The sequence below is a fragment of the Lycium ferocissimum genome, chromosome 10 (assembly GCF_029784015.1).
Source record: "Lycium ferocissimum isolate CSIRO_LF1 chromosome 10, AGI_CSIRO_Lferr_CH_V1, whole genome shotgun sequence".
Classification (NCBI taxonomy): Eukaryota; Viridiplantae; Streptophyta; class Magnoliopsida; order Solanales; family Solanaceae; genus Lycium; species Lycium ferocissimum.
Genome location: NC_081351.1, coordinates 38779517 through 38850514, shown reverse-complemented (window position 1 = coordinate 38850514; position 70998 = coordinate 38779517). Strand labels below are relative to the sequence as shown.

General features: G+C 33.7%; 5 protein-coding genes across 9 annotated transcripts; 4 read left to right on the top strand and 1 right to left on the bottom strand.

Moving 5' to 3' along the window:
* The first annotated feature begins 4180 nt into the window (after window positions 1-4180).
* LOC132033782 (probable beta-D-xylosidase 7) lies at window positions 4181-8888 on the top strand. Its single transcript, XM_059423863.1, has 6 exons — window positions 4181-4631; window positions 5518-5820; window positions 6133-6302; window positions 6408-6505; window positions 7300-8064; window positions 8154-8888. Exons 1-6 carry the CDS (start codon window positions 4224-4226, stop codon window positions 8738-8740), a joined length of 2331 nt encoding a protein of 776 aa, XP_059279846.1. The 5' UTR covers window positions 4181-4223; the 3' UTR covers window positions 8741-8888.
* A 2399-nt stretch (window positions 8889-11287) lies between these two features.
* On the top strand, window positions 11288-22221 carry LOC132033781 (probable beta-D-xylosidase 7). Its single transcript, XM_059423861.1, has 6 exons — window positions 11288-11730; window positions 12968-13270; window positions 14853-15022; window positions 15283-15380; window positions 20446-21210; window positions 21507-22221. Exons 1-6 carry the CDS (start codon window positions 11326-11328, stop codon window positions 22094-22096), a joined length of 2331 nt encoding a protein of 776 aa, XP_059279844.1. The 5' UTR covers window positions 11288-11325; the 3' UTR covers window positions 22097-22221.
* Window positions 22222-32348: 10127 nt separating this feature from the next.
* Window positions 32349-41363, top strand: LOC132033779 (uncharacterized). 4 transcript variants are annotated; one of them, XM_059423860.1, is made up of 8 exons: window positions 32349-32556; window positions 34198-35373; window positions 36594-36773; window positions 37192-37287; window positions 37381-37546; window positions 37620-37752; window positions 37837-39600; window positions 39713-41363. In XM_059423860.1, exons 2-8 carry the CDS (start codon window positions 34320-34322, stop codon window positions 40127-40129), a joined length of 3810 nt encoding a protein of 1269 aa, XP_059279843.1. In that variant the 5' UTR covers window positions 32349-32556; window positions 34198-34319; the 3' UTR covers window positions 40130-41363. The 4 variants fall into 4 exon arrangements, with proteins under 4 accessions (XP_059279843.1, XP_059279841.1, XP_059279842.1 ...); XM_059423858.1 differs by having other exon boundaries at window positions 33861-35373; XM_059423859.1 differs by having other exon boundaries at window positions 33664-35373; window positions 37384-37546.
* Window positions 41364-47314: 5951 nt separating this feature from the next.
* LOC132033778 (uncharacterized) lies at window positions 47315-51223 on the top strand. Of its 2 annotated transcripts, none has more exons than XM_059423855.1 (5): window positions 47315-48281; window positions 48354-48533; window positions 49018-49116; window positions 49710-49952; window positions 50609-51223. In XM_059423855.1, the coding sequence occupies exons 1-5, from the start codon at window positions 48207-48209 to the stop codon at window positions 51032-51034; spliced, it is 1023 nt and encodes a 340-aa protein (XP_059279838.1). In that variant the 5' UTR covers window positions 47315-48206; the 3' UTR covers window positions 51035-51223. The 2 variants fall into 2 exon arrangements, with proteins under 2 accessions (XP_059279838.1, XP_059279839.1); XM_059423856.1 differs by having other exon boundaries at window positions 47317-48281; window positions 48357-48533.
* Window positions 51224-53114: 1891 nt separating this feature from the next.
* On the bottom strand, window positions 53115-56821 carry LOC132033777 (2,3-bisphosphoglycerate-dependent phosphoglycerate mutase 1). The gene is made up of 9 exons (XM_059423854.1): window positions 56595-56821; window positions 55330-55601; window positions 54976-55199; window positions 54666-54784; window positions 54418-54574; window positions 54230-54331; window positions 54013-54132; window positions 53484-53537; window positions 53115-53406 (listed from the first exon to the last, which is right to left on the bottom strand). Exons 2-8 carry the CDS (start codon window positions 55598-55600, stop codon window positions 53493-53495), a joined length of 1038 nt encoding a protein of 345 aa, XP_059279837.1. The 5' UTR covers window position 55601; window positions 56595-56821; the 3' UTR covers window positions 53115-53406; window positions 53484-53492.
* Window positions 56822-70998: the final 14177 nt, after the last annotated feature.

The window sequence follows — 70998 nt, the reverse complement described above, 5'->3', positions numbered from 1 at the left end:
CGTTCGCTTTGTTTCACAACGTGTCACGGTTCTAAGTTCGGCAGAAATTGTTTATCACTATATACATATTCACCATAATTTTATGCATATTTCTTTTTTTTTTAATTTTTAATCAAATAGTTTTATTAATTGGCCAAGACTTAGAAATAGGCGAAGGTTACAAGTCCAAACAAAACTGGAAGCACGAAGCATCGAGAACTGGATCTTCAAAGTCAACACGAGTCAACCTCCCCTCAAAAACTTACAAATTTTCTTTGAGCGCAGGTTTTCAAAATTGCGAAAGTTGGAAATCTATAATGTTTACAGCCTTGCAAGGACTATGCATCGAACGGTTTGAGTTTTCTTATAACATTTAGGAGAAATTATACCTCTCAAGTGTCAATAATTCTCGAAATATACGATAAATTAATGCTTAAGTTTTACAAAGATTTTCAAATGTATCGATGCACAAATATTTTCTACTGCTTTCAAATGCTCTGCATAAATGCTTTCAAATGCACTGCACATGCATTGCACTACTGCTTTCAAATGCTCTGCATAAATGCTTTCAAATGCACTGCACACGCATAGCACTGCCGCTTTCAAATGCTCTGCATAAATATTTTCAAATGCTCTGCATAAATGCTTTCGAATGCACTGCACATGTATTGCAATATGGCTTTCAAATGCACTGCACATGCATTGCATAACTGCTTTCAAAAATGCTTTGCATGCCTGGTTTAAGAAACACTGCACACGCACTGCACAAATGCTTTCAACCGCTTTGCGTAAATGCTTTCAAACGCACATGCACCGCACAAATGCTTTAAAATTCACTGCATAAATTCTTTACACCATCAATCATGTTGGTTTGAAAAACCTCATTTTCATCAATCATTGGGTTTTAAAGAAAACCTCATTATCTTGGAAAGCTTAGAAAGCCTCATTTTCATAAATCATTTGGCTTAAATAGCCTCATTTTCATATCTGGTTTAAGGCCTCATTTTCATTAATCACCACCAATGGCATCATTCTCATGAATCATCGGCCTAAAACCTCATTTGCATTAGCCTTAGCTAAAGCTATCATTTTATTAAATCATTGCAGCTCACATGGCCGCATTCTCATAAGTTAACGCTTGAGATGTGTCATTTTAGTATGTTTATTTTATATCGCTTTACTTTCGATATTTATTTACTAACTATTTTATCTAGTTCAAGTTTCGCGGGAGCTTTAGCGCAACATGAAACTATTTCTTCGGCAGTGAATTGGGGCAATTTGTTGGGAAGGGTGATCAAACTTCCCAGCAAAGGTCAAGGGTCTACCTCCAGTTACATCCATAACCCGATCATCGAGTTCACACATATTCATATTTCAGAATTCTCAAGTTCGATATATTTCCTCAATCATAATACCCAGTGTCATTATAATTCGACACTGGGATCATTTTTTCAAAGATTCGCACCAATCGAGACTCATTATTCATAGAGTCGTAGTTATCCCAAAACTACACACGGCCTGATTCTCGTGCAACCCGAGATATGTAGGCAACTTGGAGACCGGAGTTCGGCCACAATTCTCTCAAATTCTCTTTACCCTTACATTCTCCCAAATTCTTAGTCGGAATAAAATGGGTTACTAAGTCAATGTCTTTGCCCGAAAATTCTTTCATCATTACCGGCCAAAGAGGGACACCAGCTACTCCATGCAAATCAGACTTTTCCATAAGCAACTCTAGTCTTCAGAAATTTGCCGATTCAATTCGAATCGCTCCTTCGCATCTTGCAACAACGGACCATGCTCTCCGTGCAGAGGGCGAGGTTGGTTGGGGTGGGGCAGTGGGGGTGGGCAGTGGGGTGTGGTGGTGCAAAAAACAGAACAAAAAAATTCAAAACTTTTTTTTCAAAATAAAATTAATTTTTTTTGGAGGGGGTGGGGCAGGGGTGGGTGGGGTGAGGATGGCGTGGGGGTGGGGTGGGGTGGTGCAAAAAATCAAAAAAGAAAAAAATTCAAAACTTTTTTTTGAAAACAAAATAAATTTTTTTTTGCCAGGGGGTGGGGCAGGCGTGCGTGGGTGGGGTAGGCGTGGGGGTGGATTGGGTAGTTGGTGAAATGCACTTATAGACTTGTTTTCCCTACTTTTATTAGAGAAGTCATTTTCTTCATTTTTGAGGAACTTATTTTTCTAAAGAAAATATTTTTTAAAATTTTTAATCAAATGAACATGGGAAAATTGGACCTCCACACCGAACACCCTTAAGCAATGTACTTTCTTCCCTGTAGAATATAATGAAAGCATATCATGTAGAACCAGAAAAAACTTTAGCTAAAAAGAGCAGCTTCCACTATACGTATTGATTAAATTGTTCGAGGGAAGATTTTGTCTACATTATGACAAAGGAAATTCCCAAAGGTGGACGCTGTGATGGCCAGAAGCCAAAATAGAGGTAGTATAAATTTTGTTTAAAACTTCCCGATTATCGAGAGTGATTTTGACAAATTTTAAAAAGCTGAAGGGCTTGATTAATTCATCTCTTTAAACTAAAATTTTAAAATATTTTAAAACTACATTCAAAGCCGTTTGAGCTAATATATAATTCTCTTCATATCAGGACGCGGGAAAATTTACGTTCTCCGTCAATTTGACTTTATAATTACTCTCCTAGTTTTAATTTATGTGGTGGGTTTTTACTGAATATGCCGTTTTAGAAAGGAATAAGTTTTGAAAGTAATGGTACTAAACATGTCAGCAGATTTTTTATGGCTATAAGAATATGACTAATGGTAAAATGAAAAAATAAAAATTATTTTAAAATATTGAAAATATTATTCTTTTTTAAACGAACAAATAAAAAACTAATATCTTATAAAATGGAACAAAGAGTGTACTATTAGTTAAACATTTTCAACCAAAATCTTTAATACCCAACTCAACTACATTTTTGACTTTCAAATTAGTTGGTATATGAGTTTTTGAAGATTTATCATAAATATTACCATTTTTCTCGATGATGATCAATTTACAGTAATTGTTTTTTTGGTACATATATTGGGTGTTTATACCAAATCATGTGAATTTATTAAAAGTTAAGTGATTTAATGAGATGAGAATGTATGTTAATTAATTATGATTAATTTATAAAAATTTATATGCAAATACATATCATGCATATATTGGTTTGGTGTAATCATTGGGTACGAATGAATTTTTACAGTCTTTTAAAATTATACTCCTTCAGGTTCATTTTACTTGTCATGTTTTTCTTTTGCACCACTCTTAACAATGTTAACTAAAAAGGTAATTTTATTAAATTAACCTTATTTATTCGTTGATCTCATTTTAATCTGTTTTCTTTTTCACCATATTAATCTCTATTCATATTTATTAAGTAAACATAAAGGTGAAAACTAATAAGTAATTAATCATATTTTAATTTTCGAAATAATACTAACTATTTTAAACCAAATATTTTAATAAACTAAAATGGAGAGCAGGGAATAGTTGTGAAGCTCTCATGATTCCACTGCCAAATACAGATAATGCCAACATGTTCCCAAAAAAAGTGTGTATTCTATTTATAGAACCGCATTACTTTGAGAACTAGAAGAAGAATTAAGAGGCATCACGGATCAAATTCATCATTGGCTAAATTAAGTAAATGGTACTCCCCTCCGGCTGAAAAGAAGTGTCCAACTTAGTCTTTCTATTTTAATTCAAAATAAATATTCACTTACATAATAAAAAAGAAATCAATTTTTTTTGCTTCAGATTTGTCCCTTATTTACTCAAGGCAATATATAAACACAAGCTTTATTAATTAAGTTAGTTTAGTCAAAAAAAAAAAATGAATCTAGAAGTTAGTGTTTTCTTTAAGTGATGTAACTTCATGTATTGTGATTTAACATCCTTTTCAGACCCTGCTAATGTGGATGTTTGTGTACCGATATCTTTATTTATTATTATTAGTGGTGGATCTAGTAAGGGTCTAGGGGCCCCCTTCGATAAAAAATTACACTGTATATACAAGGTGAAAATTATTTTTTATATATATATAATAGATGTTGAACCTTTGACTTGTTCCTCTGTCTACTTCTTTATATTTTTTAACCACTTTTTTTTTTTAAATTCTGGCTCCGCCATTAATTGTTATCTATTTTAAATCTTAATTTCTTCAGTAAGTATTATATAACTGAATGTTGTACAGAAGAAACACCATCAGAACCTCCAACTTTTACAGACCAAAATGGGACACCAAATAACTAAAAAAGTCATCACTTTCATCTTGTTCATTTCAGTGCTCTTCCTCCATACTACTGTGTCAACTCAACCGCCATTTTCCTGTGACACATCCAACTCAGTTACCAGTTCATTTCCCTTCTGTAACACATCCTTAACCATTTCCCAAAGAGTAAACGACCTCGTATCACGCCTTACTGTTGATGAGAAAATCCAACAGCTGGTTAATGCAGCGCCTGAAATACCTAGACTTGGTATCTCTGCATATGAGTGGTGGTCAGAGGGGTTACACGGTGTCTCTAGACATGGAAAGGGAACACTATTTAATGGCACCATTAAGGCTGCCACCATGTTTCCTCAGATTATTCTTACTGCTTCTACCTTTGATGAAAATCTTTGGTATCGTGTCGCTCAGGTACTTAATTATGTGGCATTAATTTGTGGACTCTCATTATGTTTCTCGAAAGCTCCAAAGAAAGTTTAAAAAAAAAAAAAATTGCGCTGTCAGTGTTTTAACGGGTTATATACTTTTTATTTATATTTTCCTAATATTGGGATAAGATGAGTTTAAATAGAGTAATAAGTCTAAGATTTCATATAGTTGAGTCTAACTTGTTTGGAATTATACTATTTTTTTTGTTGTGTAGTAGTAGTGTTTTAACTGGTCGTAATAGTTACTCCTTCCGTCCCTTTTTAGTGGTCATATTTTCCTTTGAATACCTGAAATCATAAATAAGAAGTATTTTTGACTAATATACCCTTATCTATCTTTAACAAATCTCTCTTTAATAAATGTGGACTTTATTTATGTGTCTTGTGCTTACCTTCAAGAACAACTAATATTAAAGGCGAAATAGAAAAGGATTAATTAATAATCTTGATTTTCTAACGAGACAAGTATTTGGACCAAATTTTTTTAGTAACTATGACAACTAAAAAGGGAAGGAAGGAGTACCAGCTTCTCTGTAAATTGATTAGTTTTGCGTTGGTTGTCAATGTATGATGACCCTCATCGTTTACTGCAGCCCGGAACCAACAATGTGAGTAAGCTCATACATGTAGAGTTAGTTACCGTTTTTAAGAAGCAACCACTGATCATGTTTACACTATAAGGTCACTGAACAGTCAACTATAGATAACTTAACGATGTAACAATTGTATGACATGCATTAAAATTATATCTACGGGAAGGTTATGGTGTTGTGAAGTTGTAAAAAAATTATTAGACAGAGAAGCCGTTTGGTTGATAAAAATAAGAAAGCAAAAAATTACTAGTTTGTTAAACTTGTTGCTTTTTGTAGGCAATTGGAAAAGAGGCAAGAGCAGTGTACAATGCAGGTCAGTTAAAGGGAATGACATTTTGGGCACCAAATATAAACATATTCAGAGACCCGAGGTGGGGGAGAGGCCAAGAGACACCAGGGGAAGACCCTATGATGGTGGGAAAATATGGAGTGGCTTATGTAAGAGGACTTCAAGGTGATAGTTTTGAAGGTGGGAAGCTTCAGGATAGACATCTTCAAGCCTCAGCTTGTTGTAAACACTTTGTTGCTCAAGATATGGATAATTGGAATAATTTTAGTCGTTACACCTTCGATGCTCACGTAAGTAGTAACTAACTCTGTTGCTGCAGCACATTGATCTTAGCATTACCTTGTTAATGGCTTAATATTCAAGTTTGTTTATGGAGGAAATTTTCATGTTTGGAATGACATAATGCTTCAGTCCGTGAGAGGATGTGTTGCAGATCTAGAATAACTGAAAGTATCTTTCTTGAATACAATAAACTTTTGATTAGATAGTTCACGCGATAAAATTAAGTTGTTAAATGAGGTGGTATTCACACACTTCAAGAGTAACAATTACAAGATTGTCAACACTATTTCTCTGTTCTAATCACATGGAGAACTATTCAGGTCTTGAAGCAGGATTTGGCAGATTCGTATGAACCACCCTTCAAGAGTTGTGTGAAACAAGGGAAAGCCAGCAGTATAATGTGTGCTTACAATCTTGTTAATGGGATACCAAATTGTGCCAATTTTGATCTTTTGACCACGACTGCCCGTGGAAAATGGGGTTTGAAAGGGTAATTTTCCCAAAAGAGAAGAGAATGTTGAATCATGTTTCATTTCGTTTCTAATTGAAATTTAATTGCATGTCCGCATCTCTAAATGTTGTATATTATTTAAAGGTACATTGTATCAGATTGTGATGCAGTTGCTATTATGTATACTCATCAAGGTTATGCTAAAGAACCAGAAGATGCAGTAGCTGCTACCCTTCGAGCTGGTAAGTGGTAACTGATCTATCATCTGTTCTATTACTTTGCTGTTCAGAGAACATTAAAAAAAAAAAAAAAAAAAATATATATGAAGTAGAAAAAAAAATTATGTTGCTTGTTTGTGAAATCGAAGATCGGAAGCCTAGCCTCGCATCAACTATGTCTTTGTATGCTTTATTCCAAAGTGTGAAGTGTGACATAATGCATGTCGTGATGGAAAAAAAGTTGATTACTATACAACCCATTCTCTAGTGCGCGTGTTTTGAAAAATGCAGGACCATTGGCATGCCCATAACTTGGTCCACCTAATTCTGTCCTCAAACAGAATGATCTGTTCACTACTAAAATTGCCATGCTTTCTGGCTTTCTATTTATAAATTAGGTGTATGTCCTTTAGTGCTTTTTTCCAAAGTTCTTCTCTCTTTAAGCTTTTTGGTACTATTGGTCTACTTTGAGGTTGTTCTGCATACCATTTACATGTTAAAGCATCTTTAGATTGTTATTTATGATTAAATAAATAAAAAAATCCATACTTCAGTCTAATCTGAATGTAGTGAAGATGAGAACTAACATGCATGACTTTCTTGTTATCAGTGAATTATGTTCTAGTCGGATACTCAATTGAATGTCGTCAAATTCTAATTGTAAGGCAAAACAATAATAAAAGAAAACATAGATTAGATTATGCATAATGCAGCAAGATGTTGAGATAAAGTATGAAAACTAGATATTTCTTTCAAATTTACACAAACTTCATTGATGAAGACTAAATGTGACTTTGTTCTTGGCAATGAAATTTCAGGCATGGATGTGAATTGTGGTTCCCACTTGAAGAAATACACAAAATCAGCTCTAGAGAAGCAAAAGGTACAAGAATCTGACTTAGACAGAGCTCTTCACAATCTCTTCTCCATTAGAATGAGGCTAGGGCTGTTCAATGGTGACCCAAGAAAATTGAAATATGGAGACATTTCTACAGCAGAGGTTTGTAGTCAAGAGCACCGCGCACTAGCCCTTGAAGCCGCAAGAAATGGCATTGTCCTTCTAAAAAATTCTGATAGGCTCCTTCCACTTTCAAAGATCAAAACAAAATCCCTTGCTGTAATAGGTCCCAAAGCAAATGATTCCCAAGTACTTCTAGGTAACTATGAAGGCTATCCTTGCAAGAACTTTACGTTACTCCAAGGACTTCAGGGATATATCAAAAACACAGTGTACCATCAAGGCTGCGATTTCATCAACTGTACTTCTGCTGCAATAGATGAAGCTGTTGATGTCGTGAAAAAAGCAGACTATGTTGTTCTAGTAATGGGATTAGACCAGACTATTGAAAAAGAGAAGCTTGATCGGACAGAATTGGGGCTACCTGGTATGCAAGAGCAACTCATTACAGCAATCGCGCAAGCTGCCTCGAAACCTGTTATACTGGTTTTGATGTGTGGAGGTCCAGTAGATGTATCTTTTGCCAAGGACAACAAAAATATAGGAGGCATTTTGTGGGTTGGTTATCCTGGTGAGGGTGGAGCTACTGCATTAGCAGAGATTATTTTTGGTGAACACAATCCAGGTGAACTTCATCTTCTTGAATGATGTTTTATTGCTATCTATTGCTGGAATGAATACTTGCTAAACATGCAAGACTAAATTACCTTGCAGGGGGGAAATTACCAGTCACTTGGTATCCTAAGGAATTCAACAATATACTGATGACAGACATGAGGATGCGACCTGTATCATCTGATGGATATCCAGGGCGCACATACAGATTCTACAACGGGCCAAAAGTTTTTGAATTTGGCTATGGTCTCAGCTACACCAGTTACTCGTACGTGTTTGCATCTGTCAACCAAGACAAGCTGTATTTCAAGAACCTGAAGATCAACAAGGCAACTGAAAACAGTTCTGTTCTGAACGTTGCTGTTTCAGACGTTGGATCAGAAGTATGCAACAACGCGATGATGACAGTTAAAGTTGCAGTTAAAAACCAGGGAGAAATGGCTGGTAAGCACCCAGTGTTGTTGTTTCTAAGGCACTCCAGCACAATGGATGAGGTTCCAAGAAAGACATTGATAGGATTCAAGAGTGTAAATTTGGAAGCAGGGGAAAATACCCATATTGCATTTGATGTGAAGCCTTGTGAGCATTTTACTAGGGCTGATACATATGGTTCATTAGTTATTGATGAAGGACAATATTTCCTTCTTGTGGGAGATGAGGAGTATCCAGTTACTGTGTTTGTATGATCTCCCAGATCTAAGTTGTCAGTTAGAATTAAGTTAGTAGATAGTAAAAGTAAATTATCATGTAAGGTGATTTATCCAATATGCAAAATCTGCCAATATGTGCCAAAAGAAAAGTTCTTTTAGGAGTACTAATTAAGATCCAAGTCAAGATTTCTGTTTAGTGACATGTTACCTTCTCAAAAAAAAAAAAAAAAAAGATTTCTGTTTAGTGGTAAAAATTGTATGAACTAGTTGTTCTTAAAATTGCATTTACCCTTTCATGTTAGCTTTATCAATTTCTCAAAATCAGGATAGAGAGAAGTATATACTTTCACTTCCCTTCTAATCATAACAAATAAATAAGTGAAAATTAAGCATCAATGCTTCACTTTTTGTGAAAGACAACCTACCATTTTCTCTCTCCATTATCCTCTGGGTTTAATTTCACCTAGGGTCATTAATACTCTTTATAACACTAGTGAACAAACTATTTTTTTTTTTGTAATACTGAAACTACTAAACTATTATTTGTAACATTGATGTCACAGACCTAATTTTATAACAATAAAATCATTAAACTATGTGTTAGTTGTCCAGAAAATACAAATCACTAGAAATTAAATTTTTGTTGCAGGAAAATGACATCTCATCACCACATCATCATTTTCCCACTGCGTACATGCCTGTGGGAATATTCTTTTAAAAAAAAAATCACATTGTCATAACCTATATTTTAAACATAAATAATAAACAAAATACTAAAAATTAAAAGAAACAGTTAACAGGATACTCCTCAAAACAGACATAGTATTAATTCTACTTTGTATTTATTAGCTATTTATTCTTATTTGGATCAACTGTTTTTTAAGTATGTTACTATGGTAAAATGAATTAATGATGATTGGTTTAATGCTATCAATGAACATTACGCCTTAAGTTTTCATCCTTCATCTTAAATTCTACTTTTGAAAGTGATCCCACCTAATGTAATTGACGTTGCATTGTAACTTCATTTAATCTTTTCCTCCCCTTTCTCAAAATGACCATAGTGTAAGTTGCAATTTCGTCCTATAATGAACAGGTTAAAGCATCATCAGTCCCTATCCTTTCAATTGTAATATCAAATCACTAATTTTATTTAAGCCAAAACGTTAATGGACCCCAATTAATTATGGTTCAATGCTTATGGATTGTCATTGTCCTACTCACTCGTGTAGCTGCCTCCCACCAAGTGCATAAAAATATTCTTTAAACCTACTCTATATATTTTTCCAAGTTTTTTTTGGATTAAAAATAAAGTTATATACTTTCGAAATTCCCAAACAAGCATTTAAATATCCTATTTGTTGTCACAATAAAGTAATATAGCAGCAATTAAGCAAGATAAAATGGTCGCCCGCCCCGCCCCTTTCAACTTTCTTTTCTTCCTTATTTTCAAGAGTAATATGGGACTCTTTTCTTACCTGTGGAGTGTGAATTTGGAAAATGTGAAAACACTTTTGCCCAAAAATACTTCCTTAGGACAGAAATTGCTCATTTTATTTTGCTTTAGAGAGAAACTATTTAATAAGTATTCCACTTAATTCTTCCCTTCCCTTACAATTTTAGAGAAAATTCTTATTTGGAGCCTGTTTGGCCAAGCTTTTAAAAAAATACTACAGTACTTGTTTTGATAATTACTTTATCAAAGTAGCTTGTTGTTTTTTTGAAGAAAAACAATTTGTGTTTGGCCAAATACATAAACAAATGTAGTTCTACCTAAGTTATAACAAGTAACAGTATAACTAACGGAGACACCCATGCATATGGGAGAAAAAATAGAAAAATTGTCTTAGGTAGTTACTACTATTATTTCCATCTACAACGTTAGTTAGAAAGAGCTGAAAGAGATACTACGTATCTGCACAATTACTTAAAATATCAGAAATCTAAAAAACCGACTACCAATAAACATTGAAGATAGTCGAGGAATCTGTATTTGGTTAGGGCCATAAAGTCATTTCATCAGAATTTATTATAGTTTCTTATCTTGTACAGCCTACACGAGTAGTAAAAATTAATGAAATTAGTAATATGACTAACCAAACCCAACTACAAACCAAAAAGTGCTCATAATAAAGTTTCTTCCTCTCATATTGATGAGATGGATGAGATCTCTCTATTCTTAATTAAAAATCTCAAGTTCAAAATATGAGAATGGAAAATTTTCTAAAATAGAGAGGGCACTAGGACTTGAAATTATGGAATCTAAACTTGCAATCGAGCCTATAGCTCGTATTAGTTAATAAATTCTCAATTAAATATTTTTTTATATATATAATGAATGTTTTAATGTAAATATAAGATCTAAGTAAATATTATAAAATTTATCCAAAGTGTATTTAATATTTTGGCTTCACCCCTGCCCTAATGAAAAACATTTCCTCTTTAATGGATCGCAGTAGCACAAATTTAATTACTAGAACCAGTGACAATGACTACTGTGCATTGAGTAGTTAAAAAAAAAAAAAATACTAAAAAGAAAAAATTTCCTCTTGCCCTTATAAATATAGGTCACCAATCTATCCACAATTGCTACTTCTTTTTTCCCACCTTTTCACTTTACAATGAAACTTCACATCTTAGCTCTCATTAGTACTACTACTCTCCTATGTCTAACACTCATTCCAACAACTGATTCAACTCAACCACCATTCTCTTGTGACTCATCTCTACCACAAACCAAATCCTTAAAATTCTGCCAAACAGCACTTCCAATAAGTGTACGTGTAAAGGACCTTGTCTCTAGACTGACACTTGATGAGAAAATATCACAACTTGTTAACTCAGCACCTGCTGTACCAAGACTTGGTATTCCAGCATACGAGTGGTGGTCAGAGTCTTTACACGGTGTTGGTTCTGCAGGAAAAGGCATTTTCTTCAATGGGAGTATTGGTGGAGCTACTAGTTTCCCTCAAGTTATTCTTACTGCTGCTTCTTTTGATGAAAATCTTTGGTACCGCATTGGTCTGGTATGAACCAATGTAAACTCAGTTTGTTTAATTAAAACATAATGGTTAAAGATACATTCAGATTCAGATTATAAGTTCCCTTTTTCTACCTGAAGTATGACCATCTATGAATTAAAATACGTTTAATTGAGTAGATCAGGTAGAAAAAAGAGAACAGTTGATAATGGGTCTAATCAGCTTTGAAGTGTGTTTTAAGACAGTGATAGTTTGGTTGAAAACGGGAACATTTATAGTTGCGTTGTGAAACTCGCAAAAAATATGATATAGTTCAAATTTGTTTTTGATCCTTAACTCTCTGTTTAATTTAACCTATGTACATTGATATTATAAATTCTTGCATATCATATACTGGGAGATGGAGTTACAGTTGCTGCTATGGGCAGAACTAATAGTTTTAGTTTTGGTTTTGGCTCTGCATTTGTGTTTAGTCAATATGTATAAATAATTTATTTAAAATTTTAATAACTATGTACAATAAGCAGATTAGTTATCTAAAAACAAGGCGATAACCTGTGATATTAGATTGAAATGCATTTTGGTGTATACAAGTTAAATCTATTATTGTACTATGATTTTCATTTTCTTCATGTTACTTTGCGTAGTTCACATTTCTAGGCTTCCGTATGTGTGTGTGTCGGCGGATCGCCAGATCTTTATAGTGTCTCGAAATTCAATTATTGATTGATAAGTTACTGTTTTCAGTATACCTCTTTAAAATTTTATAACTTGTACTACCACATTGTGCGTCTCGAATCTCTTAATTAAGATCGGCTTAGATAAAATCATGTTAATTTAATGGTGAATGTCAAGTTTCGGATTTATGAATTTCAAATTGTTGTGATTTCTGATGATCTATCGGAAAAAACCTCTCTACCTCACAGAAACAGGGGTAAAATTTACGAACACCTCAAACTCTTCAGACTCACTTGTGGGATTACATTGATTTGTTGTTGTTGAAATTGTTGTGAGTTCATATGACACAATGTAAAGTGTCATTTGAAATGAATTCCAATTTGGGTAGTTGGGAGAGTTATGTACACTATCAGTGTACAGAGTTTAATTCAAGTTCACTTAAAAAAAATAGGTCTTTCTTGATAACAAGCATGATATGATAACTTTGAAAATGTTTTACATTGTCAATGTGATGTAAAAGAATTTTAATTTCTGACTGTTTATTATTGCAATTGGAAAGAATTTTAATTTCTGACTGTTTATTATTGCAATTGGAATGATGAAGGTGATAGGAAAAGAGGCAAGGGCAGTGTACAATGCAGGGCAAGCAGTAGGGATGACATTTTGGGCGCCAAATATAAATATATTTAGGGACCCAAGATGGGGCAGAGGCCAAGAAACACCAGGGGAGGACCCAAGCATGACTGGCAAATATGCAATTAGGTATGTGAGAGGAGTACAAGGTGACAGCTTTAATGGTGGCCAACTCAAGAAAGGTCACCTTCAAGCTTCTGCTTGCTGCAAACATTTCACTGCTTATGACTTGGATCAGTGGAAAAACTTGGATCGCTTTAGTTTCAATGCCATTGTAAGTACTCTTCTTTTCTCTAAACCTATCAGTACTTTATTACTTTACTTTTTTTTATTATGAAGGTGTTCGGGTCACTTTGTGAGCATTTTAGCTATTCCACCTATATTTATTATCTAGGGGTAGAGGTAAAGTTTAAATTACGGGTTCGACAGAACTCAATAATTTTGACTCCAACTTTGTATATTACATGTTTAAAAGTTAAATTTACAACAGTTACACACTTACACTTTATGTCATTGTACTGCGATACTCATTAAGTTTACATCCTAAATCTACTTTTACTATTTACCTAGCTTCCACGAGCACGCGCATAGAATAATATCGTCTACCAGAATTTAAATATATGGAATACATGTCCAATTTTACAATTTTTGATGAGATTTAAGTCTTGATTTTCATAGTTTTAAGTGACCGCTAAGCCAGACTTTATTATTGTTTGAAAAGTCTTTTTTTTCACTATGGAAAATGAAGAGTTTATGCACTACTAGTATTTTTATGTTACTTTTAAAGTGTAACTTTAAAGTACATTTGGAGGAGGATATTTTGCAGTTTTTAACCCTGTTAATTATATGGCCATCAGTATTCAACCATCCTCCTCACTGCTTTAGTTTAGAATACTTTTCTTGTCTTGGTATGTTTTGTACTTTCCCCATGATAAAGCGATGGTCACGGGATTTTCTGCATTAATTAGTAAACATTAAACGACCCCGAGATGGAATTTTGAATTTGGAGCCTTATCTGTCAGATTTTTATTACAGAAAAATATAGTTTAATGCTTAAAATTTCGGTGGAATAATTCTTATATTATTGGTCTGAAAAGGAATGCTGTTTATTTTATATTTATATATTGGCGGTCGGATGTCAAAAACAAAATTAAATTTGAAATATAATTTGTGTTGCCAACCTTTCAGTTGGACCAATTTCAAAAGACTGGAACTTTTATTAATTATAGGCTATAGCTGCCCCTTTTTTGGCTTTTCTTATTTATATAATGTTGTACGCAGGAATATTACTGGTATATAAGTAAATCCCTTCCATTGTCCACTATAATCATATACGTATAGTAATAGTAGTAGAAGTTAAATGGCAATCTCAGTACAAAAAATAGAAAGAATTGAAATTTTAAGTCATGGCTATTTACTTCACATTGAGAATTAGTTCAGTGATTAATCTATTTATTCTTGCACAATTAGCGGGGGTGGATTAGAGTCATTGTAGGACCATTTATAAAATAGACTAAAAAGTTGGGGTGCCCACTGCCCATTATTGAAAAAAAGATAAACAGGTCTTTGTCTTCTTTTTAGGATTCACACTTTTTCTCATTAGATCTCTTCTAAGATTGAAAAATTTGAGTGTTTAATCTTTAACTTTTGGGAAAAGAATGAAGCATGAGAATGATGCTTTTTTACAATTTGTACTATTATTCTTTTTGTCACCTAGTTACTTCAAGATTTAAGGAATCTGCAATTTTTATATGTAATAATATTGTACTAGAAAGTTTATTATTTAGTTTCACTTTTTCCTTCTTTTTTTTTTTTTTTTGCAATGCTGAACTCTGTTTCTTCCTTTAATTACCTAGGTTACCCTTCAAGATATGGCAGATACATTTCAGCCCCCTTTCCAAGATTGCATACAGAAAGCACAAGCTAGTGGAATAATGTGCTCTTACAACAGTGTCAATGGAATCCCAAGTTGTGCTAATTACAACCTTTTGACAAAAACAGCTCGACAACAATGGGGTTTTCATGGGTAATTCTAAAATTTACTGCAGTAACTTTTTAGTTACTTTAGAAATTTACCCTGCTTTTGAGGAGTGGTTCCCGTTCTTAAAAAAATTGAACAGAACTTAACTTATATACACTAGCAGCATAAAACTTTTTATTAACAAATTAGGAAAAGTATGAATTGTTATTTATTATATATCATCTTAATTTAATAGTGGAAAACTTGCACTCTTCCAATATATATATATATATATAAAAGTTAAACTCGTGTCAATATGATGATAGGTACATCACATCCGACTGTGATGCAGTACAAGTTATGCATGACAACCACAAGTATGGTAAAAAACCAGAAGATGCTGTGGCATTTGCACTTAAAGCTGGTATGATAGTACCCTTAAACCCTGTTAAACCTTTTTTTTTTTTTTTGGTGTTGTAAACTTTCTTGCTTTTAGGAACTTTAATTTCTACCAAGGAAATTATTTTATAATATAGAGAGATAAAATAAAATAAAAGCTCCAATAGGCTCATGTACCTTTTTCTAATTATTTCTTAAATAACTGATTAAATTAGGCTATGATATAATCACCAAAATAGAAAAAAGGGCAAAAAACGTATATGTACATAGTAAGAGGGTATATTTACGAATACGACGATCTTTCTTGCGTTTACAAAATATATCAATAGATTTCTTACAAAATTATACAAATCAGGTAAATTAAAAAGAAGCAAATAAAATACGATAAATAACGTAAGGAAACTTTCCTTATTTTATCCACTTTTCTCTCCATTTAAATTAAGAGATATTGTTCCCTGATTTTCTCCAACTTTTGCTCTCTTATTTTATCCACTTTTCTCTCACCATTTTATTCTCTAATTTTCTCCAACTTTTGCTCGAAAAGTCCATTCTAATCAGTTATTCTCTCATACAAAATTCATACACAATCAATTTCTCGGTATGAATCAAATTCCATACAAAGTTCGTTATAATTTTTGTAAGTGATACAAATCAGATTTCATACAAAGTTCATACACCAGAAAACAAATATGTATAAATTTTGTATGCAATATGTATAATTGTATAAATTCGTTATAATTTTTTTGTATGAAATATGTATAAAAGTTGTATGCATATTTTGATTATGATAAAATATATATAAATTGTATAAAATCTTATCAAAGTATGTATAAATTATGAGAAAATATGTACAATAAATCTGCAATTGATACAAACCAGATTACATACAAAGTTCATGTACCAGAAAATAAATATGTATATATTTTGTAACAATGGTAGATCGAATGAAATAAAACTGGGACATGCCTCCATTTTCATTAAATGGGATCATTAGAAGATTAGAATAATCTCTCCTGTATAACCCTGCCTCCATTTTTAATTGGATAATTCCAAAAAGAAGGGACATTTATTATATAATTGCAAAGGGGATATATGAGTATTAATAAGGGCAAAAAACATATATGTAAATGTTAAAATTGGTGGAGAATTGTTCGTCGATGAAACTGAAATTGTATCATACTAGGAGAGAAGATGAATTTTAGGTTTGAAAATAATGTGTATCAACAACTGTAGAGGGAGAGGGAGAGAGAAATCTTTTTGAAAATAAAAAGAAGTTGATTGATAACTATCTTAAAATTAAGCCCACATTTAAAAATCAGATTCTCTTCCTTAAAAAAGAACCCAAAATTATGGGTATCCCATTAAGACCAAATCTGGTATACTTTATAATTTTGTTGGTATGTTTTGTAAATAAGAAAAAATATCCTTATGTTTTGTAATATAGAGTCTTAAGTAGTATTATTAGGTTATTTTCCCTTTGCGCGATTGGCTTATTCGGGGTTGGTCTTTAATTTTTGCCCCTCAAATTGGTGGTATTTAACTTTTGTCCTTCGCTAAAAATCTCTTGGTTTCAGGTTCGAACTCGCGCTCAGTCAAAAGTTAAAAAAAAAAAAAAAAATCGCAAGATAGAGTTTGGATTCGCAAGGTAGAATTTTGCTACCTTCATGCAAAGTTTCATACTGTGCCTTAAGTATACAGTTTGTAGTTACTCAAAACTCTACCTTAGGTAGAGGTTAGCATTAAGGCAAATTTTTTTTTTCCTTAGTTAAAATTTTGCAATACTCTGCCTTAAAGCCTAACTTTTGCCTCAATAGACCTAATTTTACTACAAAACTCTGCCTTGTGATTTTTTTTTTTTTTTTTTACTGAGTCGGGTAGCGAACCCCAAATCTCACGATATTATGCGAAGGAAAAAAATTAGTGACCCGCAATTTCAGGGGCAAAAATTAAAGACCAGTGGCTTTGAAGGGAAATCTGCACAAAAAAAAAATGTTATATCTTTGACTATCCAATAAGGAGACCTACTGATTTTTGTCTTATCATTATCAATGAAAGGGGCAATATCCAAGTCAAGTTTTTGCGCGGATTTCCCTTTATATGGACTGGTCTTTAATTTTTGTCCCTATTTTTCATTTAATGAAAATTATGGGCTAAAGTATTCTTATTCGTCACGGTCTACAAAATTAGAGATTCTAGCTTCAAACTCCAGCAGAGTAAAAAAAACCAATTTCGCAAGGTAAAATTTCATATAAACTATGCCTATTTGGAGAAAGTAGAAATTAAGTTATCCTACAAAGTTATAAAGGAAAAGGCATAGTTTACATGTAACTTTGCTCGAATAGATATAGTTTCTATAAAATTTTGCCTTGATAATTGTTTTTTTATTGGTTAACTCGTGAACGTGGGGGAATATTAAGGCCACTTTTGTATTACTTAAAATGCTGAAGGAAAAAAATTAAAAACCAGCCATTGGAGAGGTAAAAATTAAAGAACGCCCCAAGATAGGGCAATCGTGCGAATTGCCCAATCCAAATCGATCTAGAAAACTAGAAAATAATAGGGATAATAAGGGGGGAAAACATGAATAGCAGCCCATTACTATAGTTTACATTCACTGGCCTTACAAAACTTAGTCATCAACGTACCTGCAAAAGTTTAACAAAATCGTTTTAGAAAAGTGGGGTTATTTTAAGTTTCTTTCTTTTATGGACTGTTAATCTAGTTAGCATACTACAAATAATAAGGAAAGAAAAAAGTTATAGAGAAGCATGTAGTAAACATGGAGGTGCACTAGGCCCAACGTATTCTTTTTCATTTGGTTAGACCACCAATGAATTTTACCAAGGGAAAATAACACGTATACCCTGAAAGTAAACTATTTACATATCCATACACCTTTACCTTGATGTCATCCAAAATATTTATTCATATGTTTCCATTTTTCATATTTTTTTTCCAGCTGATGTTATCATGATGTCAGCATTGCATACTTTGTTGCTTTTTCGGGTGCGACATACTTTGCTGTTTTTTGTCCTTTTTTTTTTTGTTCTCTTTTTAGGTTACTTTAACTTTTTGTTAATTTTATCCTTTTTGTCTTTTTATTTTACTTTTTTGTTAATTAAAATTAAATATAATGAAAAAATATTAACTAATTATGTTTAGATTAATAAAAATATAAAAAAACGAAATAATTAGACTACAACAAAAAGTAATATAAGAAAAATACTAAAGTCACTAGTTTATTTATTAAAATCTAAATTAATCTTATTTTTTTCTCTTTTGCAAATGAAAACAAAAGTTATATCTAAAATATAATTCTATTTTTTTGTAATTTGTTTTACAAATTTTAACTTGCTAAAAATAATATCAAAATTAAGTTTAAACTCTATTTGTTGTATTTTTTTATAATTTTTTCTTTTGATGAATGAACTTGCCCTTTATGATACCCTGTGGGTATATAATATATACTATATGAGTATCATAAAGGACTAAGATTTTTTTTTTTTAAACAAATGAATCGATCCTCTATGGTACCCTGTCAGTATATAGTATATGCTATATACCATGTCGGTATCATAGAGGATTGAGGAGTGTTTTTCTTGAAGAAAATAAATCATTCCTTTATGATACCCTGTCAGTATATGAGATATGCCATGCGGGTATCAAAGAGGGTTGAGCGTTTTTCTTGAAAAAATGAATTGTCAGTCCTCTATGATATCATGTCATTATATGATATACAATGTGGGTATCATAGAGGACTGAGTAGTATTTTTGAAGGAATGATCCAATCTTCTATGATATTCTGTCAGTATATGTTATATACCATGTGGTATCATAGTATACTGCAACTGTATACTTCAACTGCTACTGATTTGGTATATTATATGGTATAATAAGTTGTTTTTTGAGACATAGAAAAAAAAAAGATATACTATATCAATTTCTGTTTTTTATATAGATTTTTTTTTTTAAAAAAAAAGGAACGAAAATAAATGAGCCAAAAGGTGTGTAGAATTAGATGTTGAAAAATGGAAATAGAGAAAAAATAATAAAAATAAGTGAAATTAGAAAAGGAGAAAAAGAAAACTTTGATTTATAAGAATATATTTTCTATTCATTAGGTTTTAATAAATAAACTAGTGATTTTAGGATTTTCCTAATTACTTCTTGTTGTAGTCTAATTATCTACTTTTTCTATAAATTTATTAGTCTAAAAATAGTAAGCTACTATATTTATTTTTATCTTTTATTAAAAAAAGTAAAACAAAAAGACAAAAAAGATATATTTATTTTTATCTTTTATTAAAAAAAGTAAAACAAAAAGACAAAAAAGAAAGGACAAAATTAACAAAAATTTAAAATAACCTAAAAAGAGGAACAAAGAAATTAGAAAAAAAAGAAGGACAAAAAGCAGCAAAGTATGCCGCGTCACGAAAACCAACAAAGTGTGCAATACATCATGACGACGCAAACCAAAAAGAGAACTGGAAATCGTGCACATGTGTAAATATTGCAGGTGTCACAAGAAAGGGTTATGGGTGTGTAAATAGTTTGCTTTCAGGGTATTGGTGTTCTTTTCCCTAAATATTTTGTCTCAAATAAGCATTTTGTGTTGTTTTCCCCTTTGCCAAAGGATAAATGGGATAAGTCAGTGCAGAAAGGATAGTTTTCTTTTCATTAAAGTGATGCAAAATAAAAAGGAATTTTATACTACACATCAGTCTAGCAAAGCTCACAAGAAAAGATTATCGTAGTATTTATTTCTTATAATTTTAGTCAATATGCAGTGTATAATTACTGTATAATATATGTGTAGTCAGGGTTATACACTTATTATATACTTACTATACACTTGTTATATATTGAGATGTGACGAATACAAAATGTTATGCTAGGCGGGTGAAAATATTTTTAGCCGGCTGACCGGAAATGTTAAGATCTTTATAAAAAATTGGAGGCAATAGTTACTCGTTTACTGCAATATGAACTAACCTTATAGAAATTGGTAATGCCGTAATGGTAATAAAATAAAATAATATAATGGACTAGCCATCTTGTCTACAAATGTGATGGGAATTGAAATTTCACAGGCATGGATGTAGACTGTGGGGATTACTTGAGGAAATACACAAAATCAGCAGTTATGCAGAAAAAAGTTTCAGAAGTTAATATAGACAGGGCTCTTCACAATCTTTTCTCCATAAGAATGAGGTTAGGACTATTCAATGGGAACCCCCAAAAACAGCTCTTCGGAAACATTAGTCCTAGTGTTGTTTGTGCTCAACAACACCAAGAACTAGCCCTTGAAGCTGCAAGAAGTGGCATTGTCTTGCTCAAGAACAGTGGCAAGCTTCTTCCACTTTCCAAGGCAAAAACGAATTCCCTTGCTGTCATTGGTCCTAATGCCAACAGTGCTTATGTCCTTCGTGGGAACTACGACGGTCCTCCTTGCAAATTCATCGAAATTCTCAAAGCATTTGAGGGTTATGTGAAGACGGTTCAATACCACCAGGGGTGCAATGCGGTTAACTGCACATCTGCTTACATTGATCAAGCTGTCAACACTGCAAAGAACGCAGATTACGTCGTTTTGGTCATGGGGTTGGATCAAGGTCAAGAGAGGGAACAATTCGATCGCGATGACTTGGTGCTCCCGGGGCAGCAAGAAAAGCTCATTACTAGTGTTGCTAAAGCTGCAAAGAAGCCTGTTACATTGGTGCTTCTATCTGGAGGTCCTGTCGATGTTTCTTTCGCGAAATACAACAACAAAATAGGAAGCATTTTGTGGGCTGGATATCCTGGTGAAGCTGGAGGAATTGCTTTAGCAGAAATCATATTTGGTGAACATAATCCTGGTAAGACTTGATCGCTTCTTTATTTTTTTCCCTTCCCCAAAATATGCTTGATTTTAATAATAACGGCTTTTCTTAAAGGGATTTTTACATTGCATAGCCGCCCACCAAAATAATAGCCGGAAATATATATATATATATATATATATATATATATATATATATATATATATATATATAATGTATTCACATATAATATACATATTTTATACATAACTAGTGTATATTTGGCTAGCGGTTATACTTATTTTGGCGAGCAGCTAAATGTGTAACTTTTCTTTCTTATGTCATTTGTGCAGGGGGTAAATTACCTGTTACTTGGTATCCTCAAGACTTTGTCAAAATACCAATGACAGACATGAGGATGAGACCTGATCCAAAAACAGGTTACCCTGGTAGAACATATCGATTCTACAAAGGTCCCAAAGTTTACGAGTTCGGATATGGTCTTAGCTACACAACTTATTCATATGAGTTCAGCTCTGTCACTCCAAAAACAGTCCAGCTAAATCAATTATCAACTGCAAAGATAGTTCAAGGTTCGGATTCAATCCGTTACACGTCCGTGGATGAAATGGGAAGCGACAACTGTGAGAAGGCGAAATTCTCAGCTCAAGTTACTGTCAAAAACTCAGGGGAAATGGATGGTAAGCATCCAGTACTACTTTTTGTAAAGCAGGACAAAGCACAAAATTCAAGTCCTATCAAACAGTTAGTTGGATTCCAAAGTGTGAGCTTGAAGGCAGGAGAAAATTCTCAACTTGTGTTTGAGATCAGTCCTTGTGAACATCTTAGCAGTGCTAATGAGGATGGATTAATGATGATAGAAGAAGGATCTCGTTACCTTGTTGTTGGCGATGCAGAACACCCTATTAACGTCATGATCTGAAACCAAAAAATTTGGTTGCAAAGGTTATTATTATTTTGAATTGAATTTCAACAATGCTCTCTAAATACCTAAGAGTGGCAATGTTGAAGCAACAGCTAAAAAGAGATATCAAGATGAATTTGAGCTATTAATCTCTGTCGATTTTTTTCAGATATCTATTTTATTTTCTCCTTTTTTTCAAGAATCAGAAAGTTTGAGAGAAATTCAAGTACCAACCACAAGGATTACCTGATTTTAGTTTTAGACATTTACCCGGCAGTTTCTGCTTGACTTGAAAATGGATTATTGGTGTATCCTTAAGAAATGTTAGGTGCTATACATCAGTAATGAGAAAATCATGAAGAAAGCAATAATAGATAACAGAACAATCATATACAGATATCCCTTAAAGGAACTACAGTTACAGCACTCACATTGGTTCTGAAAGCAGCAATGACAAAATCATGATTACTGGGGCATATATTAGGTTTAATATATAGGAAAAGGATTTTGACTCTTCCCCTTAAGTAAAACTATGTGAGATAATGTAGTTTGTGCTACAAAAAGGAAGAAGTTCTGAGTAGATTATTTGAACGGAAAATGATCAAATTTATACCTGTAATATCTGAAATTGAGTAACTTTGCTTTCCGTTAGGCTTTTGGTCTAATCTTACCCCGCCCGTAGGAAAATGTTTATGTTTGCCCTTGACCGCAAAAGGAGTTCTAACCTAACGGTAATCTAAAATCATAGTTAAAAGTTGAGGGGAAAATTTGTTTCTCGAAGAATTTGGACATATGGAGTCCACCTATAGAGCTCTCTACCATGGTAAAGACAAATTAGTACTTTTTTCTAACGGCAATAATATGAATGAACTAAAGGTTTAACGGAGGGCAAAATTGCTCAATTTCGTATTGTACATGGTCAAATTTGGCCCTATTCCCTTATTTGAAATGCAATGATGTATTATGTATAAAGGTGAAAGAACAGAGTTAGTACTTGGTTTTAAGAGCTTCAATGATGAACTTGCTTTCATTTGAGGAAGGGTGTGACAACTTATATGGATCAAACCCAATATGCTTCCTGAAGAAAAAGCCTGCACTATATATCTTACGTCTGATAATAGTTGAAATATGGATGATGCCAGTTAAGTTTGGAGATTAAAAAAAGCTAGCTAAAAAGAACTCTTAGACCTACCTGCTCACCAATTATTCTGAAGTTTTAGCTTTCGCATAAGATGATCAGGCTACTAACAAGGAAGTTCAAAAACAGACAGAAACCATATATAGTCCAAACATAAACAAATATCAGGACAAGAACCATTTAAAAAGTAGTCATTCCACAAGCTCTCCACTAAATGAATAATGTTTGAACAAGCAGGAGCTAAGAGGAAGAATTTGAAGACAAGATAAAATGAAAATACAACATCTAAATTACTAAAAAGGTTCCTCCCATTCATCTTCTACTCACAAAAACTAGATCTCTGTGCTTTCAAATTCATTCGCAAAAAGTTGAGTACTGTACTGAAAAGGAAGAACCTTATACAGTAATAATCTATACTTCATTGTACAATTGTAAAGCATAGTCTTTCCAAGTATAAGGAGAGTTAGGCAGTCTATTGTTGGTGGGTGATAAAAGTTTGCAATTGCACCACGATACCGATTAGAATCTATTCTACAAGTCAATTTCTGGTAATTAAAACGTGAACTACCTTCCTTCTACAGTTGGACAGTCTCTTCGCGGGGCCACAATTCAACACAAGGAGTATATTTTCTCAAAAGTGTTTTTCAGAAAAGTATTTTTGGAGAAAATAGAGTTATACAATAGTACTTTTTAACTTCTGAAAAAGAGTTCTGCTGCTCCTCAAAAATACTTATTTTCTCCCAAAATCGTGGCCAAACACCTTACTTTTTAAAAATAAGTACTTTTGGCCTACACTTGCTTGGCCAAACAGGCAGGGCCGGCAATGGCTTTGAGGCCCCATTTTTTATTAAGGTTATGGCTAATTTGTTTAAAAAATTATTGTGATTTATAGTACTTTTATGTAGTTTCTATATATGTAAATTTTTTTCAAAAAACTTAAAGATTGTATGTCCGAATTCACGATATTTATAAAAAAGTTTGATTTTCGAAATCCAAATTTCGTCACATAAATTGAGACAGAGGAAGTACACAATTTTTATTGAAAAAATATAGAGAAGATATTTTTTTAGTCACGTGATTGGTTACCTATATTGTTGGTTGAAAAAAATTTAGAATAAATTAATCTGGAAAAATTGTTGACAACTTTGCATTGTCCTTGACGATTATAAAACAGTAAGTAATGACTGCTTCTAAAAAGACTAGAAAAGTAGACTTTAAATAAAAATATATACAAAGATCTTTCCTTTTTAAAAAAAATTAGGGTCTCTCTCTTAAGTTTGGCTTTAGGCTCCAGTCTTATTGATACGATCCCGTAAACCAGCCGTATGTTTACGGCACCGACCTGGATACATGATGCATATCGCTGTCCCTTGGATTCACTAACAATCCGCTTGATCATACAAACGGAAATAATACTCTATTTTTTAAACTTGAATAAGTTCCTAAAAGTGATTCAAGGCGTGTTTGTCAACGTTTACACTTATGAGTTATGAGTGGATCATATTTTTTGCATCGTAGGACACCATGCACACCGGGGATAACGAAATATGGACATGTTTTTATCATGGATGAAAATCAGGGTAAAGAAGAACGTCTATTAATTAATTCTGTAATCATAGTTCGTTGGTTCCCTCTCTCCCTGGCCATGGAATTCTTCCAAAAATGAAAAAAAAAAAAAAAAAAAAAAAGAAGCTTTCAATATAATTGTACTACTAGGTCTCATAGCATAATTATATCAACTGCAGTGCCTCCTTGTTTGATTCCTAATCTGAGAGCACTCACATGCGTTAGTACTAGACTAGTAGATGTCCGTTTAATTTGAGTACACTTAAGACCTTTGTTTAATGCTTCATTTATTGTGACTATTTTCAGTTAGATTTTTACATTTTTGTTTGGTGAGTGAAATATGTTTTAAAGAAATCGCAAAACAAACTATTGTTACAAAAAGAATTTTGATGTTTAATTGGTGAGTGAAATATATTTTTCCGAAAATTTGCATTAAAAATGATAAAAGTTAATAATGTTTTATTTGATAATTTCTGTTGAGTATTAAAGATTGTGCCTTAATATTGGCTGAAGCAGCAGTGATACGAATTTAGGAGTTAGATAATTGTGACACTAACAGGTTTTTTGCAATCCTACTTGTTTGATTTGACTTATTTACTATTTCTAAATAAATTTTATCAATTTATTTAAACATTTCTTGAAAATAGGATTGAAGTACAACGAAGTTAGGTATTAATTGGGCGTTGGGCCATAAGAATTATTCACTTTATTCCGGATTTTTTTTTCTCACTTTTTTCACTTTTTTTCACAAAATATACAACTTGAAGTTGTATTCCTAACAAAAAAAAAAAAAAAAAACAACAAAACTTATTTTTCAAAAAAATTCACTTTTTTCACTTTTTCACAACTACATTTCAACAAAAACTACAATTTCAAAAATTATGGCTAAACACAACTCCAATTCCAACTCCAAAATTTCAGAAAAAAAAAATCACTTTTTTTTTTTTTTGGTATCTATGGACAAACAGGCCGAACTGACTCAAGATTTGTCTATGAAATTCTTGTAGGGCACACATCGGAGGAGAAAGTGAAAGGAATCGCCTTCTAAGGCATTGGAGGGGGAAGTGCACAGATTTAAATATGATTAAAAAAAAAAAAAATCTACGTTAATTGAAAGAAAAATTGAGGCTAGCTATCAGCATTTGGAAAAAATAAAAAACCCATCCAAGACAAATAGTTTATTGAATATGTTTTATCAAGTAATCTAGTTACACTAATTTGTTTATTTGTTCATCGATCTTCCTCAAATATCAACGTTGCTTGCACAAAATTTTGCTTACATGCACCATTATATTACTTCAGAATGTAAGTGAATGAGCTAAGAGATAACTTAATATAGTTAAAACAATGGTAAAAAAGGGGTGTGAGTAGAAGCTCAAAGATTGCTACAAGTATCTAAGCAAGAGAGAAAGATTGAAAGACTAATTAAGTATGTTCAAGCTTCTCGGAGTTAGTTGAGTAATTTGTTAACACGATCTTTTATCGTTCGACTAGGTCAAGGATGATGGTTGGATTATATTAGAACTTCAAGTCTTCAACCATGAAGTACCATCAACCGTCAGATATACAGTAGTAGAAATAAGCAAATATGTGTGGTCTTCCTATTTTGAGCAGGGTATTTCTAGCATAAAAAATAAATGGGTTGCCAAATCAAATTTGCAATACTGTATATCATTATGAATGATAAAACAATGTGAGAGGACCCAGCTTACAAAAATGCATGTATCAGTGTTAGAATCTGAACACGTATGACTTAGGACGTTACAGAATTTATGATTGACTAGAAATGTAAAGTTTTGAAAAGTGATTGTGCCTTAAATGACATTGTGCAAATAGATTTGCCTCGCGAAATTAGTATGGCCTTGGAGCCTTTATCCTAGTTTCATCTTGAGAATTATATCAGGTCATTTTCACTTTTGTTCTTATTTCGTGTTTATCCTTTTAATTTTTGTCCCTCATAACAAATAATATTTTTGCGGAACATAAATTTATATTTTCGCATCATAATATTCCACATGTTATGCACCGCGCCCTTAAAGAACTTAAGCCCTCAGGCATAAATTCGATTTTGAAGGGAAAAAGTTAAAGACCAGGTCATTTGAAGGATAAACTGTGCAATTTCTTCTTAATTTTCTGGGGAAGTTGGTGCAAGCCTTTAGGGAAAAATTGACACTAGATAGAACAGATTTTCGATCAAGATTTTTTAAGGACAAAATATAAGTCACTTTACTTGATAGCATTTTATATATTTTATATATAGACCGTCTATATTTAAATCAGCCATCTAAAGGAACTAGTGCAAAATTCTTTGAAATTAATAGCGCCTAGGAGCTATAACTACAAGTGGAAGAACAAGCACCAAACTTTTTCAAATTCTTCATTTTATTGCCAGTAATATATTTTGCTGTTTTTGTAGCTCTTCAAGGGTAGGACCGAAGTAGATCAGTAGATGGTCCATTTAAGATTAATGTACTATTTATCTTCTCATTATAAGCAGAGAGTATAGTTGCATTGCAATAAAAAATAATTAAATTTATGGAAACAATTAAACACCTGTTTCTAAGGGTAAATTGCAAGAAAATGAAAAAGTCAAACGCTTTTTTTCTCGAATTGTAGACTTTGATTCTTTTTAATTAAAAACTAATGCTTATGGAGAAGATTCTGAAGAATTTCAACCACTATAATTTTTTATGTATTATTTGACGATGTACCAAATTACCCATACATGCTTTGTGGCTTCTATGACAAATAAACATAATAAAATGCAGCAAGAATTGAGTCAGGTTATTTGCAAGGCAATAAGCTTATGTTTCTTTGGGCTTTAGAAAAGGATATATAAACGAATATTTTGGTTCTCACCAATTATTCTTTCTACTATTACTACTATTATTTGTTTTTGAAAGAGTAGCTATCAAGAAATAGCTTTGATTTCAAATACAAAAAGAATCTATACACATCTTGGGCAAGTATTTTGAGCGAACTTATAGTCAAAACTCACTCCTGGTTATGTTCAATATAATCCGACTTTTTGGCTATGTATTTAACTTTTACACTAACATTTGATAAGATTTTTACGTTCTTGGCGTAGTTTTACTAATTGTAATAGGTCATTTGTGGGGTATAAATCCATATTGTTTCCCAATAATCGGCTTTTGAGTAACCTGATAGTTAAAAATTATTTATACAGTAAGTTATAAAAGTTAAGCTTGTTAGTTATTAGATACGTAAATCAAAAGATTATGTCTAGATACACTTAGCTTAATACTATATCCATACAAGAATTTATCTTATTATCCAACAGTAGCCTGCTATAATGTTAGGGAATAAATGTCATTCATATATTCATATATATAATTTGAAAGCTAAATCTGATTGTTTGATTGTGAGGTTTTCAACTGTATAAAGTGAAATATTCACCAGCATACTTTTCTGTGACTATAATATTATAAATAATAGTACTTTCTATATGTTTATCATTGCCAAAGTGACATAGTTTAAAAGAAGAGAAATGTCTTAATTTTGTGGACGTGTCATTATTATCTTTAGATCACGTACAAAAAAGTCCAATCAATAATATTATAAATAATAGTACTTTCTATATGTTTATCATTGCCAAAGTGACATAGTTTCCTTGATAAAATAACTGGATTGCTCCTTGGGAAATTTTCTCTGGAACATTCAATCTTGACAAGAGGAATCATAGATGAATAGAGATCATTTAAATACTAGCAAGTTTACTGGTATATTTATTATGTTGTTACGTTATACAATACTTTCTCCCTCAAATGAAGAAACCACAACTTGTAAGTTAGATTTTTTTTTTTTTTTTTTTTTTTTTAAAGTAATTAAAAAATTTTAAACTGGGGATTATTATATACTACTATGATTTATCTCGAATACAAGGTCACTAGGCAATTGATCATATTCAAAAGAGGAAATTACATAACTATGTTGTACACCATATTAAAGCACTAAATTTTCAAAAAATATCAACATTCCATCCAAACTTAGCAAGGGCAGTCCGCCACTCTATTTTCTTTTCTATAGATATTCTTCATTCTCGGACTCACTGTCTAATACATTAATGACACTGTGCAATCATCAATAATATCGAAACGATGGTTATTATTATTAGCAAACATGGATATAATTTCTACAATCGTCTCTACTTGAATGTGAAGGAGATTACTTGATATTGCCAACTGAATGCATATTTTTACTGATAGTATTTTGGTAATATATGTAATTATAAGTTCTCTATTGGGTCACTATTGTAAATTCTTAATTTAGGATATGTTGTGATCTCTTTTAACTCCTACTATTCCTCTCCTTCTCAGGTTCCTTTTACATGCACCATCCACATTTAATTTGTAAGGATCGATATCCGAAGGTTTCACTTAATATAAGTTTATTTTAATCTTTAAAAGTATTTTCTTCCTGTTATTTCAAATATGCCGTGTTTCCATTATTCCACATGTGTCATAAGGAAAGAAGTACTGTTTGTAACATACCAAATGGTGAGTTGAATATCTTTTATATTAAGACGGTTTTCCGTAATATACTATGGCAGTATTTCTTAAAAAATTGAATAACAAAAATAAATTTAAAATCCTAGTGGTTGCAACTTCAGTCCGCGCATGGTCTAAATATACTTGTGTAAGTTACCAATTCTATCAAAAAATTTCCCCTCTGACGTATTGATATTCATTTCAATGTATGTTAGCTTCTTCAATATTCTTGCCCAATAGCTTAGTTTAGTTGCCTTTGTTTACTTTCGTTTACTTGAACTATCTTCAAAGCATTTTTTCAAAAAAGTAATAATATCTTATTCCTGTGTTACCCTTCTAAAACTGTTGTTGTTGAAGGAAGAAAAAAAATAAAAAAAATATTGTAAGTAAAATAAAGCTTCATATAAAACAAGGGATTTTTTTTTTTCTTTTTTGCAAGACCGAACATGATGCACTCTTTCACTACTTGCGACACTTGAAATTATAGCTAGTCTTACTTGTTCATGATGTGGAAGAATTTTACCGTCTTTAATAAAACGTGAACAATGACGACACTACCAAAGTAGTCATGGGCCATGACTAGAATCCTTTTTAGTAAGTAAATCTTGTTTTTATATCGTAAATTTAATTTACAACATCCCATTTGAAAATTATCCTAAAATTCTAATAACAAATGAAGTAATTTTGGTATTCCAATAATATTATCCTAATTTCCCATAGATTTTATAAATCTTAAAGATCTTATATATTTCTTCTGGAAAGCTTTTTCTTTAATTAACCTAGCTAAGAACATACCAAAGAATGAAATAAAAATTCTTATATTAATTATTTTATTTTTTTCATTGAGTTATCCAGAAATAAAATGCTAAAAGATGATGCTTTACTGACAAAAGGTGAATATTTTGAATGATAATTTATGCGAGTCAATATCAAAAAGTGAATATTTTGAATGATAATTTATGCGAGTGCCACAACTTTCTATATCAGGGTTTAAATTATCGAACAAGATATAGATTTTCAAAAAATAATAATAATAAAGATATGGATTACGTATGAGACACGCTAAATCTTTTTGAAGTTAAGATTACATATAACTTCATTTATGAAAACAGACATAACTTGTTTATGTCATTTAGATATTAATCACTTAGGTTAAAATTAGGATCCTTTTTGCGCGTTTAATTACAATATGAAAAGAGATTAACGTGACTTGCTACATCATTTAGATATCAAACATTTAGGTTGATATTAGGATTCTCTTTTTACAGGCAGACAATATGAAATTTATTTAAACAATATTATCATCTAAAATGAAATTACATACAAACATTTATAACCAGATAAGATAAGAAAGACTTTATAATACGTTAGAGCAAATTAAATTACACAAAATGTATGAAATTTTATACCATTAGTGCATAGAATTGAAACATAATAGTAATATTATATACTCCATCAACATGGTGTATTGATATTTGGGTGGGTGACAAGTATGATAGTTAGATTTAAGTTTTTTTCTCACCCAATCAGATTATTACATCATAAATTTTCCAATATAGTCAAACAATATTTTCCTAATTTTTTTTATAGATTTTGTTTCTTAGAGATCTTACGTATCTTCTCTGGCAAACTTTTTGATTTATTAATCTAACTAAGAATATATCAAGAACTAAAAAAGTTCTTAAATTTATTTAAGTTGTTTTCATTAAGCAATTTAGAAAATTTGCTAAAAGATAATGCTTTAATACTATGGCAAATATTTCCAATGGTAATTTTTTATACTAGGGCAACAATTCTTTTTATCATATTAAGTTATCGAACAAGATATATATTACACACAAGACACATGAAATTTTCTTGAAGCCAAGATTTCGTACAAGTTCATGTATGAAAACAGATTAACCTAACATGTTATGTCATTTAAATAATAATCATTTAGGATTCCCTTTTGCTCATTTACAATATGAAAATAGATTAACGTGACTAATTTATATTATTTAGCTATTAAACACTTAGGGTAACATTAGGATTTTTGTGCATGGTGTATATGAAACATATTTACATAATCATGCGATCTAAAGCGAAATTGCATATAAACATTTGTAGCAAATAAGAAAAGAAAATCTTTATATTAAGTTAGAGCAAATCAAATTGCACAAAATTAATAAATTTTATACTATAGCGCATACAATTGTGGGATTTCACTAGGTACGTTGTTGTTGTTGCTGTTATAGTGCATACAATTAAAACAAAATAATATTATAGTAACTCCATCAATATGTAACTGATATTTTGGAGAGTGACAAATAAGATAATCACAAACGAGCTTTTTCTCACCCCACCAAACCACCATTATAATTTTTCCAAAATAATCCAACAATATTATACTTTTTTTTCATAAATTTTGCCAATTCTTGTACCTGTTTTTATAATCTTACTTTCGTTATTTTCATCTTGGAAATTGTTTTGATTTTTTTCTATTAGTCTAGTTAATAAAACATGGGGGTAAAAAATGACCATCTTATGTTGTTGTTGTTGTCCAATTCTTAATCTTAATTTCAAAACGTTTTTCTATTAGTCTAGTTAATAAAACATACCAAAAATATATATATATATATATATATATATATATATATATATATTTATTATTTATTTTTAACACAAGTCTCGTTTCCATGTAGGCCTGTTAAACGGATCTAGACAGATAATCACGCGAAGCACTATATAAAATGTCATATTTACCCTCCAACTCTTACCCCAAAGCTCCACCGGCCAAACTGGTTTTCCTGTCATCTTCACTATGTAAATAAACACAACCTCAAGGGCTAAATACATACACCAAAATCATTATTATATTATATTTCTTATTAAAACATAAACAAAGAAGTATTTGATTTAATTTAAAAAAACAAAAAAATAGTGACTGACGCCGTCAGATTAAGTATATGCCGGAAATTTAAAATAAACGGTGATCGGCCGTTATCTCGGATCGGGCCCACAATGGGCCTTGTTATTTTCCTATAAATAGGGCTCTCCCTACACTCTTCTTTTCACTTGCATTCGTTTTCTCTCCTTTCTCTCTCTAAAACACAAAAAAAAAACTCTGTTTCTATACATACAAAAACAAAAACACACCAACTATAGCAAAAATATAAGAGAAAAATTTATTATTATCCTATTTAAAAATTGTTTATTTAACAATTTTTATTAATATTTTTTTTTTCTCTCTCTTTGACTCTGTCTAGATTTCGTGGTGCTCTTTGGAGGTACTTTTCCCTCTTTTCTCTCTCTCTATCTCTCCACACAATTTAATTAATAAATAATAATACAGTAATAATACTAATATTAATAATAGATCGAATGAAATTGTAGAAAAATAGATCCAAAAAAAGAGACTAAATTGGGTTTGATCTGGGGTGAATGAACACATATGAATTTGGGTATTGTAAATTGACTAAATGGGGTAATATTAATTTGTTTTCTTGATTGGTTATGGAAACCCTAATTGGTAAAAATTGAATCTGGTACAAATCTTAAAGGTTGTTTAGGGGTGATTTAGTTAGGTAATTAGTTGTTAGTTGTATTATTTATTCTTGTGTACTGAGTGTAGTTTTGTCACATTGATTGGATTTGTTTTTTATGCATTACTTACTGTATATTTTACTGTGGAAATATGGACTGTTTATGTGTTATTGGAGCTATTTTTGATGAGTTTGTACTGGTAGATTAATAGAGGTGAAAGATTTGAGAATAGGGTTTGTTATATATATATATATATTAATTATCTGTTAAGCCATAGATCTCTTGTAATGCTATGAAAGAATGTTAATTTACAGATTTTTTATGCATTTGGATATAGACCATCTACTGATTGAAACAATCACATGTGTAATATAGGCATGAATCTTGAAAAAAATTGATACTTTATTTGGAATTTGTGCAATCTAATTAATCTTGTTGCCCATTTTCCGATCCTTTTGGCGCTTTAATTGCTTTTCGTTGTATTTGGTTGTTGAGGCTCATGTGTAATTGCTAGCATGGTGTTGCATAGGCAGGGGTATGGTCTGCGTACATACTACCCTCCCCAGACCCCACTTGTGGGATTACACTATGTTATTGTTGTTGTTGCATAGGAGTTGAACTTGCACATATTTTTAGGGTTTGAACTTGTTAGTGAATTTTCAGTCTCTTTTGCTTTTTCTTAATTGTTTGATTTGATTATGACACAGTTAATCTTTGTGATACTGTAACAGCCGTTAAGATTTAAGAATTTAACTCCCCAACCTTAGCTTATGTCTGTTCTTTTTCTTTTGGTTTTGCTATTTTCTGCTGAAAGAGGAATTGCTGATTAAGATATTAATTTGATCATGCAGGCTATAACTATACGTTCCTGTTTTAAGATATTGCAGCTGTAGCTGTGAGTGCTGACTGCTACTAAAGCAATTCACTTGTTTTTAGTATTCCAAATAGATGATGTAAATTTTATGTTGTAGAGTGGAATACGAACCTTTGTTTTTGATGCTCTGACTTTTGTCCTTTAATCAAGTTTGTTGCTTCCCCCCAATTGCAGTCTTTCTTGCTTTTAATGCTCTTTGGGCAATAAAGAGGTTAGAATATTTGTCAATAGCTGTGCGAGAGTCAAATATTAGTGAAAGGTGGTGGTATAAGGTCCTTTTTATTCCGCGTATATGCAATTATATTTGAGATGGGTTCTAAAGGAAGGTTGTTGTTTGATCTTAATGAACCCCCTGCTGAGGATGACCAGGATAACAATGGTGTCCTCTGTTTCCAGCCTAAGCGAGCAGTTCCCTCTTCTATTACCAACACTTCTGAGCTTTTGGCATCCTCTGTTGATCCGCCCGGGATAGTAAACAATCATGCATTTTCCCATGCCTCTTCCGTTTCAGGTTTTCAGCCCTTTGTTCGGTCAAAAGGTGCAGAGGCATCTAGAGCTCCTGAGGAACAGAAGAGTGCTGGGCCCTCAACTTCGGGTGGTGCTTTATTATCTAAGTCAAGTCAGGAACATACAATGAAGGCTTTGCTCCAGCCAGATCTAAACTCTCTTGATATGCAAGTGGCTGAAAAGGAAGAAGGTGAATGGTCTGATGCAGAGGGTTCAACAGATGTATATAAAAATATTGGCTTCAATGATAAGTCGAATACTGATTTTGATAAAGCTCCGGAGGAGAAATCAGCAGTTGAGCCGGTGAACAGTAGTGATAAAGTTGGCTCTGTTGATAATGCTTCTCAGGATAATGAGAAGCGGAATGGTGAAAATTACATTATTTCCTCTTTAGAATTAGATCGAGATACAAATGACAGGAAAAGTAATAGTGGCAGAATTTCTGAAACCAGTAGTAAAGCTGATATCACCATGGATAGTCAGGAGGATTCTGGGCAGGTGCCAAAGCATAGAGAGATTAGAGGTGCTGAGGCGAGCCATGCATTAAAGTGCGCTAACAATTTTGGTAAGCGCCCTAAGATTGACCATCAGAAGGAAGCAATGCTGGGAAAGAAGCGCAGTAGGCAGACCATGTTTCTTGATTTGGAAGACGTTAAGCAGGCAGGTTCCCAAAAGAGTACTACTAGGCGGCAAAATTTTCCACCACCTGTTACAACTCGTATTGTGAAAGAGCCTCGTAACGTTCCTCCACCTGAAAAGAATGGGGAAAAGCAGAGTCTGCAACTTGTCAAAGATATTAGACAAATTGATTCAACTAATGAAGGAAATTTGCCAATGGAATCTAATGATTCTAAATCTGAATCCAGTGCTGATGTGAACCTAGCACCTCTAGGTCGGCCAAGACGGATGAATAGTTCTACTGACCTCACGTCTGAGGCTCAAGCACCACTTATGCCTAGACAGAGTTCTTGGAAACATCCCACAGATCAGAGACAAAGCAGAAATTCACAGTTTCCTGGTAGGAAGCCTGCTCCGACCGGTCAAAATTCCATGGATCCAAAATTGGGTGCCAAAAAACCTCCATCCAAGAAGCAACCTATAGTAAGTAGCCTGTGTCAAGATACATCTGTAGAACGCCTTATTCGTGAGGTGACAAACGAGAAGTTTTGGCAACATCCAGGTACTTTTGTGTTCCACTTGATTATTATTCTCATCATTGTGGTTATTACCGTTACTTTTGTTGATAATATTGCTCGTTAGTCATCTGTCTCGAACTTTTTATTCTGTTCTGTGCTTTTTAAGCTATGTGACATAGCGCGTAAACCTTTCCCTGTTGATTCTATGTTTGGGGTGTACCCAGCTTTCTAATTGGATAAGGCTCCAATTTGAGTTTTAATAGAGAGCATTGATCTTACTGATCCTAGTAAGGTATGTGACGGGAGATGGGCATTTATCTTTTCTTATATTTCTTTAGTTACTCCTGTTAGAGGTTAATGATCAATTTTTGCATTTTCCTAGAATATTGTTAGAATGAGTGGTGCGCAAATCCCTCACTTTTTCTTGTGCTCTATAATAATGATTGTGACAAGATAGTATGGAATCCATCTTTGCTTTAGGTTTTATTCAAAAGAAGCAAGTATGTGTTCTTCCAACTGGGCACTGTACTGAAGTGGTCATTAGATCAGTTTATCCCTTTAAACTTCTTTTCTGTTGTTTTTTTCATTTTTCGAGTGTCTGGATCATAGAATTTTCTTTTATTTTCATTGGAATGCTATAAACTGGTACCCTTTTATCAACTGAACATTGTCACATCGCTCTTTCTTGTATGATCTGTCAGTTTCTTTATGATGGTGCAAGTGTACTAAATATAAATGTTTTATACTGCCACTTTCTTCTAGGTTGTTTCAGTGGCCTATATTTAGTGTCCTGTTCTATGGAATGCTTGGTGAGCCAGGATTTAATGTTTTAGTTTATTAAGTGGCGGTGTTTATATTACTCAGGCCCATGCATAGCAAAGGGGATCCTCCAGCTTCATCTGGTGGGCACCTCAATCATCAGGGTAGCTTGTGGGATGGAAGAATTTTTGTGTCATCTCAAAGTTGGCTATATGATTAATAGTGTATTTTTTCATGATATCCATGACTAATCTGTTCATATGTATCAAGATAAAGTTCTGAATACATTTTTGTGTTAGCTAGCTTTATTATTTAATGGTGCTCTGAATTGCTCCTCTGAAGCACCTTTAGGCATGTTTAGCAGCGAGTCGCATTGTACAGCTCCTTGAGCCTCATAAGTTTTTTTTTTTTTTTTTAATTTGCCTTCCTTATGTCAAAAAGTGGTGTGGTGCATGAAGTGCCATCGTATGGTGTATTATTAAGGGATGAACTTCTCTTCATGTAGATGAAGCAGAGCTTCAGTGTGTACCTGGTCAGTTTGAATCTGCGGAAGAGTATGTTAAGGTGTTTGAACCCTTGCTCTTTGAGGAATGCCGGGCACAGTTGTACAGTTCTTGGGAGGAGATGGCTGACACAGGAACCCATGTGAAGGTCCATATTAAAAACATTGAACGGCGAGAAAGAGGTATATTGTGGCAACTTTCTTTATATATTTATTTTATTTTATCCTTCGACTTGGATATGAGGACCAACTCTGTTTACTCCAAATACATATTTGGGAAGCTATTCAACTCCCTCATCACTCAGTGGGACAAAGGAGGTCGGACAATTAATGTCGTGTCTCCACTTTGAGCTGCTCTACAGGATTATGTTTTCAATTTCCTAGTTTTTGAGTATCAAGCATGACAAGATTTAACTGTACCAAGGATAGCAGAAGTGTTTGGGTGGTCCGTATATATAGCTTACTTTAGAACGGCTGGACTCTGAAAGAAAGAAAAACACACACACATTAAAGACAGAACTTTAGAGTCGGGAAGTTATGGTTGGCCTTGTTGAATTTATTTTCCTCCCTTTCTAATCAGCACTGCATTTCTTCTGCACAGGATGGTATGATGTAATCCTCATTCCAGATTGTGATTGGAAGTGGTTATTCAAAGAGGGAGATGTAGCAGTTCTATCCACTCCACGTCCTGGATCAGGTTGATATTATGTGACTTTTTCTTGGTGTGTATTTCAAATTCCTAGGTTTCTTCTTAATTTTAGTGAAATTTCTAAACTTCGTACCAATTCAGCAGTCCGATCACGGAGAAGTGGCACCTCAACACTCGGGGATGATGATGAGCCCGAAATCAGTGGTCGTGTGGCTGGTACTGTGAGGCGACACATACCTATTGATACTCGAGATCCTACCGGCGCCATCCTGCACTTCTATGTTGGAGATTCGTATGACGCCAACAGGTCAGTGATTGACTTTTAATTGCTTCCGCCTTCTGTGACTGGTGAGCTAATGTCTTGGTATTTGTTCTTTCAGCAATAATGTTAGTGATCACATATTGTGGAAACTACAACCAAGAGGCATCTGGTTTCTGACTGTTCTGGGTTCTCTAGCAACGACCCAACGAGAATATGTTGCTTTACATGCATTTCGGCGTCTTAATCTGCAGGTTATATCTTAACCTAGCTCTTCCCTAGAAATGTTTTCTCTGCCTGTTATCAGTTTCAATAAAGAATTATGCTCTTATGTGTAGATGCAAAATGCAATTCTTCAGCCAAGTCCAGAGCACTTCCCTAAATACGAAGAGCAGACACCTGCAATGCCTGACTGCTTTACGCCAAACTTTACTGACCACTTGCACAGGACCTTTAATGGACCGCAGCTAGGAGCAATCCAATGGGCTGCAACGCATACAGCTGCTGGAACTAATGGTATGACAAAGAGGCAAGATCCATGGCCTTTTACTCTAGTTCAAGGGCCACCTGGTACAGGTAAGACGCACACAGTGTGGGGAATGCTGAATGTCATCCATCTTGTTCAGTATCAGCACTATTACACAGCATTGCTCAAGAAACTTGCTCCTGAAAGCTATAAGCAAAATAACGAGAGTAACTCAGATAATGTTGCTACTGGATCCATCGATGAAGTCCTGCTAAGCATGGATCAGAATCTCTTCAGAACCCTCCCAAAGCTGTGCCCAAAACCTAGAATGCTCGTCTGTGCTCCTTCAAATGCTGCAACTGATGAGCTTCTTTCGCGTGTTCTTGATCGTGGATTCATTGACGGCGAGATGAAAGTTTATCGGCCTGATGTTGCACGAGTTGGGGTAGATTCCCAAACGCGTGCCGCCCAAGCAGTTTCTGTAGAGCGGAGAACTGAGCAGCTTTTAATGAAGAGTCGTGATGAAGTTTATGGGTGGATGCACCAGTTGAGAGCTCGTGAAGCTCAGTTGTCTCAGCAGATAGCTGGCCTTCAAAGAGAACTTACAGTTGCTGCAGCTGCTGGTCGTTCACAAGGATCTGTCGGAGTTGACCCTGATGTTCTTATGGCTAGGGACCAGAATCGAGATACTCTCTTGCAGAATCTTGCGGCAGTTGTTGAGAATAGAGATAAAATACTGGTGGAGATGTCCCGCCTTCTGATTTTGGAGAGTAGGTTCCGTGGTGGTAACAATTTCAACATGGAGGAAGCTCGTGCTAGTCTGGAGGCTAGTTTTGCCAATGAAGCTGAAATCGTTTTCACAACTGTCTCAAGTAGTGGGAGGAAATTGTTCTCTCGTCTTACCCATGGTTTTGACATGGTAGTCATTGATGAAGCAGCCCAAGCCAGTGAAGTAGGAGTGCTTCCTCCTCTTTCTCTCGGTGCAGCGCGATGCGTTCTTGTTGGGGATCCCCAGCAGCTTCCTGCTACGGTTATCAGCAAAGCAGCTGGAACTTTGATGTACAGTAGAAGCCTCTTTGAGAGGTTTCAGCAAGCAGGCTGCCCAACTATGTTGTTATCAGTGCAGTACAGGATGCACCCTCAAATTAGGGATTTTCCTTCTAGGTACTTTTATCAAGGTCGCCTTAGTGATAGTGATAGTGTTGTGAATCTGCCTGACGAAGTTTATTACAAGGATCCTTTACTGAAGCCTTACATCTTTTATGACATTACACATGGTCGGGAATCACATAGAGGTGGATCCGCTTCATATCAGAATACGCATGAAGCACAGTTCTGTCTTCGTTTGTATGAGCATCTTCAAAAAACTTGTAAATCTCTTGGTGTTGGGAAAGTTACTGTAGGTATAATCACTCCGTACAAGCTGCAACTTAAATGCCTTCAGAGGGAGTTCGGGGATGTTTTAAATTCTGAAGAAGGAAAAGACATTTACATAAATACTGTGGATGCTTTCCAGGGTCAAGAGCGTGATGTTATTATAATGTCATGTGTGCGTGCCTCAGGCCATGGGGTTGGGTTTGTTGCAGATATACGGCGAATGAACGTTGCTCTTACTCGTGCAAGACGAGCTCTTTGGGTATGTTACTTCGGTCTCCGTTTATGTTCATAATGTTATATCCATAATCTACTCGTCCAAGCAGCAATATACGAGTCAATAGTAACTTTACTCTATAATGTTCTCTTAACAGGTAATGGGAAATGCCAATTCTCTGGTGCAATCAGAAGATTGGGCTGCATTGATTGCCGATGCCAAAACCAGAAAATGTTACATGGACATGGATACTTTACCTAAGGACTTCCAGCTTCCCAAGGCAGGTTCTCATGCACCTCCACCGACCAAGATGTCTAATAATCGAGGTTTGAGATCTGGGTTACGACACCGAATATACGATACACACATGGAGTCCAGGTCAGGAACACCTTCAGAAGATGATGAAAAGCCAAATGCATTACATGTAAGGAATGGAAGTTATAGGCCTCCTAAGCCACCGCTAGAGAATTCATTGGATGATTTTGATCAATCTGCTGATAGATCTAGAGATGCCTGGCAACATGGCGTACAGAGAAGGCAAAATACAGCTGGAATTGGGAGAAGAGACCTGTAGTTGATGTCCGTTAATATGTGCCATAAATCACTGGGACCCACCTTTTTTGTTACTGATGTTATGGCTTGCTCCTGGCTAGGAGATTGGTTGATGACATACACGCATGCTGATTTCATGTGCAACATGGTTTGGTTGAAAGGACTTCTTGGTGGTGCGAGAATGGAAGAGGCTATATGGCATTAAGGAAACATTTTTGTTCCTAAAGACTTGCTCCTGTCTTGGACAATGGTCGATAACAAAGCTGGTCAAGCTGGTTTCATGTGCAGAATATACGGTTTGGCAAAAAGAATTCTTGTCAATGAAGAGAATGGGAGGGTATGTTAGAAAGGAAGAGATCCTGGATGATTATGGTGGAGTATTTAACGAGTTGATGGGATTTTAAGCATGGGAGCTCTCGGTCGTGCCACAAGTTCTGTTGCTGACAGATTATAAAGGTAAATACTTGAAACGTATGATGACTTGAAGTTCTTGATATGTACAACATTTTCACTTGTTTGAGCCTTTTCCAAACAGAGCACGTAGCCAGCTTAACATCAGGTATTCGGCAGCTCTAATGCATATGCTTTGCTTCCGTTGAGATTGAGAAGAAAAGCTAAATGATCTTGAATATACAGCCATCTGTGGCTGGAAAACGGGAACTCTTTATGATTGCTTCTCTGTTGATGATTTTTACCACCGAGACTAACCCTGGAGATGTTGGAGCTAGTTTGTCTGATACTGGCTTTACTGCCTCGTTTGATATCCTGAATTTGAAGAAGACTACTAGTCCATGAAAGAAGCCCGGGATAGAAAGAGGACTGGGCTGGCCATGTGGGGAAATTGTTTCGAGGCTGAACTTGGAACTCTGCTCGGATGGCAAGTCTGATATCCGGAACCATTACGAGCTGACGAACAAGTCAGGACTGCCATATAGACTGACAAGAGTACAGTTATTTGGATGCAAATGTTGATATGGAGGCACTTGGAAGATACCGGCTAGTTCTGTACATATTCTTATGAAGAACATAATTCTTTTTATTTTATTAGGTTGTCTAGAATACGTAGGGATGTTGCAGAAAATTTCTTTGTGTTATCCTTCTCAAAAGATATCTTCAAGTTCATCTTTCGTCTTTTAGCTATGTTCTTTTCCATGCTCAATTTATCTTTGTATTGTTTGGTCAATTTATTTTTGTATTGTTTGTACCTTGGAACGACGTCTTGATAATGGATGTGCATTCTTTGCAAATTGCGCGTAGTGCTATTGTATGAAGTATGAACAACCGCCCACCCCTACCCCCACCCCCACGCCCCACCCCAACACACACCCCACCTAAGGTCCCCAACTATTGAATTGTGTGTTGTTATTTGTATATATAAGGGTGTTAAGTGCTCAAAAGGAGATGAATTGCGCAGATTTGAGAATGACACGACTCTATATTTGACTGCTAGGTGTTCAAATGAGGACACATAAATACATTTCTCTTAGGCCCCACTTGGATTTGGCTTTAAAACGATTTTTAGGCTCTTTTAAAAACAAAAAGAGACGTGTATGTTTGAATTTATTCTTTAATGAATTAGTTGGCAAATTATCGTGTTTATATTTGTGTTATAGCTATTTTGTGTCTAGTTTTAAAACCATCAAGGCTTAAATCCTTACACATTTAGATATACTTTCTAGAATATGTCAAAATCAATATCTAAGGGCAGAGCCACCTTTTAGTTACCAAACGTTATTGCCGATACCTGTAGAAATGAATATGTCACCAAACGTTAGATTGAAATTAGGATTTCTTAATATTGTGGTTAGCTCAGTAATATTTTACCACAATATGATAGCTTCAAGGTGAAAGGCATAAACTTCACATCTTTTTCATTTTTATCAACATAGATTGATTTTATCAATATATTTTAAATAAGATTTAAAGTAATCGAAAGTATGTAGGAAAAAAAATTTAAATAAAATAATTATTTAAATATCTAGACATTATACATACGTGTTTACGCACGCGTGCGAGAGGAGGACATAATCAAATTGACAAATTCTTAATCATAAAATACAAATACATTCTTAAACTTATTATATCACATATACTTAAAAGAAAATTCTCTTTTAATGTATATGACTGACAACACGACGTGAAGCGTATTGAACGTTAATCTCTTATAAAGTTATAATTACTTCAAAGGAGTTATAGGTTATCTTACCTTGAAGGTGTCATGATCGAAACCATTGTGTTTTTAAACATTGCTTGGTTAGAACTTTCTAGACACGCCAACATGACTAAATTGTTATTAATATACACGTTTTAAGCATGGATTTAATTCATCATGCATTTTTGGATCAACTTCTTTCTTATTTGTTTTTGTAATGCTGGTGTTTGGATTAGTTAGGGATTCTTTGACTGAATTAGTGGCTATATGTTAATCTTTCATTAATACAACTATCAACTAATTCTGATCACCAAAGAAGAAATTTCCCTAATCGTTTTTTTTTTTTTTCTCCTTTTGCCTTTACTCTGGTTTTAACCCTAATTTCACATGGTCCATTTCAGCTTCATTGACTAATAATTCACGTCCTTGGGTGCATTGTTGGTTCAATTACACTAAACTCATTTGTAAGTACTTTATTTTGGTTAGTGACTGCTAGTTTAATCCCTAAAGTTTAGGTATTTGAACCGAACCTTTACCAAATTTTGATTAACTTCTACTTTTTAACCCCCAAGTTAATTCAAATGACATAAATTTTACTCCCTCTATTCATTTTTACTTATCCAGTTTGGACTTTCCACATCCTTTAACAAACAACAATTGATAGGGTAATTTACCTGATACCCACATTAATAGATGTTTAATCTTAGATCTTGAAAAATAATTTAGGGAATAAGTAATTAATGTTAAAGATATAACATGCTTTTTCTCTTGATATACTAAAAGTGACAAATTAAATATCTTTTTAATATAATGAATAAATAAAAGTGAACGGAGAAAGTATAACTTTGATGTCACAAAAAAGACAATAAAGGAGTTGACATTCATTGCCCAGAGGACTTTTTAGCTTTTTTTTTTTTTTAAAAAAAAAAAAAAAAAGTCAACCTACGAATCATGCAGGAATAAAATTGCGAGTAGTCGTGCACAACATAAATCGAATATATCCCCATATAGTCTTGAACTTCAAAGATAGATCGGTCTAATTTTTAAAAGAAAATAATATCCAAATTCGCATTAAGGATCTTGGTGGGAGTCGCATATTCTTCCAATTTAATTTCAAAAAGAAAAAGGTGGAAGAAGATGAAGATTGAAGTTGGTGGGCATGCCAAATCTGAGTGATTTACTAGAATGGCTTTGAAATGAGCTGTCTTGAATTTTAATCGCGTATGTCTTATAGATAAAATTTCAAGTTTAATAAATTTTGCTACATAGATACACTTTTGACTTTGACGGTTTGCATATGAGGCGAGCGGGGTCAACGTTCAAGACCACTTATTCTTAAGATTTCATATGTAATTTCCCTGACAAATCTAATATGGAATGAGCCTCATTTTTTTCATTGTTTTTTCTTTTTTTTGGTTTTCATTTAGTGTTCAGTACATAATTTGAGGGTCGACCAACCTGGATTGATAATGGGAAGCCTAACAAGATAAAACACTTTTTACTCAGTACATAATTTGAGGGTCGACCAACCGGGATTGATATTGGGAAGTCTAACAAGGTAAAACACTTTTTACTAAAGACAATTCCATACTTAGGGGTCGAAACTAAAATTTTCAATTAAAGATGAAAAGATACTCACCACCTCATTATAAATTTTGATGATAGAGCGAGCCAACTAAATCTACAAACTTAAAGTATATATATTGTTCATACAATATAATTCACTGACTTAACCTGTTTGGCCATGAGAATTTCTCTTTTTTTTTTTTTAGAACTTTTTTTACTTTATTTGAAAATCAGCGTTTGAATTACTGAAAATTTCAATTACAATTTGTAATTGAAATTTGAAAAACACTTAAAACCGTATTTTCACTTTTTTTCCCCACTTTTTTTCACTTTCAATACATTCAAAAAACTAAATATGCTTTGCAAAAACTATAACCAAACACAACTCCAACTTTAAAATTCCAAATAAAATAAAAAATGTAGTATTTAATTTTCATGGTCAAACGCCTATTTAAAATTTTGAAGCCCCCTCTCAATAATGTGAGAGTTGGCATGTCAATATGGACCAGTATGTTGTAAGTTATGTCTTGTACTTTTTGACATTATTATAACAACATGGAAACTTATATCGTACTCTTTCTTTTGTTTCCATTCATCCGAACACTTCTGTTTGTCCTTCTGCTCTCAGGGCCTTTGCCTCTGTCATTCGCATTATTATTTTAACACCTCTTGAAGTCCTCCAAGTATTCAATTTTCTATGTTGGTAAGAGGAGAACTTAGCCACCCAGTTGATTCAATCAATTTCCAGAAAATTTGACAATAGTATGACAACTTCAATCTGTTTAATTGAGTTATTTTATGTATTTTTTGAGTTGAACGATGAACATATAAAAATACTAGTGTTGGGATAACCATATGATATTCAGAACTTAATTAACTGATTAATTTAGATTTTCGTACCATAGGGTCCACTAAACGGGAAACACTCTAAAACAAATTTTATTATTTCCGAGTTCAAATTCAAAACCTTTGATTAATAATGAAAGAATCAGAGTCATCCCATTCCCACCATATCAAGAGGAGTAAAATGACAAGACAATTACATATATCCATATTATGGGAGAAGTAAAAACAAAGGAATTACCCTACTTTCAAGGAGACCAAGAACAAAAACTTGAACTTTGGTAGTTTAACCGTTCCACTTTAACAAAACCTCATTGGCATTTTTTTTAATATATTAGAATCATAAACTTGAGATAAAAAGCTTAAAAGAACCTTAATGTAATTTATAATCTCAATTGAAATTAAAAAAAAGTAGTTAAATCTTCTTGAGCTGTGCTTTTATAGTTTTACATTACATAAGTAATAATTTTTGCTGTTCGGTCGAATGGCATTTTCTTGTCAGAAACGGGTCAAGTGATCAGTTTAAGATGAATGTTTTCCATCGTCAAAATTGGATTTTAGGAACTTTCTACATGAAAGGATCAAAACACTAGAAAATCGTTGAATTTCGCAAAATCTTCTAGAAAATTATTAAAACATTTTATACATTATTTTTTACAGGTTACATGCTATTCCTTCCATCCCAAAAATGTTATTTTCCTTTTCTTTTTAATCTGTTTAAAAAAGATTGACACCTTTTTATATTTAGAATTAACTTAACTTTATAAGATGATTTACAGCTACACAAATATTTAAGACTTGTTTTGAATCACACATTTCAAAAATCTTCATTTATTCCTTAAACTTTGTGTCAAGTCAAACAAAGATAATCTTTTTATGTAATATTTTCTTGAAGTTACACTTTTGTTTCTCATTATTATTTTCTATTCTTCTTTTTTTTTTTTTTTTTTTTTTTTTCCTGTTCTGTGCCAAAATAGCACTAAGGTCAACTTGACGGACTTTACTCTTGACTAGCAAAAGTCCTGAGGGACCAAAAGTAAAAGTTATTTTACAGCAGTAACTTTGACCAAACTTACCTTACCTGCTTCAGGTTTATTACGATTTTAACCTTTTGTCTCCTGTCGTCAGGTCCTTTTGTAGTCGTATCTCATATATAGATTTTCTCACATGGTATGCTCCATTCCTACATCTCTATTATTCCATTATATATATATATATATATATTTGTCTAATCACTATAAACTATGTAAAATCTCACCTGTTATCTAATCTCTGCCAAAAACTAACCTTCTTTCAGTTGACTCTGTGTTTCCCTGGTTCTTGATCATTTAGGAGATCTTCTACACCATTAATATCCAGGTAACAATTCCTTAATTCTTCTTTTGAGTTTTTATCTTTTTTGAAAATGAATTATTGGTTTTTATTTTCTTGGTTATTTTTTGAGCACCTACTATGTTTGTTATGTTTCTTACTTTGTTCTTGCTTTATTGGATGAGTTTATAGCCTGTTTATTGGTTTGTTGCATGAGGGAAATTTGTTTATTTGCTATGATCAGTTGAACTATATGAATTTACTATCTGACTGTTAGCAGTCAGTTGGTTAAAATAGTAAGTGAACCTATTTGGTCTGATGGTTTGGATAATTGGACTTAGAATTATGTTATACTCAACAGAAAGAGGGTACTAGAAACAAGTGTCAATTGTTGATGTTTGCACTGCATACTGGAAGTCTGCAATTTCAAGTTTTAAATCACTGAGTTCCGTATAATCGTGGGAATTTTGAGGAACTGTGAAGATGGAGGAGAGTAATTTGTTGACTTTTGATCAGATTATTCAATTTGTTTGTTTTTTCTTGTTTACAATGAGGCACAATAGCTGGGTTGACTCACCCGGTTGAGGAAACTAGCTTTTGTCTTAGTTGTGTAAAGCTCCGATGATTATGAGAAAAGTAAAGTGGTGCTTTTTTTCAAATAAGGACCACTGGGATGAGGATATGCACTTTGAATACGTCCTCCGGACATGGGAGCTTCTGCCAGAGTTGCTTCTCATGTTTGAGCAAACTGATTTAATGGATGATGACTATCATTTCATCAATAACAAATTCATCGTTAACAGTAGAAATGAAGAAGAGCTTGAGTGATTTAAATGGTGTTTCTGATCTTTTGCTGCCAAACCATTAATCTCTAGGTTTCTGTTGTTCCTTAGGCAATTTGTTCTTTAAGAATTTGGCGGCAATTGGCAATACTTCCGTTGCTACATTTGCCTGTTGCCCCGTCTAGTGAATGCTAACAAGAAAATCATATTAGGCATTAACACATTTTGTATTTTGCTTCCTCAAAGCTTCTCTTTGTTTGAATCTTGACTTGTAGATCTTCAGTTTGGTACATTAATTTGAAGAATTTTGTAACTAACATATTGCTCCGTAGAGTTTTTATCTGTCAAATTTCTGGTTATGACATGGCATCCGATGCCTAAATGGTTTCATGATATATTTGGCAATTGAAAAGGGTTTTAGTGCTAAACTTGTGGTGGTGGTGTCTGGTATAAAGTTTTGATCAAGCAAGAGAGTGGTAAAGAGAATGTTCTGTTATCATCTTCTAGTTAGAATGTCATCAGCTGACTTTGGATCTTAGTGCAAACTGCTGGTATTCCACTCTGAAGTTCTAATGTGCAGGTAGAGGAACTAGAATCCTTTAATGTTCTATACATAGATGTTATGATGAACTTACAAAATGAGGCTTTATGATGCTTTTTAACATGGCTTGCTAGTTTAAGGACTAAATATTCCAAATATTCAAATTCCGATGTTAGTTCAATGGCAGTTAACAAATGAAAGCATGCAAAGGCTAGTATTAACAGATACACGAATTACCTAGTCAAAGATGATAATGAGGATACCAGAAATTGTGGTCATTGCTAGACGACTATTCCTTTCACTGCATGAGTGCCACGAACCAGTGAAGGCTGATTAGGATCTCTCATCTACTATATAGTGCTAGATTGATTATCCTGTTTCCCCAAGTTGGAAGCAGCAAGTTTCTTGTTAGCATTATAAATGGAAAAACCGAAGCTAATTATGTTTCGTACATGTGATTTAAGCTTCGTGCAAGTCATATCATTTCTGAAATGGTTATAAGTTCAAGGTTTCTGTATGTTCAGATTTTGCAAGCTCAAATAGTTGCTAATTGTGGGAGGTGCTTGTCTCATATTCACATCTCGCAAAAGTTCAGTCTAATAGGGAAATGGTTCTGTTCTCCTTTATGTCCTTGACAACAAAGGGCTGCCTGAATAAATAAATCATATGGGTTTTAAATTTATTTTTCACTTTTTGTTATTAAAAAGATTTTATATGCCAATGAAAAAGTTCAATTGTTTTCTGCTACATTTAGGAGGTATTTTTGTATGGCTCTTGAGTTGTAGCTGTGTTCTTCCTATAGTTGCACTATTACATACAGAAATTTACTTTGTAGTCATTTTCATAACAGTTTGCAGTGGTTGAATAGTTTAACTGATTACACAAAGTAAAGTTCCCTGAAACTATGAGTAATGCTCCAACAAAATCTACTTCAAATGGCTTTGAGAATTCTTTGAGACCGGAAGAAGAACAGAACAAGGTATCTTATCTTTTAAAGCTTCTCTCATGGTTTTAAGCTGGGTTGTGCTAATAAGCAGGACTTTGTTTCTAGCAGATTGATGAGATGAGAAAGTTGATTGGGCCGCTTTCAGGTAAGTTGGCCCTTTATTGTTCTGATGCATCCATTTCAAGATATTTAGCAGCTCGAAGCTGGAATGTAAAGAAGGCAGCTAAGATGCTTAAAGCAACCCTGAAGTGGAGATTGGATTACAAGCCTGAAGAAATTCGCTGGGTACTGTTACAGTCTCCCTCTTCGTCATTTTCTTTTTTTCCATCTTCAAAAGTGCCTAGATGCTTCTTTGGCACTTATTTCTTGATGAACTTTCTGGAACCTGCATTTTTTTGGGTCTTTCTTTTCTTTTCTTATCCTCTTCTGTTTATTTGTGCCTCCTCAATGGTTAGACCTTTGGCATGATTTGCTTCATAATTATTGGTGTTTTTTTCCATAGGTTGTTTTTTGCATTAACTCAGTCCATATCTGCAACCTTGGAACCTGATAGTCTATGTTGCTAGGAATCTGAAAAATGCTGCCGAACCTGTGTTGGATCCTCCAAACATACATAATTTTGGAGGATCCGACATGCACCCCTCGACATTTATGAAGAGCCCGGGCAACATAGTTGATAGTAGTATCCGTGCTGATCATGTTGATAATAGCATCTTCTGTTGTTTCTTGCTATTTTTTAATTCTTTTGATAATTCTTTCTTTGATACAGGATGATGTGGCTAGTGAAGCAGAAACAGGCAAAATTTATAGGTCAAACTATACAGACAAGCATGGGAGGCCAGTGCTTGTCATGAGACCTCGATGCCAAGTAGGTTTCAGTTTTTCTTTTTTCTTTCTTGGGTAAAATACTTGTGTGTTACAATCATATCGCCTTTGAATTTCTTATCCAATTGGTTATCGGGAAAATAATTGCAAGGAAAATGAACATTTTAAAACCATTTAAACTCAGTTAAGTACGTGAAGTCATTTACTTGTTGATACATACTTGATACGTGTGTGTGTGAGTATTTTATATCGGCGGATGATGTAGTCATAAACATGTCACACTTCTTTAACACGGATATGTCAACGCAAATAAAGGATCTATGTAATATAGGCCTCAAAGCAACAATGCACTAAGCTCCCGCTTATATAGGGCCGGACCAAGTGTCAAAGCCTTACCTTGCATTTATGCAAGAGGCTGTTTCCACGGCTCGAAGCTACAATGTCTATATCAATTTTTTTGTGTTCTTTATACTACCTTTATTTCATGAACTGATTCAAATTGATTATTCTGGTTAATCAGCAGCTAAAAAATAGGGTATGTTTCTAAAACTGCAATTAATAAGTTATACCGATTAATGTTTGTCCACAAGGAACTAATACAAGCTTGATAAAAACATTTTGGATTTCTCCTTGCAGAACACCAAGTCTGTTAAAGGACAAATCAAGTATTTAGTGTATTGCATGGAAAACGCTGTTGTAAATCTCCCAGAAGACCAGGAACAGATGGTCTGGTTGATTGATTTTCATGGATTCAATTTGTCAAATATATCAATCAAGGTGACAAAAGAAACAGCTCATGTTTTGCAAGACCATTATCCTGAAAGGCTGGGGATAGCTATTTTATATGATGCACCCAAAATATTCGAACCATTTTGGAAGGTAATTTGGCCTCAAACTTGTTTAAGTTGCAGTTGTTAATTTTGTGAATGTTTTGAAACAGGCTTCTACTTTTTCTAATGTGTACGGAATGTACATTAATTATAAGCATTGATATTGACTGTGACCTCCAATGTTAATATTGACTGAAAGGGCAGATATCGCTGAAACTTTGAGGGATAGTGTCTGCAGACTGCAGTAGGAATACTTAATTCATGTATCCTAAAGCATGGAATAGAGAAAGAAGAAAATAGGACGGTGTTGTCAATTAGATGATCATGGACTTGTATTTTTCTGAAATCTGAACAGACATTGAAACAAAGAGAGCTATAAAAATTAAAACATACGTGAGGAGAGAAAGGCGCGTGAGAATTGAATCAGGGCTCTGATGAAAGCTACTTTTACTTGATCAAGAAAAAAAATCGGAAAAAGATAAAAAGGATCAACTACTTATCCTCCTCCAAAATTTGGTTGGGTTATTGTGACAATTAGAGCGAAAATATGTGCATGTATAATTTTAAGCATTCCAAGTTGTTGCATTACATAAATTTACTTTTGCTTGATTCCAAGTGATTCTCTTTGGAATCAGTTTTCTGAAATATTAAGATGACACATCCCCTTACTTGTAACCGATTCTTTTATTTATCCAAATGATGCAGGTAGCAAAGCCTTTTTTGGACCCAAAGACCGCCAGCAAAGTCAAATTTGTGTACTCAGATGACCCCAACAGCCAAAAAATGATGGAAGAACTGTTTGACATGAGTCTGATAGAGTCTACATTTGGCGGAGATGATCAGGCCGATTTTGACGTCAATAAATATGCTGAGAGGATGAGAGAAGATGATAAAAAGTTATCTTCTTTCTGGACGAAAGACAATAATTCTGCATCAACTGCACAACCAACTGTGATAGCTGACCCCTCTTTAGAGCCAACTAATTCTGATTCTGAATCTGATGCCTTAGATGAGAAAGCAGAGAAACATTCTTCTCTGGATGTTGATGAAGAGGAATCACCAACTGAAGAAACTTTGCCCGGGATTGACAGTACAAATGAGAAAGCTGACAGATTAAAGCAGTGTAACTGAGAGCAATCTCTTCAAGTTCGTAGTTTTTACTCTTTTTTATTGCTCCAATTTTTGCTGACTAAATGCTCACAACATGGGCAAATCTGAAGTTATCAACATAAAACATTTAATCTAGGTCATGTACTGAATGATATGTTATAAATGAATGTTCTGCCTCTTTATACTAGTAGTTCTTTTGGTTGTTTTGCATATGCTTATTCAGAAGAGTTGAGGGTCAAAAACACACTTCAAGTATCACTTTTTTTGAGTTCCTACCTGAACTATCACGTGCGAGAGTTTTCTACCTAAACTATTTTGTAAAACACACTTCAACTATAAGTTGTTCACTTTTCCTACCTAAACTATCACCAACTAGTTTGCAAAACACACCTCATTAAAAGTGAATAACTGATTGTTGAGGTGTGTTTTGCAAACTAGTTGGTAATAGTTAGATAGGAAAAGTGAACAACGAATAGCTGAGGTGTGTTTTGCAAACTAGTTGGTGATAGTTTAGGTAGTAAACTCTCGCACTTGATAGTTTAGGTAAGGAACTCAAAAAAAGGTGATATTTTAGGTGTGTTTTTTAGCTTGGTGGTCAAAAAGAAGTATGGAACCTGGGGAATCCTGAAACCTGATACTCCTCCAATCCAAAATAAGTATCCACTTAAACTTTTTATTTTGGTTTAAAATAAGTGTCCACTTATATAATCAAGAAGAAATTAATTTTATTTTTTTAGATTTGCCCCTATTTAGAGCCCGTTTGGATGGGCTTAAAAAAAGCAGCTTATAAGTCAAAAAAAAAAAAAATATAAGTTGGGTTAGCACAACTTATTTTTTTTGGCTTATGAGTTGTTTTCAGTTTATAAGCTGCTTTAGATAAGCTAAGCCAAACGGGCTCAATTATTTTTTTTGGCTTATTTTAAGCACAAAATTATTTTAAATTTGGTAACCAAACACTCAAAAAAATAAAAATTATAAGTGCTTTTCAAACAACTTATAAGCCAATCCAAACGGGCTCTTACTCAAGGGGATAAATAAGTAATAAGAGTATTACTAATCAAGGGGAGTTTAGTCAAAATACATTGTTTTTTCTCTAGGAGTTAGTGTTTTTTTAAGGGGTGTGACAAATACTAAGTGAACACTTATTTTAAACCCGAGGCCGGAGGGAGTACCAATTTCCAACACCTACCGGAGCAGACTTACTATTTTCACAAGCAAATATGGAGAAAGTAGCTTTAGCCCTAGCCCTCAGTACTTGAAAAACAAAATAGCTACCTACCTCTATGATCAGACCTATAAGCTCATCAGCTTAATAACTATAAGTCCTCACCAGATTAAATTTATTTTCTTGATAGAAAATAGGTGTCCCTTTTGCAAACTGGTAGTTCATTTACCATTATATCTGTGCGAGCATATATATATATATAACACTGCATACCTGACCTATCGTTAGTCATCAAATTGCTTTTATGGAAAGATAGATTACTCGTTCAATCATTAATAATATTCAAATTTCTAAAGATGAATATACTAGTTCCATTCCGCTTTGTGAGCAGAATATTACTAATGTGTATACTAGTTGATAGGGGAAGAAAAGATTGAAGTAAAAGTTGGAATATTACTTTGGCAATACGAATAGCTCAATGAAATTAAATTCTGAAAGTTGGAAGAGTTGTATGAGAATAGAATGACATCAAATATTTTCGAACGATCCAAAAATTTCAAATTGTTGCATGCACTGAGAGATGGAGTATCAAAAAGAAGTCTAAGATATTGATGAACTCAGTTAAAGCCACAGCATGATTTTGCATTTCAATAAGTAGCCTGAGTAAATGTACTAGCCTTGGGCGTGTGTAGGTACAATAAGTGCAAGAGACAATTTGTGCGCGTTGCAGAGTGGGGAATAATTGCTATATAATGGTTCAAAGAATAGGCTGCACAGAATCTTGTGCTTCCTCATAATCAAGTGAACATGAGCTGAGCCTGGAAAAAGTCAACTTTCCCTAGCTCCGAATTTTCTATAATTTATTTTCCCATATGGCAATTATTTGATCAATAACCAGAAAAAAAAAAATGCACAAAGCAAATGGATCCACATAGCTAGCTGTAAAAGGAACCCCCATGTATATTTATAGGCTGTATAGATGAACAAAAACACTAGTAGCTCATTGTCTTATTTCTGTCTACTCAATACTGATCAAACAACACATATTCTACATTACAATTCACAGCATCAACACATACAGAACAATGTTTATGACAAAAGTGGCCGAGTTGTTTGACCTAAACGAAGACTACATTGAAAGTAAAAAAAGAATTACAAATTACTCCATTTGCAAGAGAAACTAGTCTCCAAGAGGCATATCACATCTACTTCAACTGAAAGCAAGCCCCTGCAAAACATGAAATAATTAGACTCAAGAATCATATCAGGTGTTTCAAAGAATAGAACACCAGTAAATGGCCATACCTTGTCACATTACTGAAACGCATCATCTAGCTTTTGTCTGTACTGAGCCAAGGTCTGTGATTATGAAATATAAAGGGGTACTTGGTCATACAAAGATAATCAATAGCTATTATCGGCTAAACGGTAAAATGCAGGATTTTAAAGAAACATAAACACTACTTGCTCTGCTTTTTACTATGTTACTTTTGACTTGTTTCGTCTGTACTAGCTGAAGAATATCTCAATTAATGTTTGAGAGGTGAAAACCTGAGAATTCTTACCTAGAGAACTTAAATCAAATGAAACTCCAAAGTATAAAAGCAAAGCACCATTTGTTTGGCCTTTGTTAAAGGTAGCAACAACCTAATTTTCCGAATCTTAAATATCTGATTACATAACTTCGTACTTGTTTAGCAAACTGTTTGAAGTTTAACTTTGTGCTGTAACCCTATTGTTATGCCCAATCATAACCTTTGCATGTTCTAAGCTATTTTCTCATTTGTTACCTTTAAGCGAATTAACCAGTTGAGCAGTTTTAGAAGTTACATACCTTGGTATAAGCATAGACCCCTGCCTCTGTCGGTGCTGGAGGACTTCCTCTACGAATAAACCTTCCCTCTTTGAAAATGTAAAGCATGGGGATTCCAGTAGAAAGTTCCAAACTTATAACCTAAAAAAAAAATTAAAAAAAAGATTTTCAATTTGTAATGTTTCTTAGTAGGACCAGACAAAAAATGCAAGCGATTCCAATAAGTTTGAAATTCTACCTCTTGGGATGTTAGCTTGTCGAGATACATAATGATGGACCTCAACGAGTTCCCATGGGCAGCGATCATTATATTTTGTCCACCTGCCAGTTGGGGTTCAATCTGCAACATTACAGCAACAACATCATTTCATACCAACCTAAAATAGGGTTGGTAATATGCTGGAACGGAAATATGCTTCTGCTTACGTGCTCCTTAAAGTAGGCAACAGCTCTCTCTGCACACATTTCCAAACTTTCTCCATTTGGAGGAGGAATATCATAGCTGCGACGCCACTCATGAACCTGCTCCTTTCCATATCTGTCAGCTGTTTCCTGCTTATTAAGACCCTGTAATTCCCCATACCTACAACATTGCACAGCCATACGCATCAGAACCATCAAATGATATAATAAGATATAGGGAAGAATAACCTTAGAAGGAGAAGATATTTTACATTCTCTCGTTTAGTTGCCAAGCTGTTACAACTGGTATACATTGCTTGTTGGTTGCTTCACTAAAAATCTGACTCCAAGCATTTGCTTGCTCGCTCTCTTCATGAATGATAGTTGGCACCTAAAATTGACATGACAGTGGCAATGATACATATTTTAGGGTACCAATACAGAAGCCTCAAACACTTCACATAGGTCCATAATATCTCTAATATCTTCTGTTGTGATACAGTTTTTCCCAAACACATCTTATCATTGTGGAATGAATGTAAGGAAAATCCAAAAGTTACAAGCTTTTAACCATAAAAGTACCTTCTTGCGCCGGTGCTGGGTCATGGCAAGCATGGCAGTCATTTGAGCACGAATCAAAGCAGAAGTATAGATCATGTCAACAGGTATATTGCTAATTCGTTTCCCAGCTTCAATGGCCTCTTCCACACCCTTTGTAGTTAAAGGCACATCTACACAACCAGTGAACAAGTTTTTCTCATTCCACATAGACTCGCCGTGTCTAATCAGGATCAAAGCAGCTTCACCTGAAGGGAAAAAAATGGAAGATGATAATTATAAGTGGTGTTGCATTAGAAGCTTAAAACAGTAATAAAATTATTCTTATGTTATGCTTATGATTTTGAAAATAGAAGTTCAAGAGAGGGACTGTCATACTTGTTTTTTTCTTGGAGTCACTGGAGTTGGTACTTGATGGTGCTGAAGCTGCATCAAAAACCGCAGCCTGAGAAGAAGAGGCTTGAATTACACAAGTACTTCTCTTTTTAGAACAATAACTTCCTCCTCTCAACAATCCAACATCAACCTTGAAACCCTTGGATACCGATCTTAAGGAAACATGCCCATAATCAGGACACAATCCAGAGTTACCATTATTTCTACAAGACTGAAGAGGTCCAACTGTTTGGTAAAGTGTTATTGCAGCCATACTGTGATCAGAGAAACCACAATTGTCAATGAAAGTTCATGCGGTAAAAAATTTCCGCATCCAATCAAAAGCAGCAGCATATCAACTAGTCAAGGTGCAGCAAGAAAGTACAACACAGTTGCACAGGAAAACAAAAGAACAGAGGAACTAAGGGCCCGTTTGGATATAAGCTTTTTTTGCCTTTTTACAAGTTTTTTTTTCTTTCAGAAACCTGTTTGGTTATACATCGTGTTGATTTTTCACTCCAAACTTGAAAAAATGTCTTAAAAAACTTCCCGCATAAACTTTCAATAACTTTTCAAGTGAAATGCCTTCCCAAACACAACTTCAACTTCCAAATAATCTTTTTCAACTTTACTTCAAATTCTACTAATTTTCAAATATCACTTGATTCATATCCAAATGCCTACTAAGACTGAGCGTTATGGTAAAAAATTATGAGCATTTCATAGGTCATAACCATCAACTTATAAGAAAGAGGTTAAAGAGTTAACCAAAAATGTTACCCTCCTTATCAGAGATATATTGTTTCCACCATCAAGATGAAAATGAATATGCTATACACAGAGACATTTGAAAAATATCACATATCTACAGAGGAAAAGAGCACATAGAGAGAGAAAACACAAAAGCAGAAAACCATAGAGCAAAATCCCATCAATTTGAATAACTAAGCATTACACAATAAAATTAGCAATCAAGATAGATCTAATTCAATATTAAGAACTACCTACTGAATAAACAAGATGTAACATCGCTTAAACAAAGTGGGGTTGGCCCATATTAATCATATATACATTATATCAACACATAAAAGTAGAAAACACATAAAAATCCCACATCAACACTTCTACATAGAACATATCGAAAACATGGAACCCATAATTTTTTTTTTGAAAAGCACTCACATAAACAAGAAAAAGAAAACCTAGTTAAGAACACAAAGATCAACACCATAAAATGTAGAATACAAAGAATTAATAAGAGATCTTACCCTTATTTATAAGGCCAAAACGATGCAAGGAAATGCTTGTAAGTTGTTGAAGAAACCAAAGTAACGGAAAGTGGAAAATTAATCTTGTTTTCCCCACTATTTCTTTTCTTTCTTTTGGTCTTGTTAAATGGGCAAAAGGGTGTTGAGTTTATATCAAGAAAAGTTGGCGGAGAAGAAAATGGAAAAAAAAAAACTATGCAAACCCCTTTAAAATAGACCTAAGTTGCTTCACATTTCATGCATAAAATGATACTCCTGTGCACTGATAAATCAAGATTCTTAGGAGGAAAAGGGATGCTTAGGAGAAATCGTTTTCTTGAAAACGGAACAAAGAAAAGCCAAAGAATTTTCCCTCAGAAAGGCAGTTGGCAATTAGGTGTTAAGGAGAAGGCAGAGTATACGACAATATAATATAGTGTGTCTCTATGTGCTTTGGTAGGTGTGGCTCTATGTGTGACATGGTGTATTTTTATTCAATTTCTATTTTTCCTGTTCTCATTTTGACCATCTTTACTCTTTTCCCATTTTTCTTCCTCTCCTTTATTTTTCACTTTCCAAAGTATGAATAACGTTTTCTTTTTCTCGATAATACTTATGGTGTATGAGTCAACTCGGATGCACCTGAATTAATTTGGAAAAATTACAGTCAAATACTATCTAGTTTATAAAATATGTATACAATATTTAAATAGTGGATAATGATTGTCTGGTGCACAAAGCATCCCGGAGAAGGGGCACAACCAAAAGGGTGTGATGCAGACATCACCCTAATGCAACGTTTAGCAGAAATGCATTAGTGGTTGTTTCCACAACTCGAACACATGACCTACAGGTCACACGAAAACAACTTAATGTTGCTCCAAAGCATCCAAAGTGTATAAATAGTGTATACTTTTAAATAAATATACATATATACAGTCAAAGTGTATAGGTACTATATATTTTGGTCATCTCGGTAAACTAGTTGGCCGAAGGGTAACATTCACCTAAGTTTCCCTTTTAAATTTTATGGGATTTCAGTTATTTTTTATCAATACAGATATTAATTCTCTATTCATTAAGACATGAATAAATTAATAAGAAGGAATTACCTAATATTTTTGTCTCGACTGAGTATGGACATTCTTACGGAAGACATTCTCACAATTAGAGAGAAATCTCTACTTAGCTTTAATAGTTGTCAATTAATTTCGTCAATAGGGACTTACTGTTCAATTTTTTCCTCTGAATTTTTATGAGAGTGGATACATGAATGGTGAATGAAAGTAAGAATGAAACTCTAGAGTTAATTAATCTAATTGTACAAGATATAAAGGTAGTCATCATTCATAAATTCAAATTTGACGTTTGAACATGAATTTTATTTCCACCACAAAATTACAAGAATAAGATTGAGTTTTCCCTTTCATTTGAATTATTCAAGGTGATTTTTTATTTTTATTATAGCTGAAGTGCTTATGCTCAATATGTTCTTGAGGTGTTATGGAGAATATTAAATTATAAGTTATTAACAAGTGTAGTATATTTAGTTAATCACATTCTTTAAATTTTGAAGTCTGAAACGTTGAAGTCAAAATCAATAATGGTCGTTTATAGACAACCCTTTGGAAGATTCATAGGGACCTAACCCTTTCAACTCTCAACAATACAACGACTTTAATACAACACCAAACTAATGCAGCTCTTCAAAATTGTCCATAAGCATCACCTAACTCCACATAACCCCTGCACGTGCCTCCCTTTATGTCACGTGCTTTGGATGTTCAATGATCTATGTCTGCTGAATCCACCCACCTAACCAACAGGAGAAGGAATGCATTCTTTACATAGTTTAAAAAATGATGGCAATTTTCTAAAGTTAAAAATAATAATTTCACTTACATTTTTTCATTATATTATTAATAACAATTTCTTATGACCACAGTGATTGATTCTGAATTTCACTCGGGGGTTCCAAATATACATCAAAAGCTAAACATAAAAAAATATGTAGTCGGACGTGAAGACGAACTTTCTTTTAACGTATGTCAATTTGCTTAGGGTATTCAAAACTTATCTATGTACACAAACACAAAATATCTACTCTATATATACGGTGTAATTTTTTGCCAAGGTGTTTAGGTGAATACCCTCCCACCCCCCAAAATCCGCCCCTATATGACCATACAAATGTTATGACATATTTAATACTACAAATATTTTAGTTTCGAAAGCTTCTTTTTCTTTCTTTCCAACGCGCACCACGTGTTGACACCAAACTAACTCAATTTACTATGTTTTTTTTTAATAAAAAAAAAACTTACTCTATGGTTAGGTAATTTAATGTTGTAAGAAAATGCATTAATTAACCGTGGTTAAAGGTAGAGTGCGTTGTGTTAAACACATATCATGCATCTATTTGGTTGATGTAAACACCTGGATTGTTGTCCTCCTCCCGTCCTTTCCTTTTCAATGTCTCGGTTTTCTTGAGCATTATTTATGGCAACTCAGATTATGGTCAAACCTAATAAGTTGGTGAGGCGAAAGAAAGATTCGGAGCTCCCAGGAATATGCTTTTGCAATTTAAAGTTACCGTTCCTAATTTCCCTGTCGACCTAATGCCTAATTGTAAAAAAGCAAAGTAAATTGGCCACTTATTGTTGGACTCCAATGGAATGATTTAAATATGTGATAAGCTGTTTTCCGTGACACTTGCAGGATTATGTCTCCTAAACTTTTAATTTTATTAGCTTTAGTAAATTCTGTTTGTTTTTCTAATCTAGTGAGAAACCAGCTGACTTTTTTTGTATTAAAAACAAAAGAAAGGAGGACTTTTACTCCTATAAAACTTTGTATAAGTTTTTCCTAGAGCCTAGCTATTTCATTCTCTCTTTTCTTTGAAATAATAAAGTAATGGTGTAAGATCATTTCACACTTTGTATAAAAAGGAAGATATTAAAGAAACATATCATACTTTAATATAGATTAGATTTATGAGCTAATATGGGAGACACAAGAAGTCATGACATGACTATATAACCATAGTATGTGGTTGCCTATTGCCATGCATATAATCTCCGAGTTTGATTTCTCAAAAGTTCATTTAACTATCCTTATTGTAACACAAAAGTCGCTTAATTTTATTTTGTAACTGAAAAGTCACTCAACTTCCATCTTTGTAACACAAAGTCACTTAACTTTGTGTTGTATCTAGAAAGTCACTTAACTTTCATCTTTGAAACACAAAAGTCATTTAACTCATTTTAGTCAACTTTTGTTGACGTGACATTTTTAAAAAAGTTAAATTCTTATTTAATATAAACTCACTCATTTTTACCATTTAGTGATCCGCCCTACTAACCTGACCCGCTATCCAATGAATTTAGTAATGGACTTGATGAAGATGTCTGAGAACGACAACGAATCATAAAATCGGTAGTGTAAATTTTGTAGAGCAAAGTATTAATCTAGTAATTTTGAAAAAAGTCACTACTTCCTGCATTAACAAAGTGATTGAAACGTTGATAATAGATTTGGCATTTACTTTCCCTGCAATCAATATCAACTTCTTATGGTATTCTCTGTAAAATTCAAGCTGCTTGCTCAAGGAAAGGAAATTGTATTCTGAATACATCATAGATGAAAAGAAGAACAAAGGTACAACTATACTCGGTTGATTTGCGTAATATTTTGTGAATAGAATGTATAAATTTCCTTGAAGATCTTTTACTACTTGCAAATAGCTTAGCAGTAGTGTCATAGTAACCAGATGAACTTGAGGCAAAATTTTAAGGCCTGAGTAGGGAGGAGAATCCGGCCACGTTACCAGTGAAAAATTACTAGTAAATTTCAGTCCTTAGTGCTTTGTTATAAAAATTTGGATAGCGGGTCCGTTTAGTGGGGCGGATCACCAAATGATAAAAATGGGTGAGTTTATATTAAATAACGATTTAATGGGTGAGTTTATATTAAATAACGATTTAACTTTTAAGAAAATGCCACGTCAGCAAAAGTTGACTAAAATGAGTTGAGTAGTTTTTGTGTTACAAAGATGAAAGTTGAGTGACTTTTGTATTACAATGACGATAGTTGAGTGATTTTCCAGTTACAAACAAAGTTAAGTGACTTTTGTGTTACAATGAGGATAGTTGAGTGACCATTCTGAGAAATCAGCTCTATAATCTCCCGTAGCTATTTCCTATGGAGCCCTTTAGAGGACAATCTTGTTTGTTCCGCCTGAGTCAGTGCAACAGCTGAGTTTTCTTTGTGTTCATTTCTCCTTTCACCTAAATTCTCAGGCATTTACACCTAATATTTTTACATGAAAGACAAATGGTAACTAATTTTCTGTTTGCAATAAATGAGCTATGGTAATGAAATCAATAAACAGTTTTATTGAATTTATTTCTGCTGACCAGGGATGCAGAAGTAGCTAAATGTCAAGTTTATGAGAAATGGGATCTTAACTACATCTTTAGACAATAACTTCAGCACACAACAAAGAATTCATGCAGCTATTAAGATCCAATTCTATTGTTATTGTAGAATATTGGGCTACAAAAGCCGAAACCCCAAAGGTTCTTGACATTTCAATAACACAATATCACATATTTTGAATCCAGTGAATCTAAGTTATAGCACAAGCCGTGAACCTTGTTTGATGCATGCAAAACACTTCCGATAGGTTAATTACCCTGTCCCCATTTCGCTCTTATGGTGCTAAAAAGGTGGTGTTATTTAAGCATTTTGGATAGCAGAAACCAACAATAAAATCAATAGATGGACAGTACTTCTGCCCTCATATAATGATTCTATTTGGATCACCAAAGATCAGTGTAACTCAATTCATACTATTAGCGAGCTACTACTATTTCAGTTGGCACGTTTTTTCTCCTGCTAAAGAATGTCTAAGATACTTGGCACAAACCAAGACCAATAGAACATATCTTGCAAGGAGTTTGTCCAAAGTAAATATGGAGGCTAGACACATAATGTACATTAATGTGAGAAATCAAAATTGAATAGAATTTGAGCAACACTAGTCTTGTATTTACAAAACCTGTTGATGGATGAACCCCAGCAAAGTGGTCAAACTCTAATATTGCTATATGTATACATCTTACATAAGATAGAACGGGTAACAGAAAATGCATATTTCTTATCTCAAAGATTGCACCTACAAAGCCGAAAAGAGAAAAAACATGGTAACTTCTCAAGGAAATTAACAAGTCATAGCATTAATGCAGGCATTACTCTTCAAACCTACAGCATTCAAATGGTATATGTTAAGTAGGACAACACATTAAGTTTTCCCCTTACACACTTTCCATACCTTTTTGCTTCCTTTCCCTGATGGCAGCAGCAGAAAAGGAGCACTCAAAGACACAAAATTATAAGTGTTCTTTCTTTCTTATACTCAATGTTTCCCGATACCGCACTCCTGATACACTGATATACTATATTGCTTGGACTCTACAACAACCCAAACTACCAAAAACTTGGTGGAAATTTTTCTCAAATCAACACAATGTTCGAGCCAAAGTTGTGGTATACTTGGTTTTTTCAATCTGGTGAACTACTAGATGATTTCAGAACTATTAATCGACAAGCATTCTCCTTAAACTTAATATTGCTTAGTCAAATGATTTTCATATTCTGAAATGTGAATTTCAAGAAAAGAAAAGGCGGACAAGAGATATTTAAGTATCAAAGCCAGAGAATTTACCTGCTGTAAGTACCGGCACAACATGGAATGAATCAGATCAAACGTATAGTTCAACACCAACTGTAATTTAGTTAATCCTCCATCACCTTTGCCTCCTCATACCACTGCTGGATATTGGTGATAAAAAATGAACTTTGAGCCTAACTCGACCTCAAAAGTTAGCTCATGAAATGAGGATTGCCCAAGACAAAACTCAACAATTAGAATCCACCAAATTTGACTCGGCTGTCTGATATATGTACAGATAAATGATTAAATTCTGTTCCAGAATAGGAGCTGCATTATGTACACCAAGAAGAGGTAATGACATAGATTCTCGAGCTAAAGCAGAATAACATCTAAGATTGTCACTAACAAGTCATATTGCATAGACAAACACTCATACCAAACTGCTTTGTGAACTGATGCAATGCAGCAGTGCATTTTCTCAGACACTATTGTGACCTCAGTTGCACAAGTTCTTGTACTTGACAAATGGTGACCACGTTCCATTTGCTAAGCTGCAAATTACATGCAGACTATCCACATTTGGAACTTTTACAAGATAAAACTCGTCAAGTGGGAATGGTCCAAAAAATGGTTAAAATAGGTATTTTTTATCGGAAAAGGGTCAAAAATACCTCAATAAAATATCATTATTGTGCTTTAAAGTATAAAGTAATTTTACCCTTTCATCTAATTTTGAGACCACATATACCCTTTTAGTTAACAGACCTCCACACAAGCTGCCAACATGGAAGAAAAAATGACGTGGCTGCCAACGTGGAAATAAAAAACCTCAACGGGCCTGCTTCTCTCCAGCTGAGTCTCCACTGGCTGCCAAGCCTCTGATTTTTACATCATAAAAGACTTCCTCAACTTTCCTCAGGTCATATTTCATTCCTGCACAAAACAACAAGAGCGTTAATTTTTTTTTTTTTTTTTTTTAAATTGGTAACTGAGAGAAGCGTTAAAATTTAGATATGAAGTTTCACTAAAATAAGGAACCCCTTGAATATAACAATTTGATTTAAAATAAGAAATCCAAGAATACTTGACCACTGGAAGGCCAGCGACGGATTTGACCACCGGAAGGCCAGCGACGAATTACGACCTTCCCCTCACCCATACGCTACTCTCTTCCTATTTTCTATCTCGGTGCATCACTGTTACGCCGGACTCCGGCGAACTCGAGCCATAAACAGCCGACGACCCCTTTTTGCTCCAACCACATCTCCACGCCACAACCACTGGCCAACGCCCCTTCTCCCTTCCCCCGCTCACGCTTCCTTTTTGTTTTCTTTCATTTTTAATTGTCCACTGGTCAGTGCCAGAAGAAAATCCGACTAGCAGTGGCTTCACATCCTCCTCCGTCTTGCTGGTTCTGTTCGTTTCCTAAGAACAGGGTTTGTTTGATGCTATCTGATACGTTGCTTGTTCGGTACGAGATCTGGCCGTCTTGCGTTTTCCGGTGACTTAGTTGTCTTCTCCGTTGTGTTTTCTATTTTTGTGCGTTGCAGATGATGTTGAAGAATAGGGACTTGAGGTTTTTTATTTCCAAGTCATTTTTCAAGAAGAGGTTGGTAGCTTGTGTGGAGGTCTGTTAAATAAAAGTCATATTGTCAAAATTAAGGTAAAATTGATCCATCTTTAAGCTGCACAAGGGTAATGACAAATGGTGACCTATTTTCGATAGTTTAAGGGTATTTTTGACCCTTTTCCGTTTTTTTATTTCTTATAATTTTGACTTTAAATAAAAATTCATGCAGCAAAATTTAATTAAAAAATCACTTAAATAAGTTGAGTGACTTTGTAGATGGAACATGAATAGTTGAGTGACTTTCTGGTTAGAAAACAAAGTTGAGTGACTTTTCGGTTAGAAACAAAGTTGATATTAGTTAAGCGGTAATGTCGGATATTATCCCTGACCAAGACAATATTCACATTACTACAACTAGCCCCAATTTAATTCCAAGCACCATATCAGTTGTCTAAGGGGTCGTTTTGTTTGGAAACAATTTATCTGGGTATTATAACAATGATATTATAGTATGGGGATTAAATAAATACAAGATTATCTATGGATATTTTTTATCCGTAGATGTTTGATTTATTGAATAAAAAATAAGATATAGAGAATTTAATATAAAATATGTGTTTGATTTAAAATATATAAATTGGGATAAACTTTTTAGTCAATTTTAACCTTGTCTTTAAAAAAAAAAAAAAAACAGTAGGACAAAAACTTTGGAAAAGGAAAAATGTTCATTTTACTATTTTATCCGGAATTACTAATTTGGGATTGTTATCCCACAAAGTGTGATATATAAAACAAAAAAGGGTCAAAATTACCCCTATATTGTTGGATTTGTTTTAAAATTATCCTTCGTCCACATATCGGCTCCTAAATACCCCGTTGTTTAAAATATCCCTACGACTAACGGTTGACGGGATAAGACTTAAAGTTAAAATGTGACATCTTATAATGGGTCCACATGGATTGATAGTTTTAAATCAAATTCAATAGTATAGGGGTTAGGGGTGGAGCTATAGTGTTAAAGGAAGGGGCGGGGGGGGGGGGGGGGTATTCGTAGGAAAACCCAGTAGCTTTTGCGTAGACCTTGTATTTGTACTAGAAAAATTCAGTAAAGATAGATATCTTTTACTGGCGAACCCATATACAGAAATAAGCAAAGGGCTTAGTGGTAAAGCATAGGCTAGTAAAGCTCTCTCGTTCTCAAGATTTGGGTTCGAACCCCCACCGGTATAAGTTTTTTTGGTTTTTTGAGAAAGATTGGGGTAATTTTGACCCATCTCCAACTTCAAGATCTAACAGCAATGACCATTGATGTGGGCACTTTGCCACTAGAAAGCAATCTAAACCCAAAATTTTCCCCCTTCCCCATTTTTACTAGTACTCAAAGTTATCAAAATGAGAAAAATATTTGAGGAGTTAAAACCCATAGGTGTATGGAAAGTTTTCACCATTTGTGTTATAAAGTTTTGAGATTTAAAGTCTTTCTCATTTATATTTGGATTGAATTTAAAATCTCCTTCTATTTCTTAAAAAGATGTGTTCTAATGGTACTTTAACTTACTTTCAGTTTTGGAGAAAAAAATATTCTCTAGATGACGTGATCTCTAATTAGTAAAGTACATTTTAATTTTGTTCTTTGAAACATTGATTTATATTACTCCTTGAAACTCCGAAATATTAAATATGATAGTTGGAGCTTCTTTACGGTTTAAACCAATGCATTAGTATGTAAAACCTCATTTTCGCCAAGTTCTATCGGTGTTTTTAGTGGTGGCAGTGTAGTTTGGTGATAACATTCGTTTGAATCCTGAGATAGTACTAAAGAGATAGACATGCTGGAGTTGATGGGGGCGGGTTGAATATTAGTACTATATATAAGAGGGAATGAGGTGCTTTTGTTGTCATCACAAAATCTTTAATCCAATGGCTTTGCTACATGCACAGCTGCACAGATGTCATCTTTGATTATTGGCCAAGATTTTTTGTAAAATACTGCATTTATTTTGGAGGGGTGGGCAGTGAAGAAGGAGAGCACATCATCCAACAACTTGGCATCTCTCAAGGAGAATTGTCATTCAAATACTTGGGTATTCCCCTAGCTACAAGGAAACTAAGTATCTTGCAGTGGCAACCATTAATTGAAAAGACTGTAGCTAGAATCTCAACTTGGACAGCCAAGAAGCTCTCCTATACAGGCAGAGTGCAATTAGTGAAAACTGTGGTGTTTGGGATCCAGTCTTATTGGGCCCAAATCTTCATTCTACCTGCTAAAGTACTCAAGACCATTAAAGCCTACTGTAGAAGTTACATATGGTCAGGCACTAATGAAATCATTAAAAAGGCCCTGGTTTCATGGAGTAAGATGTGTTTGCCAAAAGCTGCAGGGGGTCTTCATATATTTGATCTCAAGGTTTGGAACAAGGCAGCAGTGACCAAAGTCTACTGGGATCTAGCACATAAACTGGACAGGTTAGGGATAAGGTGGATTCATGCGTACTATGTGAAGGAAGGCAATTTAGAGGACATTCCTATACCACAACAAGCCAATTGGATTCTAAGGAAAATCATTGAAAATGGGAGTACTCTACAACACATCCAGGGCAGTCCATCACACCAACAGAGCAGAATTTATCACATGTACTTGCAGTTGATTGACAGTCACTCTAAAGTTCCCTGGAAACATTTGATGTGTGCAAATGAATCAAGGTCAAAAGCTAAATTCACCCTCTGGTATACTTGCATGGTCATTTGAATACAGCTGATAGACTACTGAATTGGAATATTGATGTAAACCCAGAGCGTCTAATGTGCGACAATGCACTAGAATCAAGTGAACATCTGTTCATGGAGTGTGCTTACGCAAGGTCCCCGTGGAGAAGATTGTCACAATGGTTAGCTAGACCAACAAGGGTGCTAGCAAACAGTGTACAAATGCAACAAGAGATATGAAAACATGCTAAAGGGACGACTGCTGAAGCTCAGAAATTGAAGATGGTCTATACAGAGTATATATACATTATTTGGGTCAAAAGAAATACTAGAATTTTTTAGCATCGAGTGCGAGATGTAAATAGCCTAGCTAGAGAAATTGCATTCATTTGCAATGTTAGAGCATCTCAGAGGCTTAGGAGGGTGTTTCAAAAGCTGTCATTTTGATTATGGTATTATGTTAGATAGCTTGAAGAGGTTAGAAGTATAGGTGAATTGTTATGTGGAACAACAAGCTGAGATGTGGCTTAGCTGTGATGCTAATACTTGGTGATTAATACAAGTGATTAGTTATTAAAAAAAAAAAGGTAGTTTCTTAAGGGGTATAAAAAGGCTAAGGGGACTCTTAATTTGAACTGGAGGAGTCATAATCATAAGGTGTTGATTTGAAAATAAATCGAAATTCAAATCTCCATTTCTTTTTATAAATCAAATCCCTATACGATATTCCTGTAATAATTCTGAGAATGAATGAAGAATTTTAATATATTATAAAGTATAAACTCTAAAAAATGAGTGATTAAGAAGTTTTATTCACAACCAGTATTCTTTTCCTCTTTTTCTCCTTTTTAAGACCAGCTAGATCATTTAATTCTGCAGTACTCAGCTTTTTCATGTGGGACAGATAGATCACATTTTAGTCCGTAACTTTGAATTTTGGTTACCAAACAAGATCCGAATCATCTTCATTTTTCTCCTACATGAGAACTAATATCACATACTCCTTAGACCTGCTAGATCATTTATTTCTGCCGTACCCAGCTTTTTTATGTGGGACAGATAGATCACATTTTAGTATGTAACTTTGAATTTTGGTTACCAAATAGGATCCGAATCATCTTCATTTTTCTCCTACTTGAGAACTATTATCACATACTCTCCACTAAGAAAATTATGAAAGTGAGTTTTCATGGAGCTTTTCACCTAAATAATCTTTCATGTTTAACTTTTGTTAGGTCCTTGTTTTTTTCAAAATTTGCTACATCGTCGTTATTCAATTTTTACTTTGGTAAGTCATTATTTTGTTCTCCAAATTTTCTCAACTCTAACTGAGGAAACAATTAAAGGACTGAAACAAATGCAGATAAACTTGCATAAAACCTAGTACTGAAGAACTCTTTGTAAATTAACATAATTGAAGTGGATGAAAATTAAACCGATGATAAAAGAAAATAAAAGAAGAATAAAGAAAACGTCAAACTCCATTGTTATTCTCAACAATGAATTGAACGTGCAGATATACTTGCACAAAAAATATTGTGTAGTACCTGGCATTAATAGTGGAAACCGATCAATTTGTTTTGCTTTGTGACCTTAGCACACCATCCACATTCAAGAAATCCAAAGGTATTGAAGCTTTCTCCTTCTGAAAAATACAAAGAGATAAGCCTCAAACTTACACCTACATGTAACTGGCAAAATTGAATACTATTATAAAAAAACTGGCAATTGGTTGACGAAAAAATTTGTCAAAAGTTGAAGTCACACATTGTTATCAAAAACTGAAATGACAGTTTTTATTTTCTTTTTTTTTTTTTTTTTTTTTTTTGCTCTTTTTGTCTTTTTATTTTAATTCTTTAATTTTTTTAAATAGAATTTTTCTTGTGATGACACTTGTCATCCTATTATGCTTTTATCTCTCTTATTCTAGATAGATAGATTTCTCTAATTAATGATGCTAAAATTGTATTATAATTGTATTAGAAACATTTTTGCTATTGAAGGTAAAACCTCGCTATATATCGTAATAAAACAAAAGTACCCTCAAGAATGGTAAGTTTTATAAGTTGCATGCCCATGTATAAATTTCTATTTTATACGAGTAAACACATATTTGTGGCCAATTTACAGAATGGGCCCTGGTACAAAGCACCCAAATTGCTGAGGTCCGAACAGTCACACAACCATGCAATTCACCCATGCATGGTTTTCTTTTTTGCGCCTAAAAAAACCTTACAAATGGCTAGGTGAAATGTAATCACACTATCACACAAATAAACAACAAATTATCCCTTCTTGAAGTGATTATATTAATTGTAAACCAATAGTTTTAGTGAATCCAATAAGTTGTGTTTCGTCCATGGCTTTTTATTTTTTTCCTTTTAAAATAAAAGGCACCAAGTTGGCTACATTATTATTTTTTGAGAAAGATAAGAGACTTTCACCGAAAAAAAAGGAGAAAGATAAGAGACAAAAATGAAACAGGACTTAAATTCTAGATTTCTTCCTCAAATATCTCTACTGCAGTGTTAAAATATTGACGGCCAATTTGCAGGAATGTCCTTATTTTGGGGTGGTCTTTAATTATTGTCCATTAAATTGGCGGTCTTTAATTTTTATCCTTCGCTAGAATTCCTTGATTTCGGGTTCGAACCCCCGCTCAGTCAAAAGTTAAAAAAATAAAAAATCGCAAGGTAGAGTTTGGATTCGCAGGGCAGGCAGAATTTTGCTACCTTTTGGTAGAGTTTTGCCTTTAGGCATGCCAAAACTCTGCCTTAAGGCCTAACTTTGGCCCAAACAGGACTAACTTTGCTACAAAATTCTACCTTGCGAAATCATTTTTTATTATTATTAATTAAGCTGGGGTTCGAACCCCAAATCTCATGGTATTAGGCGAAATGATCAAAAATTAAAGACCATTATTTTGAGGGCCAAAAATTAAAGACCAGTGCATTTGAAGGACATGCCGCACAAAAAATTGAATATTGACAAAGTAATAAGCCCAGATGGAATATGAAGCGTTAAAAGAAGACATTAATTTGCATCTCAACAGAATTGTTGGGTCTCTTGAATGGCCCAAGAAGTCATATTCATTTGGTATAGAACTGTCTTGTATTAGTAGGCCCATCTCGGACTTGTGCACATTTTGATTTTACACAAGTATCTGTTTTTTTACACCATCATTTAGCATTTGTCCCAATTTGTAAGCATTATTCAAATATGTCCTTTCTAAAATTACCACTCAAGACAACGCTAAACTAGGATCTAAAATTTGCAATACAAAATTTTATATCATGGTGTAACGTTTTCTTGTAAGATTTTCAGTTTACTAAAAAAAATGGGTCTATTTAATAAATAATAAATAGAATTTGGATAATGAATTATTTTTACCCGCTCATTAGTAATAGTACACTTGCCTTTATCTACAGAATAATAAGATTTGTGAATGCAAATAAAAAAAAAAATTATATCTTTGTTTTTCTTACTTAGACATGTTCCATTTAAAATATTTATTCTGTTACGAAAACCAACATCTTTGAGATTTTCCTCCTTCGATATGTGCAGTCTTGTAAGGCAAAATAAGAAACATGTGTAAAATTTTCGTCGGTTGTCCCATTTTGGAACAATTACTTAGTAAATGACTCTCTTTTTATTTTTCTTGCAACTCATGGACCTTTTAGACTACTGCCTAATTTTGGCCAAAATTTTTCACTTTTTTCCGAATTTTTTTTTACTTTATTTGAAAATCATTGTGTGAAGTTGTATTTGGAATTTGAAAACAACTAAATATTCTTTGCAAAAACTGTAACCAAACACACCTCCATCTTCACCTCAATCTTCAACTCCAACTTCAAAAATTCAAATATAAATAAAGCAAAAATATTTGATTTTCATGACCAATGCCTATTAAGTTTGAATATTTTATTCATTTGTTATTAAGTTTGAATAATTAAGAATTAATTTCATATTTTTTATTCATTTGTTAGGGTAAAGTAAGGGTGTCAAGGGTCGGACCGAACAATGCCGATCTATGGATTTTATCATCAACTTGATGAATTAACTCACAAAAAAAAATCTCTGATATATAGATATAAGGCGTTTATATTTATTTTTTTTCCTATTATAACGAGGTTGTTCAAAAGGATTCCCCGAGTTCCTTCCATTCACAATAATGAGTGATCTTTTTTCCTTTTAGTCATTTAAAATATTCGGGTTATAAATACCCAGATTCGCTATTTTTTTTCAATTTCTAATATTATAGAATATAACAAAGGAAAACAATCTAGTTTGCTCGAAGCTCTCTTGTTCATATCTCTCATCAAAAGGTGCCATTCGACAATGTTTGTCAAATAAATAGCGAGAAAAACTCCTACCACTGAAGAAAAAATACAATCCGTCTAGTAAGTAGGAATGAAAACAAAGTTTTCATAATAAAATGGATACCATTTTGGGAGCTAATAGTTGATAGCAATTTA

Excerpts from the sequence above, each read along its gene's own strand:
- LOC132033781 (XM_059423861.1), top strand. The coding sequence starts at position 11,326 with ATGAAACTTCACATCTTAGCTCTCATTAGTACTACTACTCTCCTATGT. Across the intron at positions 11,731-12,967 it reads TTTGGTACCGCATTGGTCTG|GTGATAGGAAAAGAGGCAAG; the intron begins GTATGAACCAAT and ends GGAATGATGAAG. Across the intron at positions 21,211-21,506 it reads ATTTGGTGAACATAATCCTG|GGGGTAAATTACCTGTTACT; the intron begins GTAAGACTTGAT and ends TCATTTGTGCAG.
- LOC132033779 (XM_059423858.1), top strand. The coding sequence starts at position 33,996 with ATGGGTTCTAAAGGAAGGTTGTTGTTTGATCTTAATGAACCCCCTGCT. Across the intron at positions 37,288-37,380 it reads CACTCCACGTCCTGGATCAG|CAGTCCGATCACGGAGAAGT; the intron begins GTTGATATTATG and ends GTACCAATTCAG. Across the intron at positions 37,753-37,836 it reads TTCGGCGTCTTAATCTGCAG|ATGCAAAATGCAATTCTTCA; the intron begins GTTATATCTTAA and ends TCTTATGTGTAG.
- LOC132033782 (XM_059423863.1), top strand. The coding sequence starts at position 4,224 with ATGGGACACCAAATAACTAAAAAAGTCATCACTTTCATCTTGTTCATT. Across the intron at positions 6,506-7,299 it reads AGCTGCTACCCTTCGAGCTG|GCATGGATGTGAATTGTGGT; the intron begins GTAAGTGGTAAC and ends ATGAAATTTCAG. Across the intron at positions 8,065-8,153 it reads TTTTGGTGAACACAATCCAG|GGGGGAAATTACCAGTCACT; the intron begins GTGAACTTCATC and ends ATTACCTTGCAG.
- LOC132033777 (XM_059423854.1), bottom strand. The coding sequence starts at position 55,600 with ATGGCTGCAATAACACTTTACCAAACAGTTGGACCTCTTCAGTCTTGT. Across the intron at positions 54,785-54,975 it reads CCCAGCACCGGCGCAAGAAG|GTGCCAACTATCATTCATGA; the intron begins GTACTTTTATGG and ends TGTCAATTTTAG. Across the intron at positions 54,133-54,229 it reads ACAAGCTAACATCCCAAGAG|GTTATAAGTTTGGAACTTTC; the intron begins GTAGAATTTCAA and ends TTTTTTTTTTAG.
- LOC132033778 (XM_059423855.1), top strand. The coding sequence starts at position 48,207 with ATGAGTAATGCTCCAACAAAATCTACTTCAAATGGCTTTGAGAATTCT. Across the intron at positions 48,282-48,353 it reads CGGAAGAAGAACAGAACAAG|CAGATTGATGAGATGAGAAA; the intron begins GTATCTTATCTT and ends CTTTGTTTCTAG. Across the intron at positions 49,117-49,709 it reads TCATGAGACCTCGATGCCAA|AACACCAAGTCTGTTAAAGG; the intron begins GTAGGTTTCAGT and ends TTCTCCTTGCAG.